Below are 68,471 nucleotides of genomic sequence, written 5' to 3'. Positions count from 1 at the left end.
GTTTCTCATATCTTGCATGCCCAGAAGACTTCTCACCTCTCTGCTCAGAGATGGCTGAGATACCATACAACATTATTGGAAATGCCCAATGTCACTGTAAAACGTTGTTATGTCCTTAACCCAGCAACACGTCTCCCTACTGCAGATGATGGAGAGCCCCACAACTGTGTCGAAGTCCTGCAACAAACATGTACCCCAAGGCCTGATTTGGTAGACACACCTCTTTCTAACGCCGACCTTGAATTATTTGTAGATGGATCTGCCTCTCGTGCCCCAGAAACAGGCACTTGTCAGGTTGGGTTTGCTGTGGTTACACCACATGCAACACTTGTTAGTGGCAGACTTCCTTCACACCTCTCTGCACAAGCAGCAGAGTTGGTTGCTCTCACAGAAGCATGTAAACAGGCTGAAGGCAAAACAGTGAATATTTATACAGATTCACGTTATGCATTTGGTGTAGTGCATGATTTTGGATCTCTGTGGAAACACAGAGGGTTCCTGACATCATCCGGTAAACCCACTTCACACCACACACTTGTTGCAGCTCTTCTTGATGCCATTTTGTTACCCAAAGCTGTTTCTGTGGTTAAATGTGAAGCTCACACCTCCTCTACTGATCCTGTTTCTCTAGGAAATGCAGCTGCGGATGCAGCAGCAAAAATGGCGGCGTCATCCGGTCCATTCTTCCCCCTCACCCACCTGCTCTTGACACTAGTTGACCTTGACCCATGTGCTGATCTACCCACACTCCAGTCTCTCGCCGATGCACGAGAGCGCTCCCTTTGGGCACGCTCCGGTGCCACTTTCCAAGGCGGCGTCTGGATGGGCCCTGACAGTAAACATTGCTTGCCACGTGCTCTCTTCCAGGTCTATACTAAGCTATGTCACGGAAGAGACCACGTGGGCAAAGGAGGGATGTGGGCCGCTATTAATGCAAATTGGTATACTAAAGGATTTTCAACTTTTGCGGCTGATTTCTGTAAAAGATGTGTTATTTGTGCAGCAAATAATGCTTCAGGGGCAATAAAAGTGCCAAAACAAGGTCACCCCCCCTCTGATAGACCTTTTGAGCATTTAATGATGGATTTTATTGAATTAACTCTGTCAGAAGGAAAGAAATACTGCCTGGTAATAGTGTGCATGTTCAGCAAATGGGTTGAAGTGTTCCCTACTACTTCTAAGCAGGATGCAGGAACAGTGGCGAAGATTCTCCTGAGGGAAATCATTCCACGCTGGGGAATACCCAGACTCATCAGCAGTGACAATGGCCCTGGTTTCACGAACCAGGCCCTTGAAGAAATATCACAATACTTGGGCTTTGACATTAAACATCATTGTTCTTATCACCCCCAGTCAGCAGGTGCAGTCGAACGAGAGAATGGCACCATAAAAGCCAAGCTGACTAAATGCTGTGAAGACACAGGGTTATCCTGGGTGAAGGCACTTCCGTTAGTGCTTTTCCACATGCGCATGCGAATCAGAAATAAACATGGCCTCAGTCCTTTTGAGATTGTTTTTGGAAGACCCCCATGCACTGGTTTGGGTCCAGTGAAATCAGCTTTGACAGCTGGCCACTTTGAAGATAGTATGTTGGAATATTGTGCTAACCTCTCCGCTTCGCTCTCCGCTCTTCATGCACAGGTAAAAGTAGCACTTCCCACACCAGCTACTGCGATTCAGCATCGGTTGAAACCAGGGGACTGGGTGCTCATAAAAGATCACAGACGGAAGCACTGGAAGCAAAGATGCTACATAGGCCCTTTCCAAGTCCTCCTGACAACAGAGACAGCAGTGAAGGTGGCTGAGAGAGTACCTTGGATCCACGCCAGCCACTGTAAACAGATTCCGGGTCCAGAGGAGGGAGCTGACTAAGGGGTAAGGGTGAAATAGCGCCTTCCTCCAACAGTAGTGTGCCAAGCTTCTACAAGTGACAGCAGTGCTGAAGGCCTGTGTCACCACCGGCAGGGGGGAGTCAAACACCCCAGGCCAACACCTCGTGAGAGGGGGGTAGTGCTGATCGGGCTTTGCCTGCACGCCGAGCTTCAACAGACCGTCAAGAAGGGGGTTACGTTTGTGGTGACGTAGGAGACTCTCTCTCTGTCCAACGATGGAAAAATCACGCCCATGGCATCTCTCCAGGGGATATGGCGGTGGCCTGAGAGAAGGTATGTGCCTGCTCCTGTTGCCAACCATGCTGGTACTAGCAGCACCACCAACAGCAAGAAGCCCAGTGCCATCAATCACTGTTGGCCAAGCAGTTTGGAGGCGAGGAATGATAGCTGTTAAATGTCCCATAGAATTGTGCCCGACTAATAATTGTGAAATATATACATTAGGTCTCAGTAAACCCTCTCTTGGCCGTTGGTCAACAGTACCCCCACAGGACATCCGGACCGAGTGCAACTTTAACAACACATGTTCAGTGAGACTAAGTGCAGAATACGACCAGAGCTGGGAATACGTAGGCGACAAAGGGGAGGTCGTACAATTCGCAGTTCAACTATAAAAATAGACCTAGAAATGCCAACTGGGTAGCGCTGTTTAGATTAACCTATTATAAACAGTACGTTCAACAAGGATTAAGATATCAAATGCAAATGACTCTTGCAGAAACTAACTGTAAAACTGAGAATGAATGGTTAAAATCGACATGTTCTCTCATACCTAACACCGCTTCTATTCGATATGAAGTAGGTGTACAAAGTGTTCCTTGGACAAAAACCTTTAAAGTTACACATTCATCCTGGACTAAACATGATTGTACTAAATCTTTAGTTCTGGTCAGACCTAAGAACAGAGACTGTCCCAAACCGATACCCCCCATACCTGTACATCCTTTAACGAATGTTAGCCATTGTATCCAATTTCTTGCAGAGGATGGATACTTCATGGGTACAAGTAGCTGTACCAGCAAAATTGTTTCTTTTAACAGCGATACTACAGCTCTTGTGCTACCAGAGCAAACTTATTTAGTTTGCGACAACCTTGCCTATAGCTGTGTTCCTGTTATAGGACACGTTCACAGGAAGCCAGTCACAGGTAGATGTTATTTAGCTTATCTCATTCCATTAATTAGACAAGCCGACTCCAATAAGCTCGCTCCATACCATGTATTTCATAAACGCGCCATTTCTCTATTCTCAAGAATCCTCAGTGTATTAATACCTTCGTACGGCACATATAGAACTCAGGAAGAACAAATGGTACTCTCAAAAGTGTTAGAAAGGCACCTTAATACATCTACCATAGCCATCTCCGCCGAGCAGGGAGAAATTAACGATATCAGACGTGTATTATTCCAAAATAGAATGGCTTTAGATCTGATTCTGGCCTCAGAAGGGGGAGTTTGCAAAGTTATTGGCTCAGAATGTTGTACTTATATCTCAGATGCTTCCTCTGCAGTACACGATGTTGTAGCAGATACAGAACGGGGCATTAAGGAGCTGCACGAAGACCATGGCTGGAATCCTTTCGGGGGAATGAAATCAATGACCGGTTTTTGGGGAGCTTCCTTTCTCAAGGGACTAATTTGGATAATAGGAAGCATAATACTGATAATCATAATCCTGATTGTAATGGTCTTCAAAGTTTGCATTAGGAAGGTAATAACAATTTTGGTGTCTGTAAAGAGCACAGACTTTCCAGATCTGTATCCTATACCACCTTGGATTGCTCCATACGACGATGAAGATGATGATGCAAAAATAAATAATATCAGCTAAATTTCATGTGTTCCTTATGTGGCAAAAGTATGAACGGTTCCTATGATGACGAGCTAATGAAGTGATGTTTCTGATGTCGTGCTCCGAGTTTAAACCTCGATTGTTTGATAAGATTTGCTTGCTTAGTTAATAGTTGCTAGTTTTAATATTTGTCTTAAATGACAAAAAGGAAGGAAATGTCATGGAAATTTACTGAATCTAACTGTCCTGTTATTGAAATCTACAGATCCTCCTGTCCTGACATGACTGTGCTCAAAGTTCACTTGGATTGACCTGAAACATCATTGTATGATTCTACTTAATGTTTGCATCTGTCTGATACCAAGAGATGTTCTCTACTTTGGACCTAAACGTCCCTGTGACTATTTGTTTTTCTGCCCAGTGTCTATACACTCAGGAGAGGGGGGGGACATTTGACCCATTCTCTGCTGATGTCTGAGCGCTGGACACGTCCTGTCTGGCTGATATCGAAGAATGACGTTGAGCCCCTTGATCTGTGCATAAAAGCACGCACCTGATAGGAGCCATTTGTCAGATTCTCGAGCCTGCAGTGGCTTTGAGAATTCTGTCCCTATTTGGCTAAATAGTTGAATTGTCACTCTGTTTGTGTTCAAATATATTCTCTGTAAATTGTTTCTCGACCATTAATTAAATACTTTGATATCATTGAATTGATCACTCAGTCTGATGGTTTATTTCCTCACCAGGGAATTAAATACAAGTATCTGAGTAGACATATTGTTTATGAAGCAGTCTTGTTGTAATCATAGTCCACGGTCAGCAGCCACCATGATCAGGATCCACCATCACGATCTGATGCCACCATAATCCTCAATCATGATCCACTGCCGCCATCAGGATCCAACATCAGCTGCCACCTCGATCGTGGTCCACCACCATTATCAGATGCCAACATGATGCAGGAACTGCCATTATTATCATGATTAGCCAGCACAATACAGGATCTGTCTTTATTATCACGATCTGCCACCATGATACAGGATCCGCTATTACGATCAAGATCTCTGATTCGCGATCGACCATCATAATCCACGATGTGGCCGCAGCCGCGCCCCTGGATCTGCGGACGATAAGGCATAGGGACTCCGGGGAAGAAGTCCAGTCAGTAACATGTATTGATGAGATATTCATTTCTTTGATGTGATAAGAAGGGAGAAGAGGAAGGAAAAGCTGGGAAGAGAAGCTCCATGTGTCATGTGTCCCCCGACATTCTAGACCTATAGCAAGTCTCTAACTATAAGCTTTATCGTAAAGGAAGGTTTTAAGTCTACTCTTAAACGTACAGATGGTGTCTGCCTCCCGAACTGAAAGTGGGAGATGATTCCACAGGAGAGGAGCGTGATAGCTGAAAGCTCTGGCTCCTACTCTACTTTTAGAGCATAGCAATGGAAATTTACCGAGTGTGTCCTGATAATGTTTCCTAGTGGAAGCATATATAATGAGAATAAAATTGGGCCGAGCACAGAGCCCTGTGGAACACGGTGGTTAACTTTGGTGCGCACAGATGACTCATCACTAATTTGCACAAATTGTAATTGATCTGAAAAATAGGATTTAAACCAGTTTAGGGCGGTTCCTTTAATGCTAATTAACTGTTCTAGTCTCTGTAATAAAATTTGATGGTCTATTGTGTCGAATGCTGCACTAAGATCTAACAGAACGAGGACAGACACAAATCCCTGATCTGAAGCCACTAGAAGGTCATTAGTGACCTTTGCCAAGGCTGTCTCCGTGCTGTGATTAGCTCTAAACCCCGACTGAAAGTCTTCATAGACATTACTTTCCTGGAGAAACTCACACAGCTGATTGGCTACAACTTTTTCAAGGATTTTAGAAAGGAAGGGGAGGTTGGATATTGGTCTGTAGTTGGCTAAAACCTCCGGGTCCAAGGTGGATTTTTTGAGAAGGGTTTGATTACAGATATTTTAAAGGACTGTGGTACATATCCTGATGATAATGACAGATTGATTGTGTTCAGTAACGAACTATCAATTAGGGGTAATTTACTATGTTTTACACGTTTCTTTTTTAGAGGTGCTATGGAGTCTAATGTTAATCGTAATGAGTTTACAGAGCTATCGACAAGATGGTCAATCTCAGTGGAGCTAGGGTTTTTAAGAATTCGTTGGTTACATCGACGGATAATACAGGGTTAAATGTAATTGGGATTATTTCCTTAAATTTAGATAAAGCACTATCAGGTAGACATCTATAAAAGGAGTTTTGTATTAGTGGCATGTATTCTAATAATGAGAAATCGAAGGTTATTAAATTATGGTCTGATAGAATCAGATTATGTGGAAGTACTATGAGATGTTCAATTTTGACACTGTATGATAGTACAATGTCAAGTGTGTGGTTACAGCAATGAGTAGGTTAATGTACACACTGACTGAAACCAATTGAGTCTAGTACTGAAATAAATGGTATACTAAGGCTATCATTATTTTTGTCAACATGAATATTAAAGTCACCGACGATAATAACTTTATCTGTATTTTGGGACTAGGCTTGATAAAAACTCCGCAAATATAATTGGCTGTTGTGTTTTCTTGGATTAGTGTGGAAGATTAAGAACAGGACTTTCAAATGAGTTGTAGCTTAGTTTAGGTTTAGGACTAATTGATAAACTGGAGTTAAAAATAGCAGCAACTCCACCTCCTTGGCCAAAGTCTCGGGGAATGTGTGTATTTATATGACTGGGGGGGGAGTAGATTAATTTAGGCTGACATATTCATCAGGATGCAGCCAGGTCTCAGTGAGGGACAATAAATCAATTTTGTGATCTGAGACTAGTTTATTTACTAAAATAATGTTATAATGTCATGCTGCACCAGACTGGTGTGGCCGAGGTCGTTGGGACCAGTATAGAACACGCTGCCATTGGTGCACAGCAACTGTGACAGCTGGAGCTGCTCCTTTGTTGTAACCACAGTGGAACTCTGGGCATAGAGCTCCTGCAGGTGCTGGGGAACAGTGGGGAGGCTGGTCTCTGTTGTATTTGGGCTGCACGGCTGTGGCAGGCTGGAGGAACCCCACGATGGCCCCCTTTTTGATGTTTACAGCAGTGTTCCCAGGATTGAAGATGCGGAGGGGCACAGTCTTAAAGGGTTGAGGTTGTACCAGGATTCGGGCCACTAGCACTTTGTGTGTCTAAAAAAAAGCCTTTGGTGGGGCTCAGCATCACCTCTCCTTTAACTGGTTCCCTGAAGCGGGTGTTGCCTTGTACCAGATACTCCTGCCTTCAGCACCACAGTCTGGGCCACTCTCACTGCATGTGTCTTTGTTTTGTTATGTGAGTGGAAATATGGCACTTCCTCACCGAACAGCACAAGACGGTGGTTCTCAAAATCAAGGTGTGCCTGGGCTTGGGTCAGGAATGGGTGGCCTAGCAGAGCCTCATCACCGGCTATGTCAGCAACCAGAAAAGGGACGCACACCTGGCGGTTGTTGATCTGGACACAGGGGCGGCTCCTGACATAGGCGACATAGGCGGTTGCCTAGGGCGCAAAATGCAGAGAGGGCGGCACAAGAGGCTGATTTATCATGACGTGATACAATGTTAACCAATGCAGTAACGTCACATCATCATCCTCTAACCCCGGGGACACACCGGAGGCAGAAGCGCCGCGAAGCGCCACGAAAGCTGTCCGCCTCCTTCCCGCACCCATGTTAATCATTTGGGCTGTTCACACCGGTAGTGAAGTGCCGGGTAGCGTCGGGAAGTGCGCGGCCGGCTCGGGGTCTGTTCAATTTTTTTCATGTGCCGCAAGCGAATCGGGCCAGAAAACACAACGAAAATCGATATTAAACGATATAAGTGATATATTATATAGATGATTACATATGCATCCCATACTTTTGATTTCCCCACTGTTCTCCTGGAGTTTCAATTTCCCAGATTTTTGCCCCCTCATGATGAAATTTCCCAATCTTTAATTATGTACTTCCACATTTGTCAGTTGTGTCTAAACAGACAGACACACACAAGCACACAATCTCTTGTGTGTGTGTGTCTGTCTGTGTGTGCATCTGTACACAGTGTACACAAGGGACCCTTGCAGTTTTACGTGTTTATGTTGGGGGGCGCCAATCTGAAATCTCGCCTAGGTCTCCAACATTGCCAGGGCCAGCCCTGTCTGGACAGGTATGTTACCGGGTCTGACACCAAGCAGAGCCTCGACAACTGATGGCTGGAGTGGAGGCCGGACATCCTGGTGAATGACTTCGCAGTGGCAGAGGGGAAACACACTTTTCCGTGCCCCACTGTCCAAAACAGCACACAACATCCAGTTCATGCACAAGCATGTGAATGCTCATTTCCTGACCTTGAGCTTTAAGCACAGCAGACTCCAGGGCTTCTTGGGAGGCTGTCAAAGCTTGGGCTCTGATGGTTTTCTTTGGTGAGGGGCAATTTCTCCACATGTGACCCAGACCTGAGCAGTTATGACAGCGAATCTCCTCCCATTTAATGTGTATATGGTATGTGGTTGGGGTCAAGAGAAGGATGTTGGAGGCGAAGTTTTAAGTCAGGAGGCTTAGGCTTCCAGCTGGCTGTTGTGGGTGCTGCAGCAGTCTCTGCCTCATCCTCCTCCATCCCCTCCGGGATCAGATCAATACGGGGCATCCATTCAGTTATGCTGAGTGCCCCTGAGTGCATGAGCCTGGTGACAATTGACGCTGCCCTCTTAGTCGTTTCATGGCAGCGAGCGATGTCATAGGCTTGGGCTAGTGTCTGGGGTCACTGTTCTAACAGTTTCTGCATCCCCAACAGCGTTAGTGAAAACTTCAATGCCTATGGCGTCCTGCTCAGTCTAAGTCCTGTTGCTGTAGGCCACTGACACTTTCCCATATATGTCATCTCTTAAAACATGAAGAGCCTCACCCAGTTTGCGAACTTGCTGTCTCAATTCAATAGCCACTGCACCAGCATGGGCCATATGCAGTCTCCATCTCCTCCACCAGGCGGCTGTCATCCCACTGTGTAGGCCAGGGATTTCTATGGATGACCGCCCCTGCTGTACCCACCAGACAGAACCTCAACTGGAAAGCCATAGTCTTTTTTGACCAGTAATTAGCTTTAGCACAGATTTCAAACCTGTGCTGGAATTCTTTCCAGGAAGTGGTGCCATCGTACTGACCAGGACGTAAGTCAGGGACTCTTTCTCTGTGATTGTAGTCCTTCTCACTCTCAGACAAAAGCTGGTTATGTGCCTGGTGAGGCTGGCGTGCATGTGACTTGGGCCATTCTGTGCAGTCTGACTATGTCCTTGTTCTGGTAAATGCCTATAGTTAGTGCCTTTTGGTGCGTTACAACAGGGTTTTTGCAGCCCTGGGCATGGGGAGCATGGGGGATGACAGGGGGTTTGCATGGGGTGTTGTAACCGGAGCAGCTGGTGGCATAGCTATACTGTGCAGCTTTGATGGCTGGGCATGTGTTTGGTGATTACACAACTGGAAGAGTGGGTCCTTGCTTGGTAGGTTGACCTTGGTAGGTAAGTAGTTGATCGCCAGTTTTCTTTTCTGCTCTGACTGGTATCAGATCTTCTGGATCTTCTCTCCACCTACGACAGGGTTTTCCTTCTTCAACCTCTCTACAGCATCAGCTTTGTAGTCAAAGGTGCAGTTGTGTCTGTCTGAGTATCTGTGTGTGCTGCAGAATATATTTCCACATCTGCAGTCAAAGCCTGTAACACAAAGTGTTAACATTAAGAAACACAAGAGGTAATGCTCCATTAAGAAGTTATTAAAAGTTAGAAAGCTGTAGACACAGAGTTAAACCATGTCGAGCAGTTTTATCAAAAGCCAAAAAGCAAATACTGTATAAAGTAGGGGTGGGCAACTTCCGGCGAACGGGACGAATACAGCCCATGAGACAAATAAATTATTATTAAAGACAGAAGACTATATTTAGCTTCAGGGTGGTCCCTTCTGACTATATGGCTGTCAGGTCACGATCGGGGTCAACAAAACACACATGATGTGAATCATGGCTTCCATTAGGAAACAATATGGAATGTGGCACTTTCCAAATGAAATTGATTACTAAATATGATTTTTTGTTTATCATCATCTTCATCACTCACTCAGAAACAGTTCCAGCCAGAGCATTAAAGACGTTAGTGTGACAGAAACTGCTTTTAGACATGTACTGTATCCAGAGATCCTCAAGACTTTCTTCAGAGGGACTGTATGTGTGAATGCAAATGTCCGAGTGAGTCTCCAGACTTTCTGCAGACTTCATTGGCAACATCTACATGGATTTTTAAATCACCTACTACAATGACTTTATCTCTGCTAAGAACTTGCTCGGATAAAAATTCTGAGAATTCAGATAAAAACTCTGGAGGCAGGTGGACGATATATGATATCTAGATGAACTGACTTTTCTGATTTCAAGCTTGGATGAACAAGGCTGAGGATGAGGCTTTCAAATAAGCTACAAGTACCTTTAGATTCACGGTTGATTGATAAGTGCAATTTAGACATTGCTGCAACCCCTCCTCCTCTACCTGTGCTTCAGACCCTCGGTCTGAGCATCAAGTTCACGCATTTAAAAAGGAACATAGTGCCTCAAACTTCTCATCTAACTTTTCCATAGGTCTTCTTGACCATAACCCTTACGAGTTATTCAAACCAAATATTTTACTCAATGGCTTCAATAATACCTGTCAAACCACACTGGATTTCATAGCCACTATTAAAACAAGAATGAAATCACCTTTTTACACCTCTCCATGGGTTGATGACAGGTTACGAGAACTCAAAAGGCAGTGCAGAAAAACCGAACGGAAGTGGAAAAAGACCAAACTGCATGTCCACTACTTATATATGAAAGACCTCTTAACTTCCTATAATAACAAAAGTAAAATTGCAAGAGCTAACTATTTCTCCAAATTAATCACCAGTAATCACCATAATCCCAGATTCCTTTTTAAAACCATCAATAGACTTTTAAACCCTGCTCCTTCTGCCCTTCTAGCCACTTCAGATACTGAGTGTGTTTCTTTAAGCAAAAAATACATGACATTAGAACCAGTATCCTGCCCGTCCCTTTCTACTTAGCAACTTTCAGCAACTTTCACCTCCTGATTTCATCGACACTGTGTTGCACATGTATCCAAAATTCTGAAAAGGTGTTAATGACCCAACTGCTAGGTGTGTGAAAATAATAACATTTTTGCTGTCACGATTCCGCAAACGACACAATACAGAAACCTATGGCCGATGCTGGTGATTGCACCATATTACTGCTCCTTGAACTCAGTTCCGCATTTGACATCATTGATCATAACATTCTGATCAATAGACTAACGCAATGCATCGACATATCTAGAACTGCCCTTAGTTGGTTCAAGCCATATCTCTCAGTAGGGTGGAGCCGAATACTCGGATGAAACAACATCGTTATCTATGATCATATATTATCAGCGTCCACTGTCCGAGTGAGAGTAAACCCAGCTGCGCGATCCTCTCCTCTAGCCGAGTGAGAGCCAGGCGGCATGCACGGGCTCCACAGGCCGAGCCGTGGTGCGAAGGCCCGGCTAGGCGCTCCTCTCCACAAGCCGGGTGAGTGAGTGAGAGCCAGGCGGCAAAATACCAACTTCGGGTTTAGGTCCCACCCACTTCCTGGATACGGATAAGTCCGGATACGGCTAATTTAGTTGGTTGAACAGATAATGGTGTACTCGCTCATCCCTACTCGCCAGCTCACTACCTTTAAATCACTGCTCAAAACTTAGTTTTACAGGAAAGCATTTCTAACATGCGACTTATTTACATTACAATAATCAGTTTTATAGAGTTCAAGTGTGATGTTCCTGATCTCCTGTTCTCCTTTTACAATCTACTGCTTCAATCAGTGTATTATTATTTTGCTGTCCTGCATCCCTCTTATAATTATCAAGTTATAACAATATCATCATTTTGTGAATCAATAACAATCACCTGTGTTTAAAAGTTAAACTTTGATACCTAAACAATTACCAATGTAAAAGATATTATATACTAAAGAGAGCATGCAGTGGGGATGTAGCATCTATGTGAGTTTATTCTGTGTGGCCTGTGTCATACCTGTCAGACCAACTTTCTTGCGGCAGGTTAAGCAGCGGTTCTTCTTGGCTTTGGGCTTCTTCTCTGCCTCCACACTTGTGCCAACTGATACTTCAGACTCGGATGCTGAAGGAGAAACACAGAGGTCACATTAGACTCACACTGCAAAAAGGTCATTTACACAACGTTATGAGAGGTTAGTTTGCTGGGTTCTGGGTTGCTCCCTCAGCCTGACCTGACTCACCTCCGCTCAAAACTACTTCTTCATGAGGATCCTCAAGCTTGGGCTTCTTGTGTATATGGGAGCACATTTGTGAGACTCTCCCTGAACTACCTGTGCAACTGGGATAAAACCAAAGTTTAAAATTCATACATCCACATACTGTGACTCTGCTCTCCAGAGGATGCATGAGAGTGTTAAGTCTGCAGAGCAGCCTACCACATATGGAGCGCTAAGGTTGCAAATAAGGCTCACTACGCACAATGCTTTTCCTGTCATTATACACTAAGCTCCAGCAATTCCATCAGCCTTCATGAGGGGAGTAATGATCTTTGCATTAATGCATTAGGAGAACAAGTCATTAGGACTATTACTACATTGTTGCAATTGTTCTTAGTCTCCTTAATGACTTTTTATAAGAGAAGATACATTTATTGTGGCTCTGAGAGCTCAAGACACTGCAACATTAGAAAACATGCAAATAGACAAAGCACAAGCAAATTAAGAAAACATCCTCCTCATGAGCAGCAAATACACAGCACGAGAAACCCACTGCAAGCATATTTATATTTTCAAACACACAACTTGACACTTATGTCATCTTTGGTGCTTGAAGTGTGTTTACGTAACAATGTGCTTTGTGTAATTGTAGTGCATGTGTTGTTGAGATGTTTTCTTAATTTGCATGTGTTATGTTGACCTGCATGTGTTTTCCTATGCTGCAGTGCATTGAGCGCTCAGAGCTGCAAAATAATCTCTTACACAGTATTAGCAGGAGAAAATTGGTCCCTATGGCTATTTATAAGCAGCTTGATTTGATATGTTCAGTTCAGCTGAGTTTAGTTGATTTTTAATCATGCCTGGACCACAACTTATCTGCAGCAGATATAACCAGCAAACAAAGAGCGCAAAGGGACAAAGGTATATTTGCATGGTGGCATTTAAATACAACCATGTAAACTGCACGGATTTGAGTTTGAGGTAACTGCGGGTAACGGGTCGGTTCCGATACTGAGTTTTATGGGTGCGGTTTTGGAAAACTGGACCCGTGCAGGACTCTGGCTCCCATCTCAAGATGATTATGTGACCAAAAGAGTTAAACATAAAAACAATAATGATATTATCTTGATATCTATAAATAGTGTCAATAATAAGTACATTTTGTTTTTAACTTTGTTTATGATGCATTTTCTCACTTTTGTTTTGCAAATGAATGACGCTCAAAATTCTATAAGCTATAATGGTTGTGTAGATAAACGATCTTTGTGATCTGAAATGATCAGAGTGATGGTAGTGATGATGACCTTTTTAACATACATCAAAGGAATCTGTGACCCCTGACACTGTGACATTAAAGCAAACTGACGATAAGGAATTTGCTTAATGAATCATTTGAAGTGTTCTTTTATATAAAGCCTGGGTGGAGTTAAATAGTAAGTCACAAACAAGTGATATTCTTTCAGCTTAACATAATAGTAATCACCTGAATAACTAAACCTAACAGTGCAGTAAATCGAGGAAAAGACCGTAATGGCACACAAGATGAATGACCAACAGCTGATACATTTTCCGCTGTACCTTGCAGAACTGAAGGCAAAAGAGATGAAGAGAAGAGCAGACAAGAACTGCAGAAGATGAAATAAATGTTCAGTGTGTACGATGACAACATGCGCCAAGTTTGTGCAAGAGAATACAACTGAGGGTGAATGAGTGCTGATGAGTGTGTTGGCGGAGCAACGTTGATCACCTCATTCTGTTCTCAATTCTCCAGTCCGCCGTGTTCGTTTGATTAGAGGGAAGTCACACACATACAATGTAGTTATCAGACAAAAATGTTGTATTATAAATCATGATACTTACAGAGTCTCTGGGCTCAGTTCCTCTGTTCACCAACCCCGAGGATGGATCATGAGGAAATCAGCCCCGGACAACATCGTCCGCTGATTTTTATACACATACAATCTGGGTGGAACCTATATCGCCTGTCCCACAGCCTTGGGCTGTGACCTTGGGCTGTGAGTTATGTTTTCATCGGTATTCCCCTGCTCAGTCACATGTTCCTCAGTACTTTTCTACTTATGAGGCATGAATATCTAACAAGTGCTTAAAAAAAAGAGTTGTGTGATTATTTAAATAGCACAGGTTACAGAGGACACAGAAAAATACAAACCGATATGCAAGAATCTGACACTATCTTAACTATCAGGAGCCCAGTGAGGAACTGGCAACAATAAAATATGAGAAAAAGGTGGCAGATGACACTATAATTCTAGAGGCAAGTCAGTGTAAATCAGAACTCAGAGAGAATCTGCTCAATCAAAATGTAGAGCTCCTTGAATTGCTGGTACAGGAGAATAGTTTCAGTGCTGACCTCAATGTCCAGCTCTGCAAAACAAAGAAGACTCTGCTGAGATTACAGACGGACTGGAGAAAAGAGAGATACAATGAGGTCAAAGCAAATATGACGGCTTTTTTGACAGCTTGAACATACTCGAAAACTCGCCAAACGGGCGCCTCAGGCCTGGTCATTATTTACGTATTCTGAAGTAATTGGAAATGGTTGTGGCAAAATGGCTCAACATTTTGGTGGAAATTGGTCAATAAACCAGGTTCTGAGACAAGTTGTCTTTGTAAGTTTATCCGAAAAGCTTTCCGCAGAAAGTATCACACAGGCAAGGTGGATGTTGCGAGTGTGATGAAAAAATGTCTGTGCACATATTTAAGTGTCTCTGTGTGGGTTACGCCCTGACCAAAAACACGCGGGGGTGTGTGTGTGAATGTATTGTTCTGTGTCTTGAACATGTATCTGTAAAGGAGTGACTTATAAGCTGCATCCTAAATGTGTTGGAGAGGAAATAGTATTATGTATGGTAAGGGTGCTTGTCAGCAAAGGTCACTATAGAGTTCAAGTAACCTCAGGATCACATGTTTAGACAATGGGCTCACATGCTAGACAGTGGGTGTAAATGCTGTATGCATAAAGTTTATGTCGAGCTGTACCCTAGATTGAAATGTCTGCTGTAAGCATAAACTAAAAGGTTATTAAGTAAAGTAAGTAGTTAATAAGTAAATTTACATAAACGCAGCAATTCTGTCTGGTTTAACCAATTTTCACGAAATTCTGTACACACGTGTATCATGACTGGAAGGGGAAAAAAGTCCCGCCACCAATTTGATTAACGCAACAGTAGGTCGGCCATTTGGGATTTAGTTACCATTTTGGCCTCACGATTCGATTAGATGCGATTCAGCAGTCAATGATTCGATTCACAACGATGAATCTCTCAATGTATCACATCCACCATTTTCTTTATTACTGCACATGGCTGCTTTTTCATCATTTCATAAAATCAGACAAAAATGAACTGTGATTTATTTAGAAAGTGCTTTAAAAAGTATTATAGACTGTTATTAAATTTTGCTGTAATTTACTAAATAAGGTTTTCAATAAATAAATCTGACTACAACAGTAAGTCCATGACAGTGGTCAGTGCTCTCCACACTGATTTGACATTCATTCAGTTTAGACTTATGTGCTGCTTAAAAGGACAAACTCCAATTATAGCCTCTACTGTATCAAGGTGGCCCCACCTGGCCCCCCTTAGCAGCGCCACTGCACTGAGGCGCAAGTCAACAAGTGACTCTGCTCCTCTGATGTTTTCTAATCACTCACTTTACAAAAATCAGCTGAATTCATATTTATGTTCCTGGATAAACAGGGCGTCGTTTCTTCTGCAACAATGAAGTTAAAACATTGAGTCATAATCTGCGTGAAGAACTTCTGTCTGCAGGAATGTGTGTGTGCATGTGTGTGCGCGCGCGTCTCTTTTACCCTTCACACAAACTGATAATCACATGTATTTGGTTATTAATCGATGATGTTGGATAATGACTCCGGATCATTCTGCTCACTTTACCACTGAAGTCCTGACTTTGTGCGTCACGTTACGTTACATGTGTCTCATAAACTCTAGAGCAGGGCTATTCAACTTCAGTAGCAAGTGGGCCAAATAAGAAAATCACGGGGGGTGTGAGGGCCGCACAGAATATTGATCAATTAATGGCTAAAAATGAAAAACAGTAATGTATATTTCCACAGGTAAACAGTCACACACGCATCTCTTTTCTTTCACTTATCTCTAATCAGTTACAGACTCATTCCATTCCAAAACACAGGAAAGCTATCAAGCTTTGATACAGAAGTGCAAAAGTTACATAAAAAACATAAACAAAAAATGAGACCGTGTTTTTGCTGACATGTCCATATCCACAAATGTAGAAAACAATTTGAAAATAGTATAATAATATTCAGATATGAGATTAACAATAAATGAGCCTGCTCAGGAAACTATCAAAAACAATTCCAAGCAGAAATTAGGTAGTTACAGCAGGTCCATATCCCAAAATGCATAATGTAAACTGAACATCTTGAAACAGTATCCATCACAATAATAGTAAATAAGCCTTCAACAACATTTCCAAGCAGAAATAAGGTGCTTTGCAGGTTCATATCCATAAACACAAACAGCCAGATGAATCTGGTAAAACAGCATCCACCAGATTAACAAAAAATGGGCCGACTCATGATATTATCATAAACAAGCCAAAAATAAGGTGCGTATAGCAGGTTCATGTCCATATTTGTTAAAGGTAAAAACTAAAACTCCAGACAAACCAAAAGGGGGCCTGCTGAACCATAAAACAGATTTGTAGTCTGTGCATTTTCAGTTTGATAGCATCACATGCCTCAGTCAGGGTATTTTACTACTACACAACTACCTTACTTATCAGACCTCTGTTGTTTTGAGCCTGTTTGACTCAGTGAGAGAAATTACATTGCCTTGATTTGGCAATTTCAACATAGTTTGGCTCATAAGTAGTAAGGGCAACCCTGAGACACTTGTGTAGCTTTTCATTGGTCATGGAGCAACGTGCCCTTGTTTTAATTGCATTCATGTGAGAAAAGCTAGACTCACACGTGTAGGTGGATCCAAACATTGTTAGTATTAGCGGCGCCACTTTCCTGATTGTGGGGTACTGGTATTGGCTAACATGGTTACACCAAACGTTTACTGCACCCTCAGACAGCAAGTGCTGCTTTAAAGCAAATGAGGACTGGACATCAACCATTTCCATCTGAAGGATGCTCTCATCAATGCAAGACATTACCTCTTTTGCTTTTACACAGAAGTCTGCCTCAGGTTTAATGGAGAATGGGTCACGAGCAAACTGCAGTACCTCAATAGGAATACTGAAGCCTTGGAATCTCTCAGTGAAGTTATCAGTCAGTTTTCTCATAATGTTTGTCATGACTGGCGTTATGTGTGCCCCAGGTGCTGCACTCATGAATGCACGGAGTTGTGAGAAGTGCAGCAACCTTTTTGCCATTAGGTCTGACGTGAAAATCGTTAACTTTGTTTTGAGGGCGCACAGCCTCTCAACCAAATCAGCGATAGACTTTTCCCGCCCCTGAACTTCCAGATTCAAAGTCTTCAAGTGTCCAAAAATATCACACAGAAAGTGGACTTCTGCCATAAACTGTTCATCCAACATGCGCTCCAAGAAGTGTGCTGCCCGTTTGTGTTTACACGTGCGAAGGAAAGACAAAATCTCCTGGCGGAGTTCACAGAAATGGTCCAAAACCTTTCCTTTGCTGAGCCACCTGACATCACTATGAACCAGCAAGTCAGTGTGCTCTGCAGATGCGTCAGCAAGCAACATACGGAAGAGGCGATGTTGAAGGCTGGAGGTTGAGCGGATGAAATTCACAATGTTCATAACAGTGTCCATGGTGTTTTTCAGATCGCCGCTGAGCTTTGCGCACAGTACAGCCTGATGAATGATGCAGTGTAAAAACTGCATATGCGGGGCTATGGCTGCCAACCTGGCCACCAGCCCTTTCACTCTACCGGTCATAGCCGGAGCTCCATCCGTAACCAACAAGCAGACTTTTTGTAAATCCAGTTCATGCTCATTAAAAAACGTGACAATCTTTTGAAAAATCACTTCACCTGTAGTGTGTCCCTCCAGCGGAATGAGCCCCAGTAGTTCCTCCCGAAAGCGCACTCAATCATAAAACCTCACATATATGCACAGCTGGGCCATGTTGGTACAGTCAGCCGATTCATCCACAGCGATAGACATAAACTCTGCTTTTCGAAGGTTCTCCAAAAGCTTCCCTGCGACATCCGTTGCCAGTAGCTGCACTCTGCGGAGAGTTGATGTGTCCGAGAGAGGCACTTTTTTAATGGATGAAGTGACGCTTTCCTTCACTTTTTCGTCAACAATCATTTCATCAATAACTGCAAGCATGCAGTCTTTAACAGTCTCCGACTCGGTAAAGGGCCTCTTCTGTCTGGTTAGTGTCCAGGCTACGCGTAGAGATGCTATCATGGCTCTCTCTTGTTCTGTGCAAAAGCGACTAAGGGCACACTGACCTTGTTGAAAAGATGCTAACAGTCCGTTTACTTTCCTCCTCTGTTATCCGAGCCCTCGGGAAAACTGTTCGAAAATGAGCCATGATTCGACTTGTAGTACCACTTCACATTGTATTATTTCATCACAGCAATGGATTCGCTGCACAATAAACACATTGGTTTATTGCTCATTACGGCTGGCAAAGTAAATAAATAATTTTCAGTCCATTCACTTTGGAATTGGCGGTTTTCACAGTCAACTTTACGACTCTTTGGGTTTGAGAGAGACATTTCGCAGCTTATTGGTAGCGTCAGCTAGCGCAGGTGTTTCAGTGGGCAGCCAGACCAGAGCGCAAGTGAGGAGTGGGTTGCGGCAACCAACACAGGTGCGTAACATAAAGACGTAACCATACAGGTTTGGTTGAGGCAACAGTGAAACTCAATGGCTCTGGGTTAGATGTCTCAAAGTATATAAGAGGCATGTCCGTTAGTTTTATTTTTTCTTACCAAGCTATACTGATTTGCAGGCAGTCTTGCGGGCCATAGTTAAATTCAAATGGGCCGTATCCGGCCCTGGGCCGCTAGTTGAATAGGCCTGCTCTAGAGTGAATCAAACAAACAAACTATTACGGTCAAAGCCATCAAGTTCAGACCACACGGTGAAAATTGTATGTAAATCGAATTAAAGTTGTAAAACAATGCTTACTCCCTGTTGCCAGTAGGAGATGCTATCACTACATACAGACTAATATATTTGTTCAGGTTGAGGCTCTGATGAAGCCTGAGTAATTTGGGGCCGAATTGCTCATGCTTCATCAGAGCATCCTTCCCGCGGTGCACAAAACGCACAACACAAGTAGCCGTTTCGCCCGTCCCCGTCTGCCCTCCTCGTGACTGCATCAGGTCCCAAATTCGCAAGTGCTCGGGCCCGCACAGTGCTGCTCGCATCCCTAGACTGTTGTTGTTTTACTTGCCTCAGTACATAATATTGATAATGTTTAGTGTTTTAAAAAGCAAATCAAATCAAATATGTTTCACCGAATGACAGAAATTCACAAAATACAAAATAAGATCAGCATTTCCTGCTTCAGTTTCACGCATGGCAGTCGTTGAACTTTAAATATGATTTTAACAGCAGCCTGAACAGCAGTGTTCACTGCTCTGTGTGGTGCACAGATTCCAACGTGCACTCAACCACCGGTGATGTCATAAAGAAAACAATTGTACATCACAGCGACAAGGTGAGGATTCAAAGGGCTGGAGATCAGCAGAGCAAGATTTTTAGGGAGGGATACATGGGTTACTCTCCAAGCAGAAGAGCCCCAGGTTTCATACACTGCTTTAAAATATTTCTAAATGGGCAAGAATGAGGGATTTAATATTTAAATAAGTGTTAAAACAATGATAAGAATGTCAATACAAAGCTTCAGTTTATCAAGTTGTCTTGATTCTTTTCAGGTTTCAGTTTCAAAGAATTGCACTTTGGTATGTGGCTGAGGGGTAGAGCGGTTGTCCTCCAACCAGAAGGTCAGCAGTTTAATCCCCAGTCTTCCCCATCTGCATGCCGAAGTGTCCTTGGGCAAGATGCTGGACCCCGAATTGCCCCTCATAGAACAATAAGTGCTGCTAATAGATGCACTGTATAAATGTGTGTATGAATGGGTGAATGGCAAACTAATGTAAAGCACTTTGAGTGGTCATCAAGACTAGAAAGGCGCTATATAAATACAAACCATTTATCATTTACATTTGAGTGTTGTCAAAACAGACATTTGAGTGCACCTTATAGCATTGGCATTCTGTGGAAAATAATCACACAGACATGCAACAGGAGAACATTTGCTGTGTTAAATACCATAATATACAGACATATTTTATATTTTTGTTGTTTTACTCCAACCTGTTGGGCTGACACGTCTGTTGCTGCTGTCTCTGGAGGAAGGCTTTGTAGCACACCGAGCACATGCCGTTACTCCTGGGGCTGCTGTAGAAACCACAGTTTTGAGAATGACACAAATATAAATTTTCACAAAGTCTGCTGCCTCAGTTTTTATGATGGCAATTTGCATATACTCCAGAATGTTATGAAGAGTGATCAGATGAATTGCAATTAATTGCAAAGTCACTCTTTGCCATGAAAATGAACTTAATCCCCCAAAAAACATTTCCACTGCATTTCAGCCCTGCCACAAAAGGACCAGCTGACATCATGTCAGTGATTCTCTTGTTAACACAGGTGAGAGTGTTGACGAGGACAAGGCTGGAGATCACTCTGTCATGCTGATTGAGTCAGAATAGCAGACTGGAAGCTTTAAAAGGAGGGTGGTGCTTGAAATAGTTGGTCTTCCTCTGTTAACCATGGTTACCTGCAAGGAAACACGTGCAGTCATTATTGCTTTGCACAAAAAGGGCTTCACAAAAATTGATAGAGCAGTCGTCCTCCAACCTGAAGGTCGGCAGTTCGATCCCCAGTCTTCCCCACCTGCATGCCGAAGTGTCCTTGGGCAAGATTGGGCACAAATTGCCCCTCATAGAACAACAAAGTGCTGCTTATAGATGCACTGTATGAATGTGTGTGAATGGGTGAATGTAAAACTGTACTGTAAAGAGCTTTGAGTGGTCAAGACTAGAAAAGCGCTATATAAATACAAAACCATTCACAGGCAAGGATATTGCTGCTAGTAAGATTGCACCTAAATCTACCACCGCAGCAGGCAGGTGTGAGTGCATCTGCACGCACAGTGAGGTGAAGACTTTTGGAGGATGGCCTGGTGTCAAGAAGAGCAGCAAAGAAGCCACTTCTCTCCAGGAAAAACATCAGGGACAGACTGATATTCTGCAAAAGGTACAGGGATTGGACTGCTGAGGACTGGGGTAAAGTCATTTTCTTTGATGAATCCCCTTTCCGATTGTTTGGGGCATCCGGAAAAAAGCTTGTCCGGAGAAAAAAAGGTGAGTGCTACCATCAGTCCTGTGTCTTGCCAACAGTAAAGCATCCTGAGACCATTCATGTGTGGGGTTGCTTCTCAGCCAAGGGAGTGGGCTCACTCACAATTTTGCCTAAGAACACAGCCATGAATAAAGAATGGTACCAAAACATCCTCCGAGAGCAACTTATCCCAACCATCCAAGAACAGTTTGGTGACGAACAATGCCTTTTCCAGCATGATGGAGCACCTTGCCATAAGGCAAAAGTGATAACTAAGTGGCTCGGGGAACAAAACATCGACATTTTGGGTCCTTGAAACTCCCCAGACCTTAATCACATTGAGAACTTGTGGTCAATCCTCAAGAGGTGGGTGGACAAACAAAACCCCACAAATTCTGACAAACTCCAAGCATTGATTATGCAAGAATGGGCTGCCATCAGTCAGGATGTGGCCCAAAAGTTAATTGACAGGATGCCAGGGCAAATTGCAGAGGTCTTGAAAAGAAGGGTCAACACTGCAAATATTGACTCTTTGCATCAACTTAATGTAATTGTCAATAAAAGCCTTTGACACTTATGAAATGCTTTTAATTATACTTCAGTATACCATAGTAACATCTGTCCCTCCTGTTTTCAGGATGAGAGCCTACTGTGACCAGACTGAGCATGATGCTTTCCTACTGATGATCAAGAGGAGTACTAAAGTCAATGTACTGATAAAGCATGCAGTGTGCAAAGTTTTACTTCAATCCTACATGAATTTATTAAAAGACAACATTTTTTAGTGTGCTAAAACATCTCCACTGTGACTAATATACCGTGCAATCATTTTACACACTTAAGAACTTTAGCATTTGATTCGGACCAGATTAATTCTGCAGCATTAAAACAACCTTAAATACACAGCCAAAGTCATAAAGAACTATCTTAAGTTACAAGAAGAACAATGAGTCCTGCAACAGTTGGTTTCAGCCCAAAAGAATCGTGATCTCCACATCATGGACTCAATGTGAGATCATTAAGAGAAAGAGACACTGATCCCACAGAAGATAGATGGAAAAGTATCTCCAATATGATTGGTTTAACCCACCTATAAAATACACACACACACGATTCAAGTGTACTAAGTAAAAAACACTGCTTTGATTATTTTTTTCAATTTACAGCAGTTTGTATGAAGATAATTGATAAATAAAAACTACTTGCATTATTAGCATTGTATTGTTTTTGAAAGCATGTCATCAAAACATTGTAAATAGAAAAACAATGAAGCAGGATTCCATTTACAGTAATATTTTGTAATATACTGAACCTTACGGAAGCGTATTGCATTCACTTGAAAAAAAAAAAAAGCTCTGTTTTTCTGAGATAATTATCTCGGAAATTCCGAGATAAATTTTCATTAAAAATAATAAAATAAAAAAAAGGCTCTGTTTTTCTGAGATAATTGTAATCTGGTATTTTGATGAAGTTACATGTTGCGTGGACGTTTCGCACAGAGCCCTTGTTCAGCGGGCTGCATGTAGCTGCTGCTCTTAGACAGTCTTTTGTTTGGCACGATTTCTTGTATTAGCGCCATGACGTATAGCGTCGCTTCAAACTGTCAGACTCTCCTTCTGTATAAATAACAGTGAACCACAAAAGACTAATGTAGCCGAGCGTGTTGTTCTCTTATACTGTCACAGGCCTCAGCCGAAGAAGGACATGAGAGATGGTTATTGACTCGGGACATCACACCCGGTTACTTTCCTTCACACTTCAAAACTTCTCTATCGACAGAACCCTCTTCCGTTAGAACCCCTTTCAAAACAAGAGTCCCAACCAACACCCTGCTTATAACAGGAACTACACATCAATCTTCCATAATAAAGCCACTAAATAAAATAGCTTACACTAACAAACGAAATATTTGAATTATGGACAAAAATGAAAACTATCCTTTATCTATCTGCAGCATATCCCCGAAAGATGGTCGAGACTTTCAACTGATGTTTTCAGGTTTATTTGAAACTTCCCTAAACAACACCGTTTTTTCTTCGGAGGGTCGCTAAAACATTAAACCTTTCCTTTGTGAAGTTACAGATTCATAACAGTAAGTCCGCGTCTATACAGGAACTTCACTTTCAAAATAAAAGCATGTAAACAAAACCATCTGTTTTTCTGAGATAATTATCTCAGAAAAACAGCTTAAGGTTTTTTTAATTATTTTTTTTATGAAAACTTATCTCGGAATTTCCGAGATAATTATCTCAGAAAAACAGAACTTTTTTTTTTTCAAGTGAATGCAATACGCTTCCGTAGAACCTAACATAAGTTTTCATTTTAAAGTAAAAATATGCTAAAATAATCATATTTCTTTGTAGAATTTACAGATTAGTATAGTTTAAACAAAGAAAAACTAATACAAAAAGCAATACAATACGGGCAAAATTACATCATGACAGTGTTTTTTTATACAGAAGAAAACAGTTTTTACATTTTACAAATTCATATGTTATACTTCATATGTAAAAATACAGCTAATTTATGTTAATATGAGGGGTTTAAAAAACAGGTGATGTGTCTGTTTAGAATTGAGTAGGCCTATATTTAACACTATCAGTAGGGTAGTAGTAAAACTATAATAGTTGTAAGTACACTGTGAAAAAAAGATTTACCACCCTGATAAAAGAAGTCATGAGTCAGTGTAGGTAATAGCCAATGAATGAATGAATTAAAACATTTGATGTTACATTGAAATTTTTGTAAAAACCTGCACTTTCCTATTCATGCTCACTTTACAAAATAAAATGTGATTGGCATATAGTAAATGGTTTGTATTTATATAGCACTTTTCTAGTCTTGATGACCACTCAAAGGGCTTAACAGTACAGTTTGCCATTCACACACACATTCATACAAAGCATCTATTAGCAGCACTTACTGACGCGAAGGGTCACGGTCTGTACCACTGGTAAACCAACGTTCATCTTCTTCAAACTTGAAATACACTACCGTTTGTTGTCACATTAATACTAGCTTTTGTTTGGGACCGAGGGAATATTTTGCAGTCATAACTATATAAGGCCGACTGACCAACAGTTAGTTAATCGGTGGGTTTCATGCTTAACGTTGAACTCTTTTGTTTTTTCATGCTGTTGTGTTGGTGGTTTTGCAGCTTCACCGGAGGAAGGTAAAAACTTTTAAAGTTGAGCTAAAAACACGGGCGATTTTGTTTGTTTGCTAAAAATGATAACCTGCTGTTTTTGCAGCAAAACACTAGAGGCGTTGAGGGGTTATGTGGTGCATTGTAGAGTTCATAGGAACGCACCCCGTTGTATTTTCAAATGTGTTGGCACCGACTGCAAGCAAACATTTTGTACTTGTGCAGTTTTTAAAGCTCATTTCTATCGGGTTCACAATGTGCTGGCACCCTCTGTTACTTCTACAGCCGTTGTTACAGATTTAAAATGCGGCAGGGAAATAACTTTTATCCCACTTAAAGGAGCATATAGTGGAGGGGCGACCTGTGGCATGTCCAGTAACTGGTTGTAAAAATAGGTTCACTTTGAAATCATCATTTACTGCTCATATGTCCAGGTAACATAGAGCATGTTCGGTGGATAGCATAAGTATGATGTACAAGGAAACAATTTCTCAGTCTTCTGCTTTCATTGCATCTGTAGATGCTTCCCAGAGATCAAATGATGCAACAGTAAATGTCAATGAGTCCTTTCTTAGGAATGTATGTCTATTATACCTAAAACTGCAAGGGCAGCTTCTTCTTCTAGCTTCAACAATACAGACGATTGTCGAAGAGATGCAAAATGTGCATGAGTTGGGACAGGATTTCACTTTAAGTATCTACATTCAATTTTAAAAGATAACTTGTGTCTAACAGATGATGTTATTGCTAAAATCTGTGATTGTGTGAAGGATTCAGATATGTTCTAGGTCTGTCATCAGGGACCTCTGAGAACAACATATTCAAGAGCTCAGACGTACAAAAAGATGTTCAAATAGAGCTGAAAAAGTAACATTTGGAAATTATGTAAATATGACAGAAAGGTTTGCTTACTACATACCTGTGAAACAAACCACAAATAGCTTGTTAGGATCAGAATTATGGAATAACAAACAGATTTTGGTCACATAAGAGATGGACAAATCTTTGAGTCCAACCAGTTCATCATTGAAAATCCAGGATGCCTAAAGCTTATTCTGTACCAGAATGCTTTTGAAATTGTCAATCCCCTTGGCTCTGCTAAAAATGTTTTTGTTGCAGTCTATCTTTCTTTGGCAAATTTACCTGCTCATGTGCTGTCCAATTCTGATCACATGTATTGTATCATTCTACACTCCCTAGGAGTTCACACTGCATCGGTGAGTTCACTGAAAATTTTGGTCGTTCTCAGTACTTTTGCAGGTAGTGTGAAATCACGGGTTTCAGAGTGATGATCCAAATGTATGTGGTCCACAGCACACACCTGAAAGTTACGATTCTACGGTTGGTGATCAACAAGCTGAAGACAGTCAACACGTCAAATCCTACATGAATTTATCAAAAGACAAACGTACTCTGTTTTCAATGTACTGAAATCTTTTCATGTTTGCCAGCCTGGTCTCCCACCTTGTTTAGGCCATGACATATTTGAGGGTGTCTTATCCCATGATGTTGCACTGTACTTGGAAGTATTTCATTAAGAAAAAGAAATGGCTTACATATTCACTTTTGAACCGGCGCAGTACAAAGGATCTGATGCTCTCACAAAGCCATGTGCTGTGAACTCTGAGGTTGGCAAGCTTTCGGGTCAAACCATGCAAAATGGGAATTTGTTAAGGTTGCTGCCTGTATTAATTGGTGACAAAGTGCAAAATCCAGAAGATGATGTCTGGCAGTTAACGCTCCATCTTAAAGATATCATTGATATGAATTGAGCACAAAAGATTTCGTTGTCACAAGTAGCATATCTTGTTGTTATAATCCAAGAATACTTGGAATGAAGAAAGTGTTTATTTCCTAAGAGTCCACTAAAACCAACACACCATTTCATTCGGCACTATCCATCACTAACTTTGAAATTTTGACGATGCATTTTGAAAGTAAACACAGCTTCTTTAAGAGATGTGCCAGGCATTTGAAAAACTTTAAAAACATCTGCCTAACTTTATCTGAGAGACATCAGATGTTTCAGGTATATCTTTCAGCTGGGCCAGGATGCAGTCAGCTTCTGCGAGTCAAAGACACTTGGACTTCTTACCCCGACCTTTACAGTGATGCAATTAAACATGCAGTGAGAGTTTGGCTTTTCAAAAACCATTAGTGTTTAAAATGGGAATTTCCGTGTCAAAAAATGATGAGTCCATGGAGTTTGGAGAATTTATCATTATTTTAATTAAAAATGATGCAGCTATGTATTTTGTGATGATGTACATAAAGCTGAATATCATTCTGAATACCATCTGTACTCTTAACATTTAAATAGTACAATCACGAAAAAGCCAACAACGCCACCCTGGAATATTAATCCAGGGAATATTAATTAATACCAACCAATATTAACCATAAGCAAATCGGGATGATATAGTAAGGAGCGTGAGATGTGGTTCCATCCAAAAATCATGTTTTTATTTCAAATCACAATTTAAATCATTAAAAGAGCCATCACACCATTCACACGTAAGAAGTGGAGGAGGAATGATCCAGGGCTGAGGCTTACCAGTGTAGAGGCAGGCTAGTGAAGGAGGAGTGGTATCCCTACAAGAGTCACCCCGATCACACGTCCTCACACACACACGCAATAGTGGAAAACCGGATTAGAGGTGAATAGCACAGCACACAGGAGACACCAGCCTCCACCACCTTAGGCTCTCAGCTCCTGTAAAATATAGAGGAAACATATCAGTAGCGCTCCATACAGTTCAATCAAAGAAATAAAAATAAAGAAACAACCCCAAAATATAGATTTATACCAGTAAAATTACAAAAGAACTCAATCCACACAAATATTGTGCCTATGGTGCACAGCTGTAAAGTCACCTACAACAAAGCACCGGTTAAATAACCAGTAGTGATAAATACTTACGAGGCAGAGGAACAGTGAACATACCGACAGCGCCTTAAGCATGACTGCTGGTGAGGGGGGATCCACCTTAAACCACTACAAAGCCATATAATGACGAAAGTCCCAGAGAGGAGAACAATACGTTTAAAACATTTCTGCCGCTCTCATGCCGGAAGTCAAACGGACCGGAAAGTGAGTGTGTGCCGTCAGCGTCAGGGGAGAGCTCAGAAGACAACTACATCTATATATAGTGTCCTATTGGCTTGTGATTGGCTGATACAGCCGAGTGATCAAGAGGGCAAGCACTATTCTGCCACAATCTCTGACTCACAGGTGTGCCCAAATTATCATCTCCCTCGCCCCTCCTTTTCCTGTTGAGGATTAAAGGGCCATTCTGTCTTTTTAGTTTTCTCCTTTTCTGCTACAAACTAGTGAGTCCGACACAGACGAAGTCCCTCCAGAACAGAGAGCAGCATTCCAGGACACTTATGGTTGCATTAACTAGGATTTAAAATTTCTGCCCCATGGAGAGACTCCTGAGAGCCAGCAGGAGAAGAAAGAAAAACTGAAGATCATGTCTCAACAAACTGATGCAAATACAGAGGAGTTCAAACTTCTAATGAAGTTGACTTTCTAAACACAGCGTGAACAAGTCAACCAAAGGAAATATATAAAATACTTCCTGGAAGTGTGGCCTTTTTGGTTTGACAAACTTCGCATGGCAGTCCACTTCAAGGAACTCGCCGAAATTGGGCTCGAAGAAACTTTCACACTTAATTTGGATCTGAAGGGGAACGGCTCCTGAACTACATGAATACTGTTTGAACAATGAACAAAAAGTTCTTACAGGCTGTAACAAAGTCTAAAGTGATGAGAGGACAGCTGAGTGGTTGCTCTGAAGACGTCAAAGAGATGCTGCTGCTTCTGCTGTCCTACTTTGATGAGAAGGAAGACGCAATGCTCTGCTATGTGGAGGACACATGCCTGGCAGGGGAAGTACAGATGACTCCCACCATTGTTGTGTGTGGTAAGTTTACTATTGTTTTTTTTCCTGAGTATTTCTTTCTTTTGTATTTATCTCTTCTTTCTTCCTTTTCTTTTTCTCTCTTTTCTGTATATTGTATTATTTCTTTCCTCCCAACCTGCACATGCACTGATTTCTATATTGATGTTAAGCAATTTAACTGATAGTAATAATTTCAAAACATATATGCTCAAATTGTTTTGTGATATGTTTCAGAAAGACGTCTTTTTTAATTTTGTATTGTGTTTCTTGTTATGTTGAGTTTTTTAGGATGATCCTGCTATTCTTCAACACGGTTCAGGCCGAGTGTGGATCGAAACATTGTACACAACAACATCCCCTCCTTCGTTTCTGCGCTGTGCATGATGTTTGGGAGCTATTATTGCTTCAACGTCCGTTACCCATCAGAGCTGGCATCAACCCTTGAGTTTCTGCAGAGGTGTTTCCTTTTGAATTGGCTTTTCACTTTATTGAACTGACACAAAGCTAAAGTCCCTGCTGCAGTGACTTGGGGGTTAGGGGACATGTCATTTTACCTTTTTACGATTATAAGTGGCTTTAAAACAATAGCTTGAATAAAAATGTTTATTGATGTGAAGTTTTTGGTTGTAAATTAAGGTATTTAATTATTAAAGTGGAGAAGAGAAACACAAATCCCGTCTTCACGTGAACCCCGAGTCCTTACCTTGATTCAAGGGCTTTTGGATCATACCTAGCATGATGTACATTGGTACATTGATTCTATTTTTTCTAATAAGGTAATGCAGTATTCCTTAGAGGGTGTCTGTCACATGCTGTCTGTAATGATGTTTGTACACATACAAATATGTATGTAGAGAAATGACAGGTGTTTTTGTAGATTTTTTTTTAGGTTAATAAATTCTTGGAAAGGCAAGTTATTATTTTGTTTTAATCTTTCAGTACAGTAACTCTTAAGGTATATCTAGATTGCTTTTCAATTTTTAAATGCTTAATCTGTGTACACCGGGTTACATTTTTCACATTTCTGGTCAAACATCTATAGCAGTGCAATGTAAATTACTTTTATTATAAACTTTCTATTTTTCAGAGAACAATAATCCTAAAGGTGGTGAAGAATACTTTTACAGAGAAGAATACTTTTACAGAATACTTATACAGTTTATATATTGAGATGGATATAGGAGCCATAAAATGGAAATGAATACATTTTACAGAAGATGTTTATGCAGTATTTAGATGTTGCTTTTACTGTAAAGTCTTGTCATAAACACTGCCTAAGACACCACATTATAAACAATATTGGAGTAAAATTTGCAGAAAAATTCAGTTAAATGACAGCCTTTCAATGAAGCATTTACAGTATTTTTCAGTGAAAGTGAATGGGGTTCAGCAATTAAACTGTCAAATTCCAAGTTGTCCCTGGCAACACAGCTGCCAGTTTTTTCCCTAAAAACCACAGGATTTCTCTTACAGTGTACTCACCCTCTGTGGATCTGTTGAACAAACCCTGAAAACTGCACCCACATGCTACATGACCGAGGAGACAATATCTCATTTACCACAACAAACGACTGCAACTAGACCTCTGACAATGATAGGAGCAAATCACAGGCAAAGTGAGCTCCTCGCCACCTGGATTCAGATTATTACAAGAAGCACTTCCCCTTCATGTGTGTTGATTATGTTAGTGTTTTAGGGAACACCACAAGAACCTCTATGTTACCACTGTAAGATTGATAAGCACTGTAAACTTTCAGTGTCACCTGACGAAAAGTGCAGCTGATGACCTTTGAAAGACCTTTGAAAGGTTTCCTGCTTCATGTGTTCAAAACAGACTGAGCCTCCGCCACACACACACACAAGTGGGAATTAGTCCCATGAGGTCTATGACATTTTGACCTTCCACTGTTGGTAAATGTCCCAGAGTCCTTCATGCCAAACTGATATTTAAATGAGTTTAGCCACAACACAGTTAATTCACTAACTAAAAAACGCAACAGATAATGTTATGTGTCACTCACCGTAACCTTTCTTATGCATAAAGATAAACAAGGGAGCTGGTATTACATGTAAAGCCCTGCCAGTCACAACACTGAGACCACTGGTTTTCTGCTCCAACACCCATTTGTCATAATAAAATCCATAGTATATAGTCAGGCAGCTTCAGCACAGAGGTAACACATATTTCAGTCATGTTTTAGTTAGAGGGAAACCTCCCCTATGGCCTCAGTAACAGTGCCCGGTCCTCTCTCTCCGTTTCTCTACTGACAACATCCGACATCGTGGCCATCGATCCTCAGCGTAACCACACACCACTCACCACAATTGGCTGCTCGCTGCTCAAGCTGCGCACACTCCTATCCACTCATTGGCTAGTGTTGCACGTCAACCATTTCTCCAGCAAAAATCTGTCCTGTGGTAGAAACGAGGCACACATCTGGCTGATGGATAAAAACACAGTTGAGTGATTTGCGGCCACTGTCAGAGGATGGTCACTCTACACGTGCCCAGTCTGTCACAGAGGAATACAGTCATGTGTTCTGTTGGGATTCTATCCATCTACAACTCCACTATCTTTACCAGCTGCTGCCATGCAATGAGGGCGCGTTAACAACAACCATGCCAAACCACATTCGAAAATCGGTCAAATTAAATTGTTTAAGCCTTTAGACTCACAGTATGCTATAACCCAAGTCTTTAACATGTTGCATTTGTAATTTCGTAGTTACGTTTTATTTGTGTCCATAACTTATGTTTCATTTATTCTGATTAAAATTAACCTTCACTCTCTCTAGTTCTCCACATCAGCCTCTGCCACAGAAAAGCAGAGTTTTGAACACATTTTGATTTAGGAGCAAACTTTAAATTTAGCTTGTGGTCTAAATCAAACTGAAGAATTTAATAATACCCAACCTTACCCCTTTCTCTTCTCTGCCATGCAAGTCTTGTCAGAAAACCTCAGTGTTTCAAAAGGCTGGTCAGATCTGGGTCACGGTTGTGGAAGCCTAGCTTCCTAAAATCCGGACAACCATTCAACTTGCTCCTTGAATTGTTTCCAAGAATGTCTCAAAATAAAAATAGAATTAAACAATGATAACACTAATAACGTCCTAAATTTCGTGATTATTCAACAAGTTTTCACCAAGAAATATTCATGATATGACTAGACTTAAGTAACTAAGCTACTGAGTAGATAACTATTAAGTAACTAAGCTGGTGATACAGGAAGAAGAAGAAAATCCCAAAATATAGCACTTTGATTCTGACCTATGAAGAAATTATCACAACAATATATTGACGTAAAAAAATACACCAGTATTGAGGAGAGAAGAGAATGTTGAGGCGGACTAACTATTACTACAGCTGTCAGCTCTTACTGTGTATCTTGTGACATGCTGTCTCTCATCCCCTGGTACATCCTCCGGTACGGTAGGTGGCAGTATGTAGCCAAATGTTGCTACTGTTCTCCGACCATAAAGAAGAACACGTGTTTAGATGTTTTCAGTGTGGTGTCTGACATATGCTGTCACACTTGTCAATGTTTAACTTTAAGTCGAAAGTTGCATGAGGCGCAGCACTATGTCGAACCCGTCTTCTCACAGAACACACACTATCTAGCTAATGGCTGCCCTGCGAGCGGCGAAGCAGGCGCTGAGGAAAGCGATCAAGAGACGGGTAGCAGCGCTGAGTGACGAGGAGAAACGACGACAGTCCCTGGTGGTGTCACAGAAGGTAAGTGGGAGAGATGAAATAATGTCGTGGTTTAGAGAGAATACTGTTAGCTGTGGCCAAGTAATACTGAAAACACGTCGTTTTTATCCCCCACTGACAACTCAGGGTCTTGGGTATTGTTAAATAATTAAAAGAGTTATTCATAATCTTTATTAAACTAGTTTGACTAATCGTTTCAGCTCTTGGAAAAATATCAAGTTATTTACAAACAAGAATAAAGCTTTATCTATGAATCAATCATGGAAGTTAGATGGACATGATTATTTGTTTGTTTATGTTGAGCCCTACTCCTGGGCTCTTGACTGTGATTCAAGTTTCAAGACTATATTTATCATGTGCACAACCATTACATTCAACAGTTGCTGGCAATGAAATGCTTGAGTCACAGGCTCCCTTCTAGCCATGATCAAAAATATTATACAAGCACAAAAAAAAGTGTCACTGATTCCTTCTTTCCCTTCCTATGTTTTTCCTTACAGCTTTTCCGACACCCCAAATATGTGTCCTGCAAGAGGATTGCCGTGTTTCTCAGCATGCATGATGAAGTGTGCACGGAGGAAATCATCAAAGACGCGTTCAAATGGGGAAAAAGCTGCTTCATCCCCAGATATGAGAGGAGCTGCAGCCATATGGACATGTTGCAGCTCACCAGTCTGCAGGACATGGAAACGCTGCCCCTAACCTCCTGGAACATCCGACAGCCTGCTGAAGATGACAACAGCAGAGAGGAAGCACTGGCTGCAGGTACGCATGTACACACACACACACACACATACACACACTTGACTCTTTATAGTTGTGAGGAAACTTATTGACATAATGCATTCCCTAGCCACTTACCCTAACCTTAACCTTCAAAACTAACCCTAACCCTAAAACCAAGTCTTAACCCTCAAACAGCCCTTTGAAATTGTGAGGACCAGCCAAAATGTCCTCAACGTCAAAACATCCTTACAATTATGGTATTGAACCAAAATTAGCCCTCACAACTATAGATACACACTCACACAAAACCTTTTCCACAACACACATTACATAGTTTTTTATATTCTGACCTCTTGTCTGTATTTCTGAGTTGTCTCTCTAATGTCAGAGACGTTATGGAGAGTTTGTTGCATTTCGGGTACAGAAGTTCAGCAGAGACAGAACAGATACATTTTTGTCCATTCTTAACACCATGCAAAAGCCATGTTGGCACAGACAATGTTCCCCCTCTACAGTCAGAGCTTCTAAAGCAGGACTTCCGTAATTTGTTAAATGCTGTTCAACTGTCAAACAGACATGACAATTAAAGAGAATGTCGGCCACTGTTTTATTATGGCATTCATAACTTGCTCTCATTTAATACTATTAAAAACAATCTTTAATAGGTGACAAAGAATTTTCACCTCACTCTTTTTTATGTGGACCCCCACTGTCTGTATGTAAAGTAAAGTAATTTTACTGTAGAAAATTAAAGGGAAAATCAGCTAAATTTTCATAATGGCAGTCATAACTTGCTCTTTTTAAATATTGATTAAAAACAATCTTTAAAGCCTGGTGCACACTAGAGGATTTTCAACTCCAGATTTTAAAAACATGGGAGACCACAGATATAATGACAGATTTAACCTACTTTTAATATTATAACCTTCAGTGTAAGGTTTGGCACATTATGAGTACCATAACGAAGATTGAGCTGACTTATAATATTCCATTTCAATATACTTGTCAAAGTCTTGTGTGGAAAGCAAATCAAATGTCAATAATACGACATTAAACTTTAGTTTTCTGCCTTTCTTCCCGCTCTAAGTACCTGTACCGTAACACCTGAAATAGACAAGCATCAATTTACAAGGTGCTACTGGCGTGACCGGGTTTTCACAAACGATGGACCAAATGACCTCATGATCACAAATTTCAAATACATCTAAATACTCAATACAAATTTCTTAGTTTACTGTTGCTTACTGGCACTGATGGGGGCCTGACAGTGATTTTAATGATCCTATTACCTTTAAACCCACTTACTTGGTATTTAATTGACTCTTTTAATCTTATGCAGCTAGATAGGGTCCTACTCATGTACATGGTCAAACTCTTGACCCCTACTTCAAGGGTGGCATTCCACATGGCATTCCAGTGTAGGATTATTCGGTCGTTGGATCACTGTATTTTTAAGCTCACTCCCCTCCCAGACTTTTACAGCCAGTCTGCCAGGAAACTATTCCTGGACTATGACCCCTCTTTCTGCCAGCCAGTTCTCAGGTGCCCTCTCCTCCTCTCTGATAAAACCTCCCCCTGCTGGTGCTTAAGAATTGATCACAGTACCCAGTCGAACAGTGTTAGAATAGCAAAAATCTAAGTATTGGAGGGCATAGTGTAAATGGAAAAAAGGTAAGTGTCTTACCAGGATCTGAAAAACAGGCTAAATAACAACACTCTGCAAAGTGCAGAGAACCAAATATCTATTAAACATGTCCATAGACCCAAAGTTTAATTTAAAACAAACAAACCACCAGATACCTATTAATTACAGAATTTTAGGTGAAGTTGTTTTAATACCTGCAGCCATCCAATCCATTAAGTAGAGCCAACCTGCAGTGGCCTTAAATGGCTAGTTCACCCAAAACTGAAAATGTAATCATTATTTACTCACCACTATTCCGATGGAGGGGTGGGTGAAGTGTTTGAGTCCACAAAACTTTGGAGGACTCCAAACTTTTGGAGTTTCAGGGGTAAACAGCGTTGCAGCCAAATCCAATACAATTGGAACGGGGGATCGATTCATAAAAAAACGACAGAAAAAAATATAAATGCCTCCATGCTGCTCCTGAGGTCTCATCCAAGTGTCCGCAAGCCCCGACGTTCAAATTCGAACTTGCGTCGCATTCACCATATTTTTAGCCTGAATGTCCTCTGATATTCTCATCTGGAGCTGCATTTGTGCATGGATCACAGCAGACATTTAGGCTAAAAACATGGTGTAAATGACACTGTTTCGAGTTGAATTTGAAGGTCGGGTCTTACAGACACTTGGATAACACCGCAGGAGCAGTATGGAGACATTTTATGTTTTTTCTGTTGTTTTTTTCTGTCTGAAGAATCGGTCCCCCAGTTACTTCAATAGTATTGGATTTGGCTGCAACACTGTTTACCCCTGTAACTCCAAAAGTGTTGTGTGGACTCAAACACTTCACCCACCCCTCCATGGGCATAGAGTAGGGCTGCACAATTAATCGAATTTTAATCGCGATCACGATTTTGGCTGCCACAATTAAATGAGCATGATCGTCAGCGATATTGACGTTTAATATGCGTGCTCTGCTACATATCAAAACAAGCACTTCCTCAACTAACAGTCAGCCAACCACCAGGGGGAGAACGAGATGGGAGGTGTCATGCGCGCACCCTGCAGCGGCAGCCTCCAAAAAAGTTCTGTCTGCAGTCGACTCCGGTATTAGTAGAAGAGTAGAGAGACAGACAACAGAACAGAGAGCAGACGGTCACGGGTGTCGTGTGAAAGGTAAATCAAATGTCAGGAGCAGAAGGCGAGGAGCTAGTCCCTCGAAAAGGATCATCATCCGTTGTCTGGAAGTTTTTTGGATATAGGGCAAGTGATGTTAACCAAGAACAAATCATATGCACAGAGTGCGTTAGAGTTGTGTCTGCACCGCATAGCAATACAACTAACTTGTTCAACCACCTGAAAAATCACCACAAACCACAGTACGACAAATGCATTAAGGCCAAAGCTAACGTTACCTCACTGAATCTCCGTCCATGTCCAACGTCAACCCAGAAAACCATACCAGCGACCCTGCATAGCGCGACAGCGTATCCATCCACCTCCCAAAGACACACTGAAATAACGGATGCAATCGCATTTCATTTGGCCAAAGACATGTGTCCAATAAATACTGTGAGCAATGAAGGCTTCAAAAAAATGGTCAAGACACTAGACAAGAGATACGTGATCCCCTCGCGTAATTATTTCTCCAAACAGGCATTACCTGCACTGTATGAAAAACGTCGGGGGGAAATACAAAGGGAACGTATAAGTTTTATTTTGATGCAAAGACGTGTACATTAGCTGGAATGTAGCACAACATGGAAGTGAAAGCAGTGCTCTGTTGATTTAATTTTGGGTAAAAAGTGTTGATACTATTTTATTTATATTTTCCTTCTACGAGATGCACTGTGATAAGGACCAGTCTGATGCAAAGATTTGTACATTAGCCAGAATGTAGCACAACAATGGAAGTGGAAGCAGTGTTCTTGTTCATTTAAACGTGAAAGTGCAATAAAAAGATGTTGTCCCTAAAATTAATGAATAATCGTGATAAATAATCGTGATCTCAATATTGATCAAAAATAATTGTGATTTTGGCCATAATCGTGCAGCCCTAGCATAGAGGTAAGTAGATAAAGGGAATTTTCAGTTTTGGGTGAACTATCTCTTTAATCTGACCAAACCCACTTACCCCTTTGCAAGATGCGTTAACCATAACTGCGATTTTTTTCTAATTCTGCAGTTAGATTTTATTCAGCCATTTGTATTTTTCAAATGTGCTTGATAAATAAATTGTCTTGATTTGTGGAGCCACATATTCACCAGCATCTGATATCTAAATATTGACTTATTTTACTAGATAATTGAAAACCCTGATCTGTTGGTGGCAGAGTCCAACAAATAGTAGTTGCCAAATTGCATTTGTAATTTGTATTTCCGGGAGTGGAATTCTTAGTGTAAGTATTCTTTAAGATCTGAAATATCTGTAGACATCAAATATGTACAGTCATATCTTGGACACTGATGTGGTTGATATCTGTCCATATATACAGGCAAAGACAGGAGACCTCTGTCTAGACCTCTATCAAGGATTACTATGTTTGCTCTCATTATCCAGGAGGTCTGGACCTAATCTTGATGCCAGGCCTGGGTTTTGACCAAATGGGGAAGCGTCTGGGACGAGGGAAGGGCTACTATGACACCTACTTGGAACGCTGCATCAGATACTCTAAAGGAAAGCCGTACACCATCGCCTTGGCCTTCAAAGAGCAGCTGTGCCAGGAAATCCCTGTTGATGACAACGATGTGCTCATTGATGAAGTTCTGTATGAGGATGATGAGTAACTGGTCAATCACCAGAGGTGCATTACATTACCCTTACCAATGCACACATTTTCACTGCAGACATTTAATTTGTTATAGCAAGAAGCTCAAATGGAACTAATGAGGCCAAGAATGGCCTTCATTAATATATTGTATTTAGCATTATACAGGCTAAGATGCAAATTCAGTCGCTGTATTGATAATGTGTGATCAATATAGTGAAACCTGATATTCATCAGTGTCAAACATTAATGGACAATTAGATGAAAAGAAGTGCTAATAAAGTTGTAATGGAAAATGTGCAGGCTGCATGACTTGTAATGGGAGGGACAGTTGTTATTTAAGTTCAGAGAGGCAGACCTGGAATAAATAGGAACTCTCCAACAAATAAATCTGCAATAACTGTAACCACATGTTATTACATGACTGTATTTCCTTTATTGTGCCTTCTAAATAGAATTGTTTTATCTCGGTAGTGTCATGATTTTGGCTAAAGGGGACTAAAGTCCACCTACACAGAAAATGTGTTTAGCTTCCTGTTACATCACTTGGTTGCTTGTCTTTCTCTGTGCAGACTGATGAATGTCCAGAGTTCAAAAAGCTTTGCATGGGCAATACAAATCAGACACAAATTACTGTTCCACCTGAAAAATGCTCAGAGTTTGTATGAACAGCTCACCCTAGTCCCAGGATGGTTTTATCCTCTGCATTGTTTTGGTTTATAATGTTCATTTTATGTTGTAACAGAGTTGCTCAATCAGCTGTGTAGTCTTTGTGGAGGCTACATTTTGTGGTGCTGTTTAGTCAGCCCTCAGTGCTAACCTGGACAAATGACAAATATGTTTTCAAGTGAAGTTAGTAAATACAAGCCAATACATTAAACATAATGCACAGTTACATATTGAGTAACACAGCATGGTGGCAGATATTCAGTCAAAATAATAGCATAATACTTGAAGCAATATTTTGTAAGTTAAGACGAAGTAATGGTTATGATGATCAGCAATTTGAAAACATGATTTGTCCTTTGCTGAACTGAAAGCAATAATTAATTTTAAGATACTTACCATACCATTTCACACTAGCTGAATTTTGAGATCAGATCACTACATTAGGTTTTTCAGATCTAAACTAACAGGTGTTTGTCAGGCGAATATAAGAGAATCAAGGAGTCTGGTCAGGATGCCTTTCTGTATTCTGAATCCATAGAGTTGATATAATACAATGTGTTTCATCCCACAATCAAACTGCCTTTAAAGAAAATGCTTGACTCCCCCTATTTGAGCAAAGCAGCACAGTAAATGGCAATAGAAACCCCATGAGGGAGATGTGCAAAAATTGGAACTCCACAGGGAATGCCAGTGAACAAAATTAATTATGACTGTTTGATGAAGTAATTATAATATATAATATTATATAATCATAAATATGATGAAGAATAAAATTAAAATTCAATGTACAAGCTACTGAAAAAATGGAGTGGATGTATCTGTTATATCAACACACCAAAGGGGGGCTATTGTGAACAACTTTGTCAGCTTAGTGAATTGGCTGGATATGTCCACTGTGTGTCTCCCTTGCATTTCCATTTAGCTACCACCTTTTAGAGTTAGCACACATTGGATATGATGCAGTCTTCTCTATGAAACAGACAAATGAATGGATGGATGGAAAAGTTGGAAGGTAAATTTAACTGTTCGAGACTTTTTAACTAGACTATTAAAAGGTCAAAGACAATCTGTATCATACATTTATTACAAATAGTTCATTGAAAACAAAGAAGGAAAAAACTGTTTAAAGTTTAACCTCGACCTTGGAAATGGTCCACAAAAAGGAACAAAGGGGAAATGCTACATTTAGAAGCTCTGTAGCAGCACAGCTACATATCAGCATTACAATGCTGCATCTTTGCCAAATGTGCAAATGTGTCTCTTGGTTATAAGATTTATTTATCTAGGAAATGTGCTCAGGTAAAATGTATCAGAGAGAAACTACCCATTTTATTCAGAAAATATAGCAAAGTAAAGGTTATCAAAGAAAGTATGAAAACCTCGTGAAAAAGACTATTTAGAAAGTATTTGTACTTTGTTATTTTACAACTGGCTAGGAGCAAGGTTCTAGATTAACAGCTAGTGCCAACACTCTGGACGACTCATCTTGTCCACTGAAAAAACCTTCAACAGCCCTGCCATGACATTAATAGATCAAATTAAAATATAGATGTATATTCTCACAACAAAAAAAGCATCAACTCTGTGCAGTAGAAACTCAGACGGAATTTTCTAGTCAATCTGCAGCAACAAAGAGTAACATACGAAACAGTTATACCATGTAAAACTCTAAACATAGATAGTATACACTGATCAGCCACCAAATTAAAACCAGTCACGAGTGTAGTTTGGCTGATGGGTAAACCCAAGAGGTCAACAGATTTTTTTGATGGCTAATGCCAGTCTTTTTCTATCACAGTAGCAAATAGACAATTTACTGTATGTCTCTGCATCTGAAATGTAAATAACACCATTGCTCTCTTCAACAAACAAATAATAATAGTATTATTAAACAATATTTACCACAAAGTTGTGGGGAGTGTGGAGAATAGATACACACATAAACTGAGCCACAGCAGAGCCATTATGTACCTATACCTATGTAAACTGAAGCAGAAACAAGAGCAATGACAAAACCTCTCCAATACAAAACTGACTCACAAAACAACAGCACATATCAGGACATAACATAAGATGACTTGTTATAAAAATATTTAATAGTTGAAAATCAGTTCATGCAGAATTTCTTAAGGAAAAAACTGATAGTAATGCCAATATTTAGTGTGACCACAGCCTCACACACTTAAAGCACCAGCAACACAACATTAGCTAAACAATGCTGACTTGGTGTTCACAACTTCAGCTTATGAGTCTGCTCAATGTCTTTAAACTGCAACACTTGGAAAATAACTCAATAGACGAACCTTATTGGCACAAACCCAATAAATTTATACTACGACTGTCATTTAACATTTTTTTTCTTACAATTACTAAATTAGCAGAATGTGTTAAAAAACCCAAGACATTGCCCCCTATAAGTTGACTGATAAGCCTTTGAAAGACACAAACCCATTCTGTAAATACAGTCGACTCAACAATGCAAAGAAATTCACAGAGAAACGAGCAGAGCTACAACTCAGGTCTCATCATCATCTCATCATGGTCATGGTCTCGCTGAACATATTAAATTGCAGTTTTCACCAACATAACGCACTTCCATGCTCTGGGCTTGATTTTTGTATGACTCGCTCCAATGTTTACATAAAGTCTTAAAACCTTAAGTTGTTAATTTGTCCTTTTTACATCATTGTAATTCTGTGTAATTTTTTTTAAGTAAAACCCCCATTCTCAGTAACCCTCCTCCACACCACTGTCCCATCCAAACTGTAACTTGTTTTCCTGTGCTTCATACATGAGTGCCTCCAGCTGCGTCAGCTATGTCACCATATCTGCTAAATGTTTGTGTATCCCCATGAGCAGGCTTCAACCTGCAGTCACTGTTCCTCTCTGCTGTTATTGCCTCAATACTTGGAACTTTTATTTTGAAACATGCTTTTTCAGTCACTCCATCTATAATCACTGAGCACTGTCAGCGTTGACTTCTTGGATCTGTACTCTTGCTGATTGCCAGACAGATCCGTCTCACCACTGACAAAAGAAAAAAGTGATATAGTGACTTCAAAATTCAGAGTATGCTAAGTAGGATTTACCTATATATTTTATTTGTTACATTCTTTTACGAAAAAATAATTGAATCTGAATTTTTTTTAAGAGGTGGACAGCATTGCTATTAGGAGGACATGGACTCAAATGATGAATAGGTGAGAGTATTTGATTAAGGCAACAGTACACCGAGGGGGCTCAGCTCACCTGAAAATAATAGTATAATATAATAATAATAACATAGCATAATATTGATATTCTGAATAAAGAAACAGGAGGTTCTCCTGTGTCTTTGTTTGTCGAAAGGATTTGTCTGTGATCAATGTTTTCTTGCAATTATTGTATTTTCCAGACCTGTGGTCTAGTAACCCTCATCCCAAATATGCCTATGCCACCTAAGGGAAGTTCGAATATTGACAATACGTCCAATATTAGTAGTTGCTGTTAACCAGTTTGCTGGAGGATATTCACCATCTAATATATATATTGAGGTTTTACCTCAAAATTTGTTTAAAGTAAAACCCCCATTCTCAGTAACCCTCCTCAAAACCACTGTCCCATCCAAACTGTAACTTGTTTTCCTGTGCTTCATTCATGAGTGCCTCCAGCTGCGTCACTGCTGTGAGGTTACATATATTAAATAGAACACAAAGGTTCTAGCCCCATAAAAACACTTTGGGTCACAGTTAGTCCTTCAAGGAGCAAGTTGAACACAACCTTTCAGACAACTGTATTAAACTGCATTTAAAAGTCTTATATTTAGCCTATTTTGTATTATATGTAGCCTTTTTTTTAGAGGTGTGTGGTAAGTGTAGGAAGTAAGGCAACTGAAAGGAATATAAATGTATAGGTGTACCATCACTTTTCATATCAAGTCAGTTGGCCTTGTGATTATACTTGTGCTGGACTGCAGGAATGCTGTAGCCAACACTGCACAGACTGCCCCCTTGTTGAGAATAAATTTACTTGACAGCAGGTCCACCATCAATGATAAAAGCACACAACCATAATACATAAAAACTGAGGCTGTCCAGTGAGTTTTCCAAAAACTATATAATTACTTGCATGCACAGAGGGGTCCAAATGATCTTTTCTGTGGTAAAATGAACTGATGAAATAGGTGAAGGTTTTAAGGTCAAGCATAAAAGGTGGTAAAGTTATTGGTTGAGAGAAGAGTGTTGATCGTTAATCAGTGCTGCTGGGTTTTCTAAAGAGAGTGTTGTTAACAATGGAATATACAGCAGGCTATAGATTACATTGAAAGACGATTGTCCCACCAACTATTCTTCAAATGTCCTAAAAAAAAAAAACTGAACGGTGTGGAAGTGATCATTCATATGGGAATTGCATGACAGGGCAGAATTAAAATGTGTGAGGAATATAAATGTTTTCTTTTCTGAAGAGATTATGAGGACACTCAGTGCAAAGTTGAAATACAGCCATCTTGGTCTCAGATCACAGAGACCCCACCGGAATGGATGCATGTATTCCTATGTGCTATTATGGCTATTTACGTCCCTGTACTTTCTTACATTTGTTTTATAATCACTTAATCATACAAAAAAGACAAATTGCATCTCCCCACACCAAAAAAATACAATCAAGGCAACTTATGATGACACATTGGGTCAATTTACAAGGAGTTAATAGCCATCATACAGAGTGAGTAGGAATTGCATCAGATTTGTGTGCATCAATTACATCTAACTTTTGTAGCTCCAGGTTTAAAGAGGAATTATTGTTTGAAATACTACAATCTTTATTTAGAATTAGAACAGAAACGGTTTGTATTTGATGGTGTAATGGAAAATTTTACCATTATACAACACTATATATTATCTCTGCTTATGTATACTATTTCTGCTTGTGTAACTGCCAAGATGACATCAGGGCCACAAATCTGAGGCCTGTGTCTGGGTCTTGGCTTGGCCAGGAGGCCTTCAGCATGTGTCTGTGTCTTATCTCCTGGGATTTTACTATTCACTCAGTTCACACACATAGTTCACATATATACACACACACACACATAGTTCATATACATACTGACCTCCCTTGCAAGGAATAAAGTATACTTAAAAGACTATTATTCTCTAATCTCTTTAAGTCTCACCAGGTCAAATTTCCATCACGATGGGAATGAGGAGGCCGATAAAGCAGCAAAAGGAATTTGAGTGGGAGCAGCATACATGTAAATATTAGTAAGTTGGAAGCCAGTGTGGCACTTGAGGGAAAATCAAAAAGAGTGTACAGAAAGACTGGAACAAAGACAGATATGTATTTGAAAATCAATCATAAGTTGGGAATGCAGCATCTGGAGGATAAAATAGGGAAGAGGAGAGTTACAATAAGATTATGGTATCAGTTCTCTGTATGTGATTTGAAAACATAATAATGGAAAGTGTGAATATTGTGGAAGGGGGGATATAGAAGAGCATGTTTTATTGTATTGCTCTAGAGAGGAAATATTCAAGAATTGGATCACGAAATATCAGTAATATTCCCAACTGGAAAACCAAGAAGAAATTGCGCAACTATGGAAGCCCATCCAATGGACTGTCCTTTTTTACTACATAATAATTTATTCCCACTCCCAGAGAAAAACTGACTGTACCTCTCTCTAAACTATGGCCATAGGGTGACATAGTAATTTTAAATAACACTTTCACTGAGAGGAATTAGGGTGTGGTCCACATGTGTAAAATCTGTAGCAGGTTGTTGAAAATGTGAAGACCATCATTTACCCCCGAACCCCGACATTCAACGGGTACAACAACAAGCGGAGAAAGCAGAATCGCGGGCTGACCTTATATATACAGTCTATGGGGCTGACCAGCGGAGAAATGCTCGTCCCGTGTGAACAGCCAGGCGGCTGCGCGCTTGAGAACGGCGCTGCGCTGCCTCGCAGCGGCGCTTCCGCGTCCGGTGTTAACCCGGCGTAATGAGTGGGGGGGCTCTGTGTGTTTGGCCGGTGTTACAGTAGTGCTGAACACTGCGGAAGTCTTCCACACTGCTGGCTGTGTCCGACACAAAACCCAGGAAGCTCAATCGAGTCACTCAAGCATGACGTTTCTGACTTAGAGGAACCATAACAAAATGCATGAGTGTTTTTTCCCCAGAGTTTTTGGGTTGGTAGACATGCCAGATACCCACATTAACCTGTAGAAGCACTAACAAAGTGGAATTTGCATGCTATGTCCCCTTTAAGTCAACCAGCAGAGTCATGAATGTGTCTTTGTGGCTCATGGCGGTTGGGGCCAGTTTAGCGTTATGAAAATGAATGATACATCACAGATTATGTTAATGTCTCATTCCCTAACAACACCAGCTTGGACTAAAACCTGCTGCAGGAGTCAAGCTGGATTCCATGATCTCTGTCAACCACCAGCACCACAGGGTACATCACGTGTTTTTAAGGCATGCCAAAGGTTGGTTACGTCACTGTTTTTCCTGGTTCCCGCCCCCCCGGGGGTTCGCCAGGTTGGTCATGGAAACTGTAAAGGAAAAAGGGGGGACAATGTGACAATAAAAATGTAATATATGTTAGGGCTGCACGATATATCAAAAATCTATCGTCATCGCGATATTAAGGTGCGCGATAGACGTATCGCAAAAGACGTCAAAAAACTGCGATATATGATGATCCATGCCATGCGCCACGCATTCATGCTCTGCATGTCAATATATTTGGCCGATCAGATGGAGCCCTGCTGCCCCGGATAAATTATTGAAGACATTCAGATCATTGACGGGTTTTTCCGTCAGTGAATCTGAATAAAACTGATTTGACGGAGCGACGTGGTTCCGTCAAATCTCGCTTCGCCTCCTCCGACTAAACTCTACTTTGGAAACTTCTAGTGATCACGTTTTCCCGAGTTAAATTCATCAATATGAGTGGCTGATTATACAAAAGAATTGTGAAGGTTATTTATGATCCCAGAACCTGAAGGAAAAGTAACAGCGCACAAACACACACACAGACGCTGCGCATTCATCAGCCGCTCGCTCGCTCTTTTCCTCTCTCTGTGAGAGGAGCAGTAAACTACTGACAGAGCCGCTAAAGAGTGTAAAAAGAAAAACATGTTTGAAAAGACCCCAAATTAACACTGTGGGTGAGTGGACATAGTAGAGCTGTGCTCGGCTCTCTCTTGTGTCTGCCCCGGACTTGGTAGCGCTGCGGCCGGGCTGTGCGCCTTCTCCCGGTTTATGTTTATTTATCGCAAACCATATAGTTATTGCGATATTAAACAACATTATCACATGTTTTCCTAATATCATACAGCCCTAATATATGTTTTTTAGATGTTATTAATCACTGCATGTAGAAATCTATGTGTCCTTCGATGCCAATCTTTTTTTTTCTCAAATGCCAATCCTTTAATAAAAAAAACAAAAACAAAAACCACTCAAGCCAATCAGAATCGACCAGCTGCTACATCAGAAAGTTGCTGTGCACCTGAAAACTATCTAGCTACCTCCTGCTAAAGGCTAAAATGGACACATTTTTTATAAGAAAAAGACTATCAGACGACCAGACTGAAGATGACTCATCTGCAAAAGAGCCACAACCATGGAATACAACCTGGGCATCTAAAACTCGGAGTTATGAGCCATCATACATAAAGTATGGCTTTACCACAGAAAGTAAGAATGGCCGTAATGCGGCCAAATGTATTCTCTGCCTCGAGATCCTCGCCAACGAGTCTTTAAAGCCATCTAAACTTGAACGACACCTGAAACAAAAGCACTTAGCAAAAGCTCACAAATCAATAAGCTGTATGTTTGATTTTTGTTATTTGCCATCATAATGTAACCATAATTTAAAAAAGGTTTGCAACAGGGGGGTCCCCGCCAGAGGCTAATGCTATATGGGGGTCCTTGGCATGTAAAAGTATGGGAACTCCTGGGTTATGTCACAGTAATTATGTTAATATATTTTTCAGTGTGACCTATAGTACAAAATTATATTTTTTAATCATAGACTATAACGAATAAACTATAGTCTGAGGTTCTTGTTAGTGTCCTTTTGTTAGTGAAACAAGATCTGTCTGGTTTGGTCGAACATGAAAAATATGCAGTTCTAGAGCTGAAATAATTACATATGTTATCTTGTTGATTTAATACCCCTGGAAATATACCAAATGCCGTTATGGTGTGTGTGTGTGTGTGGATGAATAATAAGGATGAATAAAGAAAATAGCTTATTGGTGGTAATGTCATCATCCAAACAAACAAACAAAGTCACTCTGTCCATGTGTCCTGCTTACTGATGATGATGTGACTGAAGAATAGCAATGAAAGAAATAAAACTTCAGAGTACACAATTATCACTTGATTTTAAAAAGAAGTTAATAAAAACCCATTGGTGTTGCATTTCATATAAACAGCTGTGGCAATTGACGATGCCACCGAGGTCTCACCACAGCCAGAGACAAACCATTCGCTTTTCAGTATCTTTTTATTCACTCCAAATAAACACACAACGTACAACTTAAATACTCCAGCAGTTTCTGCTGGACGTGTAGCTTTGCAGCTCAGTTCAGTGTCTCTCAGGGTCGTCGTGTCTCCCACTTTGGTTTTTAAGTTTTAATGCCAGTTTCAGTTTTTCATCTTGTTTATCTTGGTATATCTTTTTAGTGTTTTATCATTTCAAGTGTTTTTAGGGCAGGTGCAATACTCAACTGACTTTTATTCTGCATTATTATTCTGGGTCTTGAGTGATATGTTCTTGTGTACGTTTTTTTGTTGTTTGTTCTACAATGTTCTCTTCTGCAGCTATTGTAGCACTTTGGCCCAAGACAAATTTCCCTATGGGACAATAAAGTCTATTTGATCTGAAATGCTGCACTAAGATCCAGCAGGACGAGAATAGAGACTCGAGAATAGAGAAGTCCAGAATAGAGAAATCCATGATCTGATGCCATGAAAAGGTCATCAGGAACTTTTAACAGTGCTGGTTCTGTGCTGCGATGAATTATAAATCCTGATTGAAAGTCTACTAGCCAGTGGCGGGGGTCGCCGTGGCCAGCTCACGCTGAATCTTGGCCACCCTATTGTCAACCCCAGGAAACACTTCACAGCCTTCAGTGCTTTCTCCCATGTGGAACCTTCCTGCACTGGCACAGGCACACTGCCTGACACTTAAGCTGCGTGCACATCCTGTAAATGATCACTATAGGCTAAATTCATCACTATGAGCAGTTGATGATGTAAAAGAATTGTGAAGACCACTTCAGGGTCTGGGATCTCGGGTTCAGGGACTGGGACCTCGGGTTCAGGGTCAGAGACGTCCACTTCAGGGTCTGGGACCTTGGGTTCAGGGTCAGAGATGTCCACTTCAGGGTCTGGGACCTCAGGTTCAGGGTCTGGGACCTTGGGTTCAGGGTCTGGGACCTTGGGTTCAGGGTGTGGGACCTCGGGTTCAGGGACTGGGACCTCAGGTTCAGGGTCAGAGACGTCCACTTCAGGGTCTGGGACCTCGAGTTCAGGGTCTGGGACCTCGGGTTCAGGATCAGAGACGTCCACTTCAGGGTCTGGGATCTCGGGTTCAGGGACTGGGACCTCGGGTTCAGGGTCAGAGACGTCCACTTCAGGGTCTGGGACCTTGGGTTCAGGGTCAGAGATGTCCACTTCAGGGTCTGGGACCTCGGGTTCAGGGTCTGGGACCTTGGGTTCAGGGTCTGGGACCTTGGGTTCAGGGTGTGGGACCTCGGGTTCAGGGACTGGGACCTCGGGTTCAGGGTCAGAGACGTCCACTTCAGGGTCTGGGACCTCGAGTTCAGGGTCTGGGACCTCGGGTTCAGGATCAGAGACGTCCACTTCAGGGTCTGGGATCTCGGGTTCAGGGACTGGGACCTCGGGTTCAGGGTCAGAGACGTCCACTTCAGGGTCTGGGACCTTGGGTTCAGGGTCAGAGACGTCCACTTCTGGGTCTGGGACCTCTGGTCCAGGGTCTGGGACCTCGGGTTCAGGGTCTGGGACCTCGGGTTCAGGGTCACCGACGTCCACTTCAGGGTCTGGGACTTCGGATTCAGGGTCTGGGACCTCGGGTTCAGGGTCACCGGCGTCCACTTCAGGGTCTGGGAGGTGGTGGTAGCATTCGTACATCTCTGTAAATGCAGCCTTGAAGTACTGAATTATTTTTGCCTATTCTCGGATAATGCAATTCTTATGAGCCACTTCATCCTGTAAAGACGCCACCATATCCATCTTCTGCGGCAGCTCCTTAAAGGAAACCTCGTCATTTTGCAGAGGCTCCTGTTCTGCTGCGATTTTTTCATCCATAGAGTCAAAGCAGTATCGCAGCTGGTTCAAGTTATCACGCACCAGTGCATTAAGGGAATGATCCTGCTTCGTGGTCATCAGCAGGTCGCAGGTTTCTTCTTGCATTTTGTACCTTTCTGCCATCCTGTCTCAGAAAAGCTCCTCAAAAACGTGTGCTAGTCTTTCGGTGTGCACTTCACTATCTAACAGGGATGTCTTGCTAAATGTGATTTTGAGGGAATCCACATGGCTATGATGTTGCAGGTCAAAGGACTGACTGTGATGTTGCATATCAAAGGACTGACTGTGATGTTGCAGATAAAAGGACTGACTGTGATGTTGCAGATCAAAGGACTGACTGTGATGTTGCATATCAAATGACTGACTGTGATGTTGCATATCAAAGGACTGACTGTGATGTTGCAGATAAAATGACTGATTGTGATGTTGCAGATAAAAGGACTGACTGTGATGTTGCAGATAAAAGGACTGATTGTGATGTTGCAGATAAAAGGACTGACTGTGATGTTGCATATCAAAGGACTGACTGTGATGTTGCATATCAAAGGACTGACTCTGAAGTTGCAGATTAAAGGACTGATTTTGACGTATCCTTTGATCATTTGAATCCTGTCCTGTACATTACAATGGACAGGACATTTGATTAGATTTTTTAAAACTATATTATACACTCACGTTTTGAAATATATTATAATATATATAGATACAGTATATATATATATATATATATATATATATATATTATAATATATATTATAATATATATAGATACAGTATATATATATATATATATATATATATATATGTATGTATAACTCTTCAGAAACTCTCTGCTCTTTGCAATGTTCCTACGTCTTCATACTTTGTGCTTGACACTTCATTTAAACTTTAAACGGGTCTAAAGATTTTCAGCTATTTACCTTGTATGTAGTTTTTTCATATCTTGTACAGTTTTGAATAATCAAAGTTTAATTTTGGATTATATAATGGGACACTGCAGGAGTGGGCTTTCATCTGCTCTGCTTTCCTACATTATTTTTTTTACTTTTTCTTTGGTAGGTCCCACGTCTTTCTCTTCAAACAGTCGATTCATGGCTCGTTTGTACAATGACTTGACTGAGCTCATTTGAGCTGTATATTGTAAAGCAGCCAGGAGCAGTGCATCAAAGTATGAAATATGTCACTTCATGTTGCCAGCAGGTGGCGCTGTGATTTTAAGTCATGATTTCTGTGTAGATGTCATCAGGCCGGGACTCTTGTCTTAGATGTCTAGTTTTGACTCGATTGGACCAAATATATCTGAGATACAGAACCTCGTGTTTTGATGGCGTGTAATCAAACTTTGAGGCAACGCCACGGTCACACCGTCTGACGAAAAATCGATCTTTGAGTTAGTTTTTATCTCCATCTTGTTTAGATGACACTCATCTCAATTTGAAGTTGATCTGATGAAAGCCCTGGGACAAGTACTTCAAAGTAAAAATGTGGAAAATGGCCAAAATGGCCACTAAAGTCAAAATGGCGGGCTTCCTGTTTGGTCTAGCATATCTATCCAAGAGACTTATTTGTTTGTTATGAAAAGACACATGTCCCCATCGATTTTTGTACATGTCGGCCAATCGTGGTGCCGGGGCTGTGCTTTAGGGGGCGCTAGTCAGTTGTTTTGCCACGCCCATTCCTTAAGGTGGCGCAAGGTTTTGGTCATCGATTAAAAAGAGCAGAACACAAATTAATATCTTGACAGTCCAGTTCGGTCTCCTTATTCAAGATTCAAGATTCAAGATTCAAGAGTTTATTGTCATATGCACAACGATAACATTAAGCAGTCGCTTGCAATGAAATGCTTGGGTCACAGGCTCTCTTATAACAATGCTCAATCAAAATTTAAAATAAAATATACATATCTAAAATATATATATACACCTAAAGAAAAAAAGAAAAACAATAGTGCGTGCAAGTGTGTGCAATAGTGCAAATATGCAATAGTGCAAATATGCTAAGGTGCAGAGTTATGACAGATTGGAGGAGTTTAAAAGTCTTATGGCCTGGGGGATGAAACTGTCTCTGAGCCTGGTGGTGCGGGCCCGGATGCTGCGGTACCGTCAGCCAGACGGCAGCAGGCAGAACAGTTTATGGCTGGGGTGATAGGGATCTTTAATGATCCGGTTGGCCTTCTTCCTACACCGCTGGGTGTAGAGGTCCTCCATGGATGGTAGCTCCGTCCTGGTGATGTGCTGGGCAGACTTCACCACCCTCTGCAAAGCCTTACGGTTCAGGGCGGTGCAGCTGCCGTACCAGGCGGTGATGCAGCCAGTCAGGATGCTCTCTATGGTGCACCTGTAGAAATTGCAGAGAATCCTGGCATCCATGTTGAGCCTCCGCAGCCTGCGGAGGAAGAAGAGCCGCTGTCTGGCCGTCTTCCTGATGGAGTCTGTGGGGTTGGTCCAGGTCAGGTCATCACTGATGTGGACCCCGAGGAACCTGAAGCTGCTGACTCGCAAACTATTCCAGTCTTTAGAACGGGCAAGTTCTACCTTCCTTCTCTCCATGAGCAGGTTTTGTCCAACACTGGCACCTCCTCTTCGTCCCTCATCCTCTTCTTGGGGAATGAACATTGGTTGAGTTGGAGGGGGCAGCTTCTGACTTTTTGTTGCCTCTCACAAGGTCCGTCCTTTTCTGAGGCTCATGTTTGTCTTCTTTGTCGAGGGGTTCCCATCCCTGTGGGATCGTGTCTCTTTCTCATCCTCATCCTGATTGGGCCCGTTTGCCCACTTGTGCCTTTTCGAATGGCCGCCAGTCGTTCACTCCTTCTGACCTTTGCTTGGGAGTCTTCTGGTCTGTGATGTGGATAAGAAAATAATTTAATTCTTGATCTTAAAGCAGTGATTTGACATTTCTAAAAATGCACATTCTAAACTGCACTTGGCTGCAGATCCATAGTTAATGAGAGTTTTATCATTCTTCCCATTAAACTCTGAGCAAAAAACAAGAATATTTACCAAAATGTTGAACTGTTCTTCTACAATATAAAATGATCAAGACAGGAAGATATTTCAAACACTCACCTGTTGCCACGCTTTGCATTCATTTTTGAATGCTTCTCATCTCTCATCCCAGCAGGGCTGCGCTCCTTGGCTGGGCTGGCAGTGCTGCTGGAGGCGTCCTCTTTCAGGGACATTTGAAGGATCACCTGGTCTCCATGTCCTCCATCGTCAGAGCTTGGATCCTGACAGATGTCCATCAGATCCTTACATGACTTCACACTGGAAGACAAATGAAACTGCTGAGCCAAACACCTTAATCACCTTATATCTCAGATATTTTTTACCCATGTCTATCAGCACAGACTTACACAGACCATCTAAGCACAATCTTACTAGAGGCTGTTTCTGTATGAACCCTGAAGGTGGCTCATTGTGATGAATGGATGCTGGAGAATTCGGCTGGGGGTAATTCTTCTTAACTGACTCATCATCAGCATCTGAGTCATTAGGTCCAAAAAGCACTGCAGGTCACAGTATTCAGCTTGGACGTCTTCTACCCCGAGCAGATGAGTCCCCTTTAACAAGATGAGGAAAACCAACATTGTTACATGTCCTCGTGTTTGGATTATGAAAACGTTGTGCTGTTATAAATTCATCCAGGCTGTTGATCACAAACGAGAATTGAAACTATTGACTGAAATGAAGAATTGTTTCATTGAGATAGTTTGCAGTGGATGGCACAGGGGAAAGAAACACAGACTGAAGGAAAGACACCATAATTAGTGAGCTAGTGGAGCCAGCTAAGTGGTTGTAAACTACTTTCTTACCATAAATCTGCCTTCCATCCAGCGTCTTGGCCAGAACGCATGAGGTAGGAAGTTTCCTTCATGCTCTGGATCTCTAATTGCAAACGCAACTTGCCTCAGCTGTGGAGAAAACACAACATTGTGAGAGTTAGTTAACTTCAAGTTTACATTGTTGATCATGTACATCAGGTGCACTTCTATTACTGAGACATATGGATGAAGTGTCTCTGATTTGTCTCATTAGTAAAATAGTAGAAATCAGTGAACTTCTACTGGAAACCCTCTCACTATAATAATCAAGTGTGTGGATTTAAAAATACACAAACATCACGGCAGAACTGTACGTGTTTGTTGTGATTTAAGTGCAGATACTGACCAATTCATTCTCATTAGAGGCTGGGAACAGTGGGCTGCCCATAGACAGCTCAGCAGCAATACAGCCGAGAGACCATACATCGATGGCCCCGCTGAAAGGTTCTCTATACAGAACCTCAGGAGATCTTAGGATAAGAAACACAAACATATTACTGAGGTTTTAAAATTTACTAAACTCCTTGTTACTGTCAATATGTTACTGTCCGTTTCTGAGACATAAACCTGACATGCCAGCGTACAGGACTTGTCTAATTAATTACAGCAAACACAGCTGTCCCAGGTATACAGATGTGCTGTCAGTTACCTACCTGTACCCCACAGGCTGGATGAGATCACCGATCTGTTCCTCAGGATCATCGAAGGCTAAACCAAAGTCAATGACTTTAACTTTGAGTGGCTTCCTGACATGGTCCACCAACATGATGTTATCTGGCTTCAAATCTGCATGAATGATCCCTGCGCTGTTCAGAAATTCCAAGGATGTAGCCAGCTGAAATCATGAAAAACATAATAATCATGAGATACAGAGTTATGTCCTCAAATACAACTATAACAGACACATTTTAGCGACCAAGTTTACCCTTCACCCTACAAAGCAGTTAGTGTAAGAGCTTGAGTTTAAAAAACAAACCTGCTGTAGAATGGGGCGGATCTGCTTCAGCTGAAGGTGTTGACCCGGACTGATCTGCTTGAATTTCTGCAGATCCATATCCAGGTGCTCAAACACATGACAGTAATGTCCCTTGTAGGTGAATGACTCGTTGAATCTGACGATGTTGAACCTGTCTGAGTGGAGCGCCTTCATGGTTTGAAGGGTGACCTCCTCTTGCACGGCGCTGTCAATGTCTTCCATGCGTTTGATCATTTTTAAAGCCACCGTTTCATCGGTGGTCACATTCCTGCATTGGATGACCACTCCATAGTGGCCACTGCCCAGGATTTTCTGTGCCTGGTACTGTGTAGTGGGGGAGGGGATCAGGTCTCCTACAGTGATTTCTAACTCACTGTTTTGAGACATGGTGACAGAATAGTTCTCCTGTTGATTTTTCACACTTGTCAGGAGAATAGAAAAGAAGGAAGTTAGACACAAAGCCACGTATGCTCTCACACAAACAGACAGTTCCCATGTATGTAGCAGAAATGTTTACAGCCAGTTCATCAACCTCAGTCGTTTTAATCTTGAAAATCAGCCAATACTAAAAGTACTGCTTCAATCAAAGATTCATTACAGGCCGATAAATATTTCTCTTTTCTATTACTATACTCCTAACACTATATCTACATATTTATTGTTCACGATTCAAAATCATGCCCACATTGTACACTAAGTAAAATATATAGAAGATAAAACTACTAATGACACATGAAAATATCTTTTCTCAACGTTTTACTCCCATCCAGCTCAAATTGTAACAACATTGTAATAAAATACTTAATCTGCTTAATTCAACAAGTGTCAGCTGGAAAAAATTCAACTTACTTAGGTTTTATCCAGGGAAGCTGATGTCCGTTTCGGCAAAATGTTAAAATCTTTATAAACAAAGTGTTAATCTCTGTAATCACGCAAAGATTTTAGCCAAGTGCTCCTCACAATAGGTTAATGTGACTGAAGTGATGAAGCTGTGTGTGCCTATATACCTCTCACACGGCTTTGATGTCTAATTCGAATAAAGCCACACAATCAACTTCATGCCTTTGTAGTGATTTCTTTTCTTTTATGTGAATTTTCTTTTTCTTTTCTTTTAATCTTTGTCAACCATCGTGATTTAAACAGTAGATGGCGCTAATGCACCTTGATGTCGGTTGCCACCTGCAAATAGACCACAAGGGTGGGCGAAGTGAAACACTGCTCAGCGAAATGACACATAAACACCTGCTGAAATACTAAAACTGCCTTAATGGTAGTTCTCACTCCTGTATGTTTTTTACTGGAACATATTTTTTAAGCTAATACACCCACACACCGAAGTTATAGCAATTTCGTGTGTCACGGCGAGTTGATGAACTTTGACGCCACGCCACTAATATGGCGTTTGACGAAAAGTCACAGTAATCTTATGCCTACATTATTATGTCTTGAGACCCATTTGCCACAGTTTGATATGGTTGCAGTAAGTGGATGCGGAGGAATACATCCAAGTGGAAGACATGCAAAAAACAAGACATTTCCTGTTGCCACCAGGGGGCGCTGTGGTTTTAAGTCACAATTTCTGTGTAGATGTCATCAGGCCGGGACTCTTGTCTTACATGTCTAGTTTGGACTCGATTGGACCAAATATGTCCGAGATACAGAACCTCGTGTTTTGATGGCGTGTAATCAAACTTTGACGCCACGCCACGGTCACACGGTGTGACAAAAAGTTGAAATTCGAGTTAGTTTTCATCTCCATCTTGCTGTGATGTCACGCATCTCGATATGAAGTTGATCTGATGAAAGCCCTGGGACAAGTACATCAAAGTAAAAATGTGGAAAATGGCCAATATGGCCACTAAAGTCAAAATGGCGGGCTTCCTGTTGCTTTTTTCCAATTGCACCTCTGACCTTTTTTGTTTGTCTGGTCATGATACACCTGGGCTACGATTTTTGTGAAGATCGGTGAAAGCTAACTGAGGGGCTTTTCCTTAGCTGGCGCTGTTGAGCCATTTTTCCACGCCCATTTCAAATTACTCCAGAATACAATTACTTTTTGGGGTTTTGAATTCCCTGCAAACTTTGGTAACAATTTGAGCATGTCTAGGCCCTGAAAAAGCCCCAAAAGGGAAATACAAATCCTTCGAAATACAATAGGGCCTCCCACCGTCGGTGCTCGGGCCCTAATAATGCAAAATCACAGATTATGATAATAAAGGAAGATTCTACACCTATGATCTCCTCTTTTAATACAACTGAATGTTTTACATATCTTGGGATTCGCATTGTGCCAGAGATTGAGAAAATAGTTTCAACCAACAATGATCCCATCGTAGACTCAATAACAAAATCGTTAGATAGATGGTCAGCCTTAATTGGACGGATTAACATCTTAAAAATGAACATTCTCCCAAAATTATTGTACTTATTTCAGAACATCCCTTTGCCACCACCGCCATCCATTTTTCCAAAACTCAAAAAGATGTTCACTGCTTTTATCTGGAATGACAGACGCCCCAGAGTTCGCTTGTCTCTGTTGTTCTTACCATATGACAGGAGGGGGGCTCAATGTGCCTAATATCCAGTGGTACTACTGGGCAGCTCAGCTTCGCTCAGCAATGTGCTATTTCACCTCGGACTCCATCCCTGCGTGGATAGAGATTGAGATGGCTTCAGTAAATTCCAAACTACCCCTCAATCTGTATATCTATTCAGCTGATATCAAGAAACTAAGGAAACAAACAAAGAACCCCTTTGTTTTAAATACAATTAATGTTTGGTACGAGGTGCGACAATTTCCTCGGTTTCCAACTTTGGGCTAGTAAAGGTTTATGGAAAATTCTAGACTTGTATAAAGACAGAAATTTGAAATCATTTCAAGAACTAATTCAAAATCACAATATTCCTACAAAACATTTTTTTAAATACTTACAAATAAGGAGCTTTATAATGGCTGCCCAGAACCAAAATACAAAAGAACCTCCTCTGTCCACTTTAGAAAATATTGTATTGACCAGTTGCAACAGTAAGGAGAGAATCTCAGCTTTGAACAATATGCTAATATCTGACTCAACTGAATCTTCTGTGCATAAATTGAACTCATGGAAGGGAGACATCCAGGAGGACATATCTCTGGAGGATTGGAGTAGCATTTGTATTAAGGCTCAGAAACAGGCCGTGAATACTAGGCTTAAATTACTAAAATATAACTGGCTAATGCGAACATATGTTACCCCAGCTAAGTTACATAAGTTTAAATAGAGTAAACCTAGATCTATCCTACAAGTGCAATCACTCCGAAGGGACTCTGTTTCATTGTTTGTGAGACTGTGATCAAATTAAAGATTTTTGGAAGGATGTAGCCCAAATGATATCTCAAATATTGTCTATAAATTTGCCTCTCCATCCCAAAGTATTTATCCTGGGATTGTATCCAACTAATCCTCATTTAAAGAATGCGGTAAAAATACTTATAGACATGTGCCTATTGCAAGCAAAATGGTTGATATCTCTCGCCTGGAAAAGTGTGAATAGGCCAAGTATTGGATGGTGGTTTAGAGAAATGTCTTCTGGCCTAACAATGGAAAAAATATCTTATATGGTTAAGAGTAGACTTGGTACTTTCAAAGAGGTTTGGGGACCGTTCTTGGACTTTGTTGAGCAAAATGATGTGGGTGGAATACTGGCAGATGAGGGGAATTCTGAGTAATTTAACTATTCTTCATGTGTGAGAGAGATGTCTACATTGGCTTGTGACACTGTTCCATTTGTAATATATCCTTTAAGAAGGGATCAGACCATGGTCAAAAGTAATTTTGTTTCGAGTATATATATATAATTTGTGATGTTTTTTATTGATTTTTAGTTTTTGTGCATTTTTATCGTCTGTGATTGCTGTCAGCCGTTTGTTTTTTGTTACAATTGTTTTCCAGGTTATGTCTATACCTTTGTATGTCTTGGTAAAAATGAAACTCAATACATTTATTGTTTTAAAAAAAGTTATGACTGATCAAAATCAGAGGGGATTAAAGAAACTAGAGCAGATAAAGAATAATGCTCCGATATCCACAAATATCAGTGATAAATGTTCCTGATAAATGCTGATGAATTAATGTTTGAAAGTTTCAAATGAAAACATGATGATTAAATAAGCAATGGTTTCTACAAATACCTACAAGATTAATGCACTAAATAGGAAGTAAAGTTTAAATTTGTATGTACTGACATTTCTGTTTTTTGAGGAATTCACTACTGATAGCTGAAGTGATCGTTGTTTCTCTGAGACAGAGTTAGTCTCCTGACCAAATGAAGAAAATCCATCAAGGATTTCAAATAAATTAGATAATGTGTGATATGCTTGAGGGAATTAATGAAATGTGCTATGGTAAAAGAACATAAGCTTCAACAAAACAAATCTTAGTGTAAGTATATTCATCTTAACAGCACTAGCACTATAAAATAAATGTAGTACAATGAAAATAAAATATTAAGTAAATGCAAATACTGTAGAGCAGGGGTCTTCAACGTTTTTCAGGCCAAGGACCCCCAAACTGATGGAGAGATGGAGCAGGGACCCCCTACTATATATATTGTATAAAATTGTGTTTTATATTAAACTGGGCCTAGTGCCATGTATAAACATAGCTACCCTGTTATTGTGCATTCAATACTAAGCTATTCAAATAATACACAGGTTCATATATTCATGTTTTTATTATTGTGTGTCGCTGAATGTGTGCATTGCTGACTGAAAGATAACGTCTTCTGCCTCCATTTATTCGTTCGCTACAATATGTTGGATTCATGTTAATGTGTATTTAAATACATTTACATTTGTGGAAAAAAAATTGGTTGGAATAAAAATTTAAAAATCCAAAAAATATAAAAAATTGTCTAATCAACCAAAAATTTCGCGGACCCCCTGTTGAAGACCTCTGCTGTAGAGCAACTGTACTGAACTACTCTACAACTCAGATAGTTATGTTAAGTTTCATTGTATCAAAACACTAAACTGCAAAAAGGATAGATGACCTTCGAGTTCAGAGAGACAGACAGTCTCTATACTCTCCTCTTCTGTTTGGGACATATGATGAAAATAGAGAATAATAATCAATGCTGTTCAAAATCAGCTAAATGTAAAACACACATTATGACAGATATTTAAAATAAATAAATCAGATTTATTTAAAGTAACACAGATGAACGAGCACTCACTGGAGGTTGCTGTGCCTCATGTTCTATTGTATGAAAGGTTTAAAGCCATTAATTTACAAGTTAATCTGTCAAGTTACCACTTTCAATGGGCAGTACTAAAGCGAACAATGTAGATTTCTTCTCACAAATGCAGAACAATGGTGACACTATGGTTAAAATAATAATCATCAGATGTTGACATCATGTCAGAGATGAGAGGAGGATTGGAAAATGAAAATTTTGAACTGAGCCATGTTGTTGGTTTTCTAAAATGTTGACTTTTCATAATGTAACTAGAAGATGTTGTCAATGAGATGGAAGAAAGAAAAGGCAATTTGCTTGCCACCAACTGTATTTAGTAGAAGAACAATAAAAGTCAGTGTAAGATTTGCATCTGAGAAAATATATATATATAACTTAAAAGTTATCTTATGGACGAAATGGTTAACTAAATTTGAGAGTTGGAATATTCAGACTTTAGGTCTGTGGATGGAACAATTTGAAATATAATGCAGATAACTTTGCAGAAGAAAATAAATAATCATTTTCAAATCAACCACAATGGAATTTGTATGAATCACTTAAATTATCAACAACTAATCCTAAAGTTTAGTTTACACTCATCATTTAAAGTAAAACAATTTATATATAATCCTTTTAAAACTTGTAGTTTCACTGTGCTGTTTACAAAATAGATACTAATTCTACATTTATCTTACATAACTTTCAGAAAATTGAGTATCTACACTATTTAAATTGGAGACTTACAAATTTGACCCTATATCTCTTTATACTTTAAAGTTTTGTTTGCATTGTTTTATCCATCACCGTAATACAAACATTGCCAGCTTGATGTTTGCAATGAGACCTCTCTTGCAGTGTTACTGCACAGGAGCATTCAATTCTACAGATAAATACTATACAATAAGCTAATGCGTTTTTGGATACAGAACAATTGCCTAAATATGAGCAAATTCTGTTGGTCCACAATGGTGCACCTTGACAATTCAACAGTCAAAGTAATTTGTACAGAGCAAGTGACACACATCCACAGGTTGCTGTGGTTGTGACATGTGTTAAAACACATTGAAGAGATGGTGGCTACGTGCCAGCCAAAGAGAGAAGCTGTATGCAGCTTCTGCAAGTCTTTTAGCTAAGATCCCTACAAAGTGCAACCTAATGTTGAATTTTCTCGCCAACCCATCATCCAATTAAATATGGACCGCCCTCAGACGTTTCTGAAGTTCCTATCATCTTAAAGGTAAAGCAAAAAATCACATGTCGGACTTGTGATGTCCGAGCCACCTCACAAAAGTTAAAGCTAATGCTGAGCTACCTGCAATTAGATTACATTACATTACATTTCATTTAGCTGACACTTTTATCCAAAGCGACTTACAATAAGTGCATTCAACCATGAGGGTACAAACCCAGAACAACAAGAATCAAGAAAGTACAATTTCTTCAAAAAAGCTAAACTACAAAGTGCTATAAGTAAGTGCCATTTAAGTGCTACTAAAGATAGAAGATGTGTAAACTTTCTGCTGTCCTGATGTCATTGGGGAGCTCATTCCACCATTTAGGAGCCAGGACAGCAAACAGTCGTGATTTTGATGAGTGTTTAGCTCGCAGTGAGGGAGCAACAAGCCGATTCGCAGAAGCAGAGTGGAGTGAACTGGCTGGGGTGTAACGTTTGACCATGTCCTGGATGTAGACTGGACCCGATCCGTTCGCAGCACGGTACGCAAGTACTAATGTTTTGAAACGGATGCAGGCAGCCACCGGTAACCAGTGAAGGGAGAGGAAGAGCAGAGTAGTGTGAGTGAATTTAGGTAGGTTAAAGACCAGTCGAGCTGCTCCATTCTGAATGAGCTGCAGAGGTCGGATGGAACTAGCAGGTAGACCTGCCAGGAGGGAGTTACAATAGTCTAGGCGTGAGATGACCAGGGCCTGGACCAGAACCTGCGCCACCTTCTGAGTGAGAAGGGGGCGTATTCTCCTGATGTTGTACAGCATGAATCTATAGGAACGTGTTGTTACAGTAATGTTGGCAGTAAGGGAGAGTTGGCTGTCGAGTGTCACACCCAGGTTCCTAGCAGTCTGAGTGGGGGTTAACACGCAGTTGTCAAAGGTAATAGTCAGGTCATGGGTGGGAGAGTCTTTCCCTGGAAGGAAAAGTAGTTCAGTCTTGTCAAGGTTAATTTTCAGGTGGTGTGCAGGCATCCACTGAGAGATGTCAGTCAGACAGGCAGAGATTCGTGCTGCTACCTAGATAGTATCTCTAGACTCCCGGAGTAATAACAGGCATGATTCAATTTCTGCTGGACTGAGGTGTGTTGGTAGAAACCACCAGTCCTTTCCATACTCACATCTTGTCGAATCTAAAACCAAACCGAACTGATGAGTGGAGATTTGTTTAGGATTTGCAAACTACTTATGATATCCATTGTTCAGATACCAATTTGATTTTGGCTTCATTGCTGCCGGATTCAAAGTATTATACAGTTGTCGATTTGAGCACAGATTCATATCAATTCCACACAAAGCCCGTATTTGTTCGGGGAAAGTCTGGCAGTGTATGCAACAGTGGTAAAGCGTGACCTAATGACCTGCGCCTGCCTGGTGGCAGCAGACTCATCCCGTATGCTGAGGACCTGTTGAAAGTCTCCCTGTCGAAGGACACTCGTCGCTCTTATTTGATTTTGCCATTGCAGAGACTTCAGAATGGTGATTGCTACGATGGCGCCGAGGAAGGCTGCCGTGTCTCAAGCTCCCCCACAGCTCTGCTCTTTTTTCTCTTTTATCTGTTTTTTTGTTATTTATTTTTCTTTTTTCTTTAGGTGTATATATATATTTTAGATATGTATATTTTATTTTAAATTTTAAATTTTGATTGAGCATTGTTATAAGAGAGCCTGTGACCCAAGCATTTCATTGCAAGCGACTGCTTAATGTTATCGTTGTGCATATGACAATAAACTCTTGAATCTTGAATCTTGAATCTTCATGAATGTGGTCTTGGAAGCATCTCTGGCTAAGCTGCAGTTTTGCTCGCCAGCGGTTACATGTTTGGGAAACGTGCTGAGAGATGGACAGCGCCTTTTGTAGCCTGAGAGAGTATAAGTCTTGAACAATGTGCCTCCACCTAAAACAGAGAAAGGAAATGCTCTCTTTCTTTGGAATTGCAATCTATTCTAGACACTGAATGTACGAGTAAGCTGCCATGGACTCCATCATGTGCACTGCCACACTGCAGGCTGTGCCGACCACAGTACATCGGACAGAGGAGTTGGAAAAGGATTTTAAAGACCTCAAAAGGGCACTCTCTAGTGCACCCTGCCTTGGATTCCCTTACTACAGGCAGCCATTTTGCCTGTAGGTTTGTGAGAACGGTTATGCCACAGAAACATCCTGGTGCAGAAACACAAGTCTCATTACAGTCCTGTTGCATACTACTGGTCATGCTTCTCATGACATGAAAAATATTACTGGCCACGCTGTAATAACTGAATAAAAAGTATTGAAAGCAAGAGCGTTAACTCTGCAGTATTATACACCCTTACAAGACCTTGCATTCTGGCAAAAGTGAAAGTTGAAAACTATTTACACTGATTCTAGATATGCTTTTGGCGTTGATTTAAGTAAATTAAATAGATGAGAGGTTGTCCAGTCTGTCTGTGATCCCTTTTGTTCCTGTTGCCCACTGTCAGGCATGGCCCATCACAGGTGGGGACAGGGGGGATGAAGGAAATATAAGATCACAATGGTTTGCACCAGACATCACACACGTTTCACAATCTTCAGTAGAAAGATGCATTACCTTTCAGCAAACTAGGAGAAAATACAGCACAGTGAAACACAATCATTTGTTACATTAATCGGGTCCTTTTATAAATATGGAAATATATCTTGTACTTATGCAAAGTTGTTAGAGCTACAAATACTTTTTGTAGACCAGTTTTTTAAGTAGGTTGATGCTTTCCCAACTAGGAGACAGGATACAGAAAAGTTAAAAATGTCGTTAACTATAAATAGCTCAGGTCAGGTTGAGAGAATGAAATTCAGATAAAAAGAATCACTGACCAAAACATGGTTACCACTGGTTTGAAGTGGCCACACACATTGCCTGTTGTGCTTTATTCCATTCAAAGCACACCTAGAGCACACCCACCTTTGACACCCCATAAAACTACAATGCTTTGGACTGGTTATGTGAGAGTATGTTAATAAAACTCACTAACAAACTAACTAACTAAACAACCTAAACCAGACTTTGTTTCATTTACAGGCATCAAGCAGGCTGCTGGAACTTTCGGATAAACTCATTCATCCCTTTTCATGTTGGAGATTATGTACTAATCAAATTTGGAAAAGTGTCTATCTGATATAGGTGAAAAGGCCCGTTCCAGGTGCTGTTAACAACCAGAACAGCCCTTAGCGTCTAAGGTAAAGCAGAATGGATCCATGCTTCAAGATGCATGCTAGTCCTTCCCCCAGATGCCCGTGAAGAGGTGACATATAGAGGGAAACAGGGAGTGGTTCTTCAACCTCCTACTAGTGAGTGGTCTCTAGAGGAGGAACTTGTTCTGGTAACACAATAAACACTCTTCAAAGTGCACACAAATAGAATAAAAAGAGCTAAATGAGCTGCTAAGCAGAATAATTGATGACAAGCACAATGACGTGGTTTAGAGGGTATGAGATGAACAAAGCAGACTTGACCTAAAACCATGAACCTCTGAGTTCCCTATGAGCAATGACTGGATTTGTTAAAATATGCTGAGTTTGATGCATTCTCCAATGTTTAATCCCATTCTTTTAATAAGGCTGATTACAGACGTCCAAGTATATAAGTGTGGCTGATGAGATACCCGACCCAAAGCCTGACACTGATTGGACGTTTCATAAGTAAAGGTAAATTAAATGAATCTTTCTGAGAAGACGATGGAGATAGCAGGACTTCACCCCTGTGGGTGGGGCCATCCAGGCCATCCATCTGTAGACAAATCCCTAATGCTTTCTATTATTTCTGTTGCAAGTCTGATTTCTAGTAATCAGACAGGGACATTTTAGCCTAATAAGTGTGTTTCTGTTACTTTAATTCCTAGATAATTAATACATTATAAATGATTTACAGGACTGTTACCTTTTTGTGATTAATCATATATAACAATTTGTATTCAATTAAAATATTTAATTCCCAGTTATACTTTATGTTTGAGCATATCTTTTGTTTGAATACATTTTAGTGTACCTATTTGATATAATTATTAAAGTGGTCTTATGTTCTTACACCAAGGGTGTGATGGTCTAAAGCTCCAGGTCAGTTGGTAATTGCCCAAATAATTTTGTAATTGTACAATATGAGTGTTTGGATTTTAAAGATTAAATTAAGGCACGAGTTCGCAGTGACAGTTTAATCCGACCTGCGAGGCAATTCATAAACAAACACACACAGGAAAAGCTGGAATACTAACCTAATAGATTCCATCAACGTTTACCGAGCTGGTAACATATATCCTGTGCCAAATGTTTAATATGTATTCAAGAGCAATTTTTGTTAACAGGGCTAGAGAGTCAATTTTATCTGTTGTTTTAGTTGTGAGTGATTTATTTCATAAATGTTTTATTCATCAAGGATATTTTAATATTTCTAATTCAATTGTGTCAGATTGAACTCTCTTTACAATCAAGTTCATCGCTCTTTGAAAAGGTGAACTTTCATGATTATGATATAATATTGTAATTATATCAGTGGTTTAAAAGTTATGACAATAATATAACGTATCGCAGTGGTTTCTGGGACAATATATCATTCGACTAAATTTGCTATCGAGACAGGCCTATCCTATTTTTTTCATAATGCACCAAGTTAGATGTTTTCTTGCATAGTTACACATATCCATGTAAAATTGGTGTTGTACTATGATATATCCTTAACTGAATAGATATTGAATCAAATCGAATCGAGACCTTGTGAATCGGTATTAATTAATAAGAAACAAAGACCTAAATAGTAAATTTTACTTAGACTACCTTTGTATCTAATGTATTGGAAATTTATCTCGAGATGTGAAATAAAGAGTTTTTCAGACCGGAGTTGTCTTTTTTGTTTTAAATTGTAAGCTCTGCAGAGGGTTACACAGTCAGCATCAACGCTCAGAGTGCAACTAGACTTACACAGTCAGCACCAACTCTCAGAGTGGAACATTGAATAGTTAAAAAAGAAGGTTTTTATACATTGTGGTAAACAGGAAACATAACAGAAAACAGACAGGAAACGTCTGCCATCTGGCATTACTGCTACAGAAAAAGGAATCAACCCCCGCACCCAGTTTCACAGATAAAGGTCAACAGGAGGTGAAATTACCAAGTAAGTCCAGGACTATCCTGTGTTGCATAGACATAAGACCCAAAGCAGTTAGTTCATCCTTAGTGCCCCTTTGACCGGCCAACGTGAAATTGACAAAAGACTTTGACCTATCGTCAACAGTTTCAAGGTGCAACGTGTTTTTTGCCACCCCCACCCACGGACAAAGTGCCATCAGAACTTTAATGTCATCCGACCTGTGTTTAAACACTGGGGGAACGTCAGATCCCCAGACAGAGTCATGAGTTTGAAAGTTAGCCTGACGTTTATGGCAGGATGGAGAGCGAGGGGAAGCAGATAAAACAATAGTGTGGGAATCAACCAGGGCGGGAGCACAAACTCCGGATCCAATTCTTACGTAGATTAGCAACAATCCTGTGACCACACAACCACCAAACCCCAGACACAACAAACGTACCATTAGATTGAGGGGCCATGTTCTCATCCATACATGTGCAGTGATACCCAGCGGGGCAGGTGTGGTGTCTATCTATGTATGTGAAGCCGTCGCACCAGTAAGTTCTGTCCCACGGGAGAGAAGGCTGAGGTTCTAGGGACAAGAGATATTGGCAGTATGAAACATTGTGTTGTCTTGCACATGAACGACGATACCTACCCGCGACATCACAGTCGCTATCGCTTATCACCGTACAGGGAATGTAAATCCTATCACAGAGAGAGGGAGACAACGAGCCCAAATGGCGGGAGCCATTGGTGGCATAACAAACAGGAAAATGCAAACCTGGTGCGTACGTGGTTGTGGCATAAAAAGAGTTAGCAGTAACTTTGAATGATAGAACATCATCGCGGCCACCAATAATTGGTGGCTGCGGCATGAGAGTCATAATTGGGAGGTTCTAGCCAGGAATGATCCAGAGACATCACCTGGCCTGCGGTGCGTTTGGTTCTATTGTGTGCTGTGGAGGAAGAGTTATTAGGGTTAGAGGGTGAGTCAACATGGTCACGTCTGATCAGTCTAGTCAATTGTGTGTGATTTTGTCCTGTAGGGAAAGAGGAGTTCGTTAGAAACTTTAATAGGAGTACGTCTAGGCAGAATAATGGGCAAAACAATAATCAAGGAAATCGCAAATAACACGCATAGTGAGCCCCTGAGGCCACAAAACCCTGGATGTTGAAACGGGTGCCATGGGCGTGGTCTGTCTCAGTCGTCCGGCAGATTTCTTCTCGCTATTAATGGGGTGAGAGCAGTGTAACTGCGTATGGTCTTATTGTGGCAGAACGCTTGTGTGGTTAATCACACGACACTCATTGATTCGTCAACCGGTGGATATATCAGTGTGTGTGGTTTCAGCTGGAGGCGTCAGCTGTTCAGAAGGGGCCGGTACTCATTTGCAGTGGCTGGCGTGGATCCAGGTGGCTCTTTCAGCAACTTTCACTGCTGTGTGGGTTGTGAACAGCACCTGGTAGGGACCTTGCCACCTGCGTGAGCGCCAGTTCTTTCTCCGGAGGTCTTTGACCACCACAAAGTCGCCTGGCTGGAGGTTGTGAAGTGGTTCAGTAGCTGGATGAGGAAGAGAGGATGCCACCTGCCTCCTGATGTCTGAAAGAGAAGTAGTCAGGTTAGAGCAATAGGACAACATATCATTATCACACAAGTCTGTGGACGGAAGTGGAGAGGGTGGAGGACCCACACCAATGTGGGGAGGTGATGCAAAGAGAATCTCATAAGGTGAAAGATTAGACCTGGTGCGTTTTCTCATCCTCATGTACATCAGCACCAGAGGCAGGACCTTTGTCAATGCAAGACCTGTGTCTTCGCAGCACTTTGCAAGCTTAGTTTTGAGTGTGCCGTTCTCTCGTTCCACAGCTCCACCACTGGATGATATGCACAGTGTGTTATGCACATCCATAACTAGTTGAGAACCGAGTTGTTTGACAGCTTTGTTTACGAAGTGTCTGCCGTTGTCACTGGAAATTCTGCTAGGAATTCCCCATCGTGGAATGATGTCTCGTAACAGTGCTTTGATGACTACACTTGCAGTTTGTTTTGAGGCAGGAAAGGCTTCAACCCATTTTGACCACATGTCGACCATCACTAAGCAGTGAGATTTACCTTCTGATGGTGATAGCTCTATGAAGTCCATCATCAGATGTTCAAAAGGTCGTACGGGCGGTGGGTATGCTGCCTGGCTGGTTACAGCCACTGGCCTGCCGACATTGTGTGTGGCACAGACTACGCATGCCTGACAGTATTTTTGAGCATAGGTGGAGAAACCTTTCGTAAGCCAATGTTCTTTTGATCATGGCTAACATCCCCATTTTTTATGTATAATTAGTATAATGATGGAAGAAATGTTTAGGCAAACAGGGTTTGTTGTCAGGACCATACCACACACCAGTACGGAACGTAGCACCGGAGGTCTTCCACAGGGAGACCTCAGGAGGAGTAACAGTGGACTGAACTGCAGAAAGAGAGGAGGACATGTCAGAAGTGAGAAATACTGCCTGTGTATGAGAAAGAAGAGCTTCTGTGAGTGCAATAAGCTCTGCTGCCTGGGCTGAGAGGTGATGAGGAAGAGAACTCGAGAGGAGAACGTTGTTATCTGAACAAACAGAAAAACTAACACAGTATACACACTATAATAATGGAGATTCACAGTAGCCTTGACATAGGCGCGTGAACATGTAGGCCTTGTATTCAAAGTTAAAAGCGAACCAGTACTGGCTGTCCTTGTGGACAGGAACACGAAAGAAAGCATTGGATAAGTCTACAACCAAAAACCACGCTGCGTCAGGCGGAATTTGGGAAAGCAGCGTGAATGGGTTGGGAACAATAGGCGGTCATTCACAGCCTTCAAATCCTGCACAAATCGCCACTAAGTAGGTTGAACTTTGTCTCTGATTTACTTAACTGGAAACAGTGGAGTGCGGACAGGCGAATCAGGGTAGGGGACAATTACACCAGCCTGCAAAAAGGATTCAAAAACAGGGCATATCCCATCCACCGCACCCACTCCGACGTTCCCCTTGGCAGTCCTTCCATAAACTGTTCCATCACCACCTGCTCCATGATCTGTCCCTCGCCCGCAGACTCCCCCCGGACTGTAGCCACCTGCTGTTGCATGTAGACGAAAGGACTAAAGGACAGTCCGTGGGTCTTAGCTTCGCGGACCGGAACCGGCGACGGTCAGCCTTCCGGGAGCAGTGGGTGGCAGTCTGGTACGGTTTTCTGGTTCAAAAATCTATAATCAAGGCACAGTCTGAGAGTTCCATCCTGTTTCCTGACACTTTGACTTGACAATCCAGCCTTTAGCAAGCAGGTCTTGGATGTACTGTACTGACCTCGTTGTAGAGTGGCTTGGGTGTGGAGGCATATTGGTTGGACTGGAATGTCATTTTTGAGATTGATGGTCATTGAGACTTGGGATGTGTTGCCAATATCACTCTCGTCACAAGCAAAATCACCCAACTCCTCAAGCAACATTTGTTTTGCCTCTGTAGTGGAAAATAACTTGGTTGAAACCTATTTTGTAGTTGAAAAGTAACTTTTTGCATACCTGTCTGAGACTTTTATGACCTGACCTGTTTGTGACCTGAAACCGATATGACCTGTCTAATACCTTTATGACCTTTATATTACTTATTGCCTGTCCAAGAACTTAATTTCCGTCTGCTTTATCTTCGAAGGAAACATATGCAAATCAGTTTCCTGTGTCTTAATTCCTGTCTCAAACTGCGCCAACAGAACCAGTCTGAACTGGCTCAGACAAACAGCCTTAGTTCTCCTATATAAGATCCTTGTATTTGACTGTTCTCCATCAACACTATGAGATCCCTGTGACTCTCTGTGTTGATCCTTTCTGCAGAAAGCCTCTATTAAAATACACAAAGAAAAATTTGGTGGTCGAGCCTCTTGTATT

General features: G+C 41.0%; 3 protein-coding genes and 2 long non-coding RNA genes across 5 annotated transcripts; 1 reads left to right on the top strand and 4 right to left on the bottom strand.

The window, feature by feature from the left end:
* Positions 1–9,210: 9,210 nt before the first annotated feature.
* Positions 9,211–20,821, bottom strand: zfand6 (zinc finger, AN1-type domain 6). Its single transcript, XM_034581462.1, has 7 exons — positions 20,798–20,821; positions 20,638–20,711; positions 20,332–20,469; positions 13,594–13,602; positions 12,040–12,137; positions 11,817–11,921; positions 9,211–9,430 (listed from the first exon to the last, which is right to left on the bottom strand). The coding sequence occupies exons 1-7, from the start codon at positions 20,819–20,821 to the stop codon at positions 9,282–9,284; spliced, it is 597 nt and encodes a 198-aa protein (XP_034437353.1). The 3' UTR covers positions 9,211–9,281.
* On the bottom strand, positions 16,356–18,076 carry LOC117759517 (protein FAM200A-like). Its single transcript, XM_034581693.1, has 2 exons — positions 17,892–18,076; positions 16,356–17,799 (listed from the first exon to the last, which is right to left on the bottom strand). The coding sequence occupies exon 2, from the start codon at positions 17,791–17,793 to the stop codon at positions 16,834–16,836; it is 960 nt and encodes a 319-aa protein (XP_034437584.1). The 5' UTR covers positions 17,794–17,799; positions 17,892–18,076; the 3' UTR covers positions 16,356–16,833.
* A 696-nt stretch (positions 20,822–21,517) lies between the features above and the next one.
* On the bottom strand, positions 21,518–43,993 carry LOC117759540. The gene is made up of 3 exons (XR_004613503.1): positions 43,983–43,993; positions 39,759–39,763; positions 21,518–21,671 (listed from the first exon to the last, which is right to left on the bottom strand). It is a non-coding gene; the product is annotated as an uncharacterized LOC117759540 (long non-coding RNA).
* LOC117759538 lies at positions 24,709–35,919 on the bottom strand. The gene is made up of 4 exons (XR_004613502.1): positions 35,575–35,919; positions 34,328–34,334; positions 29,682–29,684; positions 24,709–24,721 (listed from the first exon to the last, which is right to left on the bottom strand). It is a non-coding gene; the product is annotated as an uncharacterized LOC117759538 (long non-coding RNA).
* On the top strand, positions 31,890–37,706 carry mthfs (5,10-methenyltetrahydrofolate synthetase (5-formyltetrahydrofolate cyclo-ligase)). The gene is made up of 3 exons (XM_034581705.1): positions 31,890–32,142; positions 32,622–32,886; positions 37,032–37,706. The coding sequence occupies exons 1-3, from the start codon at positions 32,032–32,034 to the stop codon at positions 37,256–37,258; spliced, it is 603 nt and encodes a 200-aa protein (XP_034437596.1). The 5' UTR covers positions 31,890–32,031; the 3' UTR covers positions 37,259–37,706.
* Positions 43,994–68,471: the final 24,478 nt, after the last annotated feature.

The sequence above is a fragment of the Hippoglossus hippoglossus genome, chromosome 3, assembly GCF_009819705.1.
Source record: "Hippoglossus hippoglossus isolate fHipHip1 chromosome 3, fHipHip1.pri, whole genome shotgun sequence".
NCBI classification, from domain to species: domain Eukaryota; kingdom Metazoa; phylum Chordata; class Actinopteri; order Pleuronectiformes; family Pleuronectidae; genus Hippoglossus; species Hippoglossus hippoglossus.
This window is presented reverse-complemented; position numbering and strand designations above follow the sequence as displayed.

Excerpts from the sequence above, each read along its gene's own strand:
- LOC117759517 (XM_034581693.1), bottom strand. The coding sequence starts at position 17,793 with ATGAACATTGTGAATTTCATCCGCTCAACCTCCAGCCTTCAACATCGC.
- zfand6 (XM_034581462.1), bottom strand. The coding sequence starts at position 20,821 with ATGACTGCACGTGTTTCCTTGCAG. Across the intron at positions 20,470-20,637 it reads AAGAGAATCACTGACATGAT|CAGACTTTGTGAAAATTTAT; the intron begins GTCAGCTGGTCC and ends AAACTGAGGCAG. Across the intron at positions 9,431-11,816 it reads CAAGAAAGTTGGTCTGACAG|GCTTTGACTGCAGATGTGGA; the intron begins GTATGACACAGG and ends TTTGTGTTACAG.
- mthfs (XM_034581705.1), top strand. The coding sequence starts at position 32,032 with ATGGCTGCCCTGCGAGCGGCGAAGCAGGCGCTGAGGAAAGCGATCAAG. Across the intron at positions 32,143-32,621 it reads CCCTGGTGGTGTCACAGAAG|CTTTTCCGACACCCCAAATA; the intron begins GTAAGTGGGAGA and ends TTTTCCTTACAG. Across the intron at positions 32,887-37,031 it reads AGAGGAAGCACTGGCTGCAG|GAGGTCTGGACCTAATCTTG; the intron begins GTACGCATGTAC and ends CTCATTATCCAG.